This window comes from Cherax quadricarinatus, chromosome 46 (genome assembly GCF_038502225.1).
Source record: "Cherax quadricarinatus isolate ZL_2023a chromosome 46, ASM3850222v1, whole genome shotgun sequence".
In the NCBI taxonomy this organism is placed as follows: domain Eukaryota; kingdom Metazoa; phylum Arthropoda; class Malacostraca; order Decapoda; family Parastacidae; genus Cherax; species Cherax quadricarinatus.
The window spans coordinates 6280077-6352165 of record NC_091337.1 but is presented as its reverse complement, the minus strand read 5'-3'; the positions used below and the strand labels follow the sequence as shown (position 1 = coordinate 6352165).

General features: G+C 40.0%; 1 protein-coding gene, 1 long non-coding RNA gene and 1 pseudogene across 9 annotated transcripts; 2 read left to right on the top strand and 1 right to left on the bottom strand.

Moving 5' to 3' along the window:
• Positions 1 to 24874: 24874 nt before the first annotated feature.
• Fam92 (CBY1 interacting BAR domain containing protein Fam92) lies at positions 24875 to 49621 on the top strand. 8 transcript variants are annotated; one of them, XM_070094462.1, is made up of 11 exons: positions 24920 to 24935; positions 30631 to 30734; positions 31390 to 31450; positions 32115 to 32216; positions 36903 to 37031; positions 37538 to 37718; positions 39192 to 39326; positions 43577 to 43666; positions 45512 to 45544; positions 46810 to 46932; positions 47900 to 49621. In XM_070094462.1, the coding sequence occupies exons 3-11, from the start codon at positions 31416 to 31418 to the stop codon at positions 47981 to 47983; spliced, it is 912 nt and encodes a 303-aa protein (XP_069950563.1). In that variant the 5' UTR covers positions 24920 to 24935; positions 30631 to 30734; positions 31390 to 31415; the 3' UTR covers positions 47984 to 49621. The 8 variants fall into 8 exon arrangements, with proteins under 8 accessions (XP_069950559.1, XP_069950560.1, XP_069950563.1 ...); XM_070094460.1 differs by lacking the exon at positions 24920 to 24935 and adding an exon at positions 24939 to 24975; XM_070094461.1 differs by lacking the exon at positions 24920 to 24935 and adding an exon at positions 24976 to 25057.
• Positions 43574 to 60353, bottom strand: LOC138854018 (uncharacterized). The gene is made up of 2 exons (XR_011393199.1): positions 59822 to 60353; positions 43574 to 47381 (listed from the first exon to the last, which is right to left on the bottom strand). It is a non-coding gene; the product is annotated as an uncharacterized lncRNA (long non-coding RNA).
• A 672-nt stretch (positions 60354 to 61025) lies between these two features.
• Positions 61026 to 63381, top strand: LOC128696666 (heat shock 70 kDa protein-like; annotated as a pseudogene).
• Positions 63382 to 72089: the final 8708 nt, after the last annotated feature.

The window sequence follows — 72089 nt, the reverse complement described above, 5'->3', positions numbered from 1 at the left end:
GAAAAAGAGGATAGAAAGACTGATATGGTGGGAATGAGAACAAGAGGCATAGATGGAGCCTAAAGAGGCAGATAAATCACAGAAATATTAGAGAGAACAAGGGAACAGCTTGACAAAGTTCCTGGAGAACGAAACGTTGCCACAATAAAATGTCGCATTAATTGCACTTGTGTCCTTTTACCTAACACGGGAACATAGAAGATAAAAACGCAGATAAATTACAGGAATGTTAGCGAGTATTTCTTCAGAATGATGTAAGTGTAGAATGAACTAGAGGAACTAATGGTGGAAGCAAATTCTACACACACACTTTCGTGAGTAAATATGACAGTGGCCAGGAGGACTGAGCCCACACCCAGTGATTGTAAAGGAAGAGGCAGGGCCAGGAGCTATGGCTTGATCCAGGCACCCACAACTGAGTGAAAATTCAAGCAGGCAGACACACACACACACACACACACACAGTGTGTGTGTGTGTGTGTGTATTTTATGCTAACTTTCTTTCCCACGTTCATTGTCTTTCACTCATTCTGCGCACCTGACCACATCATAGTCATCATTTTTATGATCATTACTGACGTAATCACTTTTACTGGCGCATTAAGTGACGAGAAGTAGCAGGCGCTGTGTGTAGGCACTGAAAATACATTATATGTTTAATTCTGCACATTCTGGGAGGTGGGTGAGGCGGCACACTGACTGCTGATATCTGAGGCTGTCAGATAAGATATCAGGTGAGTTTTTCACCACTACTACCTGACCCACCACCACCTGACCCACCACCACCTGACCCACCACCACCTGACCCACCACCACTACCTGACCCACCATCACAGACATTCACACACTCAGTAGCCACCTCCGCACATTAGTCTGGCTTATACTCACTCAATCTATATATATTTTTGTCTATGAAAGTGTGAAAGTTAGTCTTAGCCCCATTGATGCTGTAAGTGATTTGCTCTAAGCTGATGTTGATTTGTTATGTGATTAGATTTTGCCACCGAAGTGGCTAGTTTATTGTGCACCCCATATCCATCCTGTGGAAGGTAGCGCGAGAGCATATGGATGCACAAACGGCCTAGGAACTAGGCCCCAAAAGGTGTACATATGGGTTTTTATTTATCTACATATCTACAGTTCACTTATCTGTTACAAGCAAATTTAGGAAATTTGCTTAGTATATCTGGTATCTTATTTTCATTAATAAGATATCTTGACATGTTTACCTGGAGAGAGTTCCGGGGGCCAATGCCCCCGCGGCCCGGTCTGTGACCAGGTCACATAGGTTATTATACTGTCTGTCTCTGTATTCCTCAATAAGTGGACAATTAGGCACATAGTGTTCAAGACAGTGACCATATGCCTGATCACATAATTCGCATTTAGTTTGATCACCAACTGTGTGTCTCCCAAACTGCCAGAAGTACTTGTAACCAAGCCTAAGCCTGGCCACCACAACATCAGTCAGTACTTGTAACCAAGCCTAAGCCTGGCCACTACAACATCAGTCAGTCTGTTCACATTGCAAGTTGCTCCATAAACATACTTATCTCCGTTCATGTTATCATAGTGAGTTATAGATCTACTTAAGCTTCTAACTGCATTCCTATTACAATCATTTTCATTATTTACTTCTCTCCTAATATTATTCCTAATGCTAGACACAATTATACCAAAGTTATATTCAACATTCTCCTTCTGGGTACTCTTCTTGGCTAACATCAACTTTATCATGAAGGAGTAATCCAATGTGTGATGGGATCCATAGCAGTTGTACATTAATTCCTTTGTCCCTGATTTTTGAGTATCTATACCTGGCTTCTCCAATGAGCATGTTATTGGAGTCATTATATGAGTTAAGAGCCTTCAATGATGACATATTATTATTATTATTATAATCAAGGGGGAAGCGCTAAACCCGGAGGATTATACAGCGCCTGGGGGGGATGACATAGAATCAGTAATGATGATAGAATCAAGCTCAGTGTCATAAGTTAGCTTTAGCGCCATTAGGATTGCAAACAATTCAGTGTGCAGTGTAGACGCCCAGTTGTTAATTCTTATGCCTAACTCAACAAATTTATTATCGTTCTTAACTAGGGAGGTGGCAACAAGAGCAGATGCAGCCCTGCCAGAAGACTCCTGTTTAGATCCATCAGTGTATATAGCTTGTGATAACTTATTAGTACCAGCTAGGCGAGAAATTTCTTCTTGAGCAGTTGCTTTAACAAGTGATTTAAGGAAGGGAATACTAGCAATGAGCTTCTTGGGAGGGACTAGCAGGTGAAGACCCAGATGATTCACAGGAATGTTAGGAAGTACTTCTTCAGTTATAGAGTTGTCAGGTAGTGGAACAGTCTGGAGAGTAATGGAGTGAAGGCAGGATCCATAAATAATTTTAAGAAGAGGTATAATAAAGCTCATGGAGCAGGGGGAGAGTGGACATAGTAGCGACCAGTGAAGAGGAGGGGCCAGGAACCATGAATCGGCCCCTGCAACCACAACTAGGTGAGTACACATACACTCATTACTTATTCTAACACTTTCGAGTACTATGTTATTGACAAAACTGTCACAGGCAGAAATAGGGTAGATGTTAAACGGGAATTGAAAGGTTGATCTTTAAGTATTCTCTACTATACGTCTATGCCAATAGATATCGCATTTGTAACAAGACACTTTCCTGTATTCTAACGAACAAAGCACAACCATTTTCGTCACTATAATCTGTTGTAATCATTTACGACGAAGTCGAGGTCGGCGATCCTGGTGAGACACGGCGTAGACCTTGCACTGTAATTGCTGGCTTGCGCTGCTGGCCGTTGTAGTTTATCACCATGTTACATTTGTTCTGGCAGGAATTCAACCAATTGCTCTGGTAGACGGAAAGATAGTGACAAGAAAGGTTGAGATTAAGGTAAAACATATAGAGATTGGGGCAGAGCAGCAAAGGCCTTTAGACTAGGGCTGTTAGAATAGTTCTCAAATTAGAAAGAGAATTGGAAGACGCTCTGAGGGTAAGGCAACTGGGGAGCAAGAGGTATCGATGGGAATGTATAAACCTGTATTGCGATGTGGACGGTGTGTTTTGACTATGGTCTTTTCTATATTCCATGGATCATGAATAATTATCGATCCCGAAGAGGGACAGAAAAATAAAAATTCCCTTAAGGTCTCCATGGGATTCCCCTGAAAACCCATTGTCATACACTGTCATACACTGTCATACATTGTCATACATACATATTGTCGCACATATCTTGTAACCATACAAGATAAAGACATGAATGATTAATAATTCTGTGTTTCACTGCATGGGGAATCATATTTCACCATTGTCTTTATTGTTAAATGTACCGAGGAAATGATAAACATTGTTTCCTTCCCAGCCACGGGCATACCTTAAAACAAACATTTTACAACAGTTTATTAACTTTCAAATGGGACGACAATGATCATTCTAAGTTGCTATACATTGAAAAACAAAATATAATGTGCTCATTCTTGACCATCCGGGTTTAGTTTCTGTTCAGTATTTTAACACGCCGTCTGAATCATAACTTAGTCGAGTACAGAAAAGATGATTGAAGCAGAAGAGACTTGAAGACGATGTAATCAGTCCATCACCCTTGAAGTTTTGAGGTGGTCAGTCCCTCAGTCTGGAGAAGAGTATTGTTCCATAGTCTGAAACAATATGGAGTTGAAATGACAGGATGGAGTCTTATATACTGCCAGGAGGTGAGATGTAGGCCGCTAGTAGAGGTAAGAATATAGTCGTTGGGAGGTCACGTCCCTCTCAAATCCAGCCATTCTCACTAGTAGAAGTTGTCCAAGTTGGTTTCAGTTCTGTACCAAGATACCCTTGTGTTGCAGTGTCTGACATCTTCATCACAACATGAAGACAGCTTCATCACAACATGAAGACAGCTTCATCACAACATGAAGATAGCTTCATCACAACATGAAGACAGCTTCATCACAACATGAAGACAGCTTCATCACAACATGAAGACAGCTTCATCACAACATGAAGATAGCTTCATAATATAAACGTGTATTATGACTGTTAAGCTTGTTGAATATGGTTTCATGAAGGCTTCATATATTCGCCAGTTTTGCGTAATTGACTGAAAAACTGCGGCCTGGCATTGATGTTAAAACAAAAACTTGACTAAACTGCATTCTTTACACCTGGGTTGGGCTGGGTAGGAATTGTATGAATCAGAGGAAGATGAAGATGATGATTATGATGATGATGTGGAGGAAGATGAAGAAGGGAAGGAGGAGAAAGAAGAAGAAGAGGAGGAGGAAGAGGAGGAGGAGGAGGAGGAGGAGGAGGACGCGTGTACAGAATTATTGGTGAGTTAGGTGTCAAAGAGACTAAGGAAATTATGAAGGTGTGTCTTAATTAACTGGTGTTTGTTGCCACTCACGCTAACTCTCTGGTAAAGACACTAGTAAAGACTGAACGAATCATCAAGTATCCCCCGAGAGACTAGTAAAGACTGAACGAATCATCAAGTATCCCCCGAGAGACTAGTAAAGACTGAACGAATCATCAAGTATCCCCCGAGAGACTAGTAAAGACTGAACGAATCATCAAGTATCCCCCGAGAGACTAGTAAAGACTGAACGAATCATCAAGTATCCCCCGAGAGACTAGTAAAGACTGAACGAATCATTAACTATCCCCCGAAAGACTAGTAATGACTGAACAAATCATTAAGCATCTCCCGAGAGACGATACTTATATTATCATTACATTAATATTTTATTATACCAACCAGTTGATGATTAAGACACATGTACAACATCTGGTTATCTTAATTTATGAGTTTCGACAACCAATACTCTTCACTTAAATACAAAGAATATTTTCTGAACACCTTGATAGGTGTTCAGTCCCTTACCTTGATAAAGCTACAACCCATGCTTATGAGTCCCCATCCCCAAGCATCTGTTATAGTTTTATCAAGACAAAGGGACTGACCCCTTCCCCCCCGGTCAAGGCTGAGGAACTGATTACCTCTTTTTATACTGTCTTCTGTGGATAAAGAGGTAATCAGTACCTCAGCTTGGACAAAAGGTGATCAGTCCCTTACCCCTCATAAAATTAAAGCAAATGCTTATGACTTATCCTCAGGCATCTGGTTTAGTTTTGTCACTACTATGGGACTGAACACCTGTCAATGTTGAGGGACCGATTACCTGTTCTTCCACTGTCTCCAGAATATAATATCTGTATTGAACTAAATAAGCCACTGGTTGGCAAAACGTCTTCATAACTTAATATACCCAGCTGTTGTACACATCCGTGATTCATTATTTTTCCTTCCTCCAGAGTTCCTCTACGACTACGCGAGAACATTTCTTCTGACTGACAATAAACTTTCGACTAATAGATACCTTGTAGTGGTTGCCTGTTTTTTTTCTCTCTCTCTCGTTTTTCTCCTTTTTCCAAGGTCGTCAATGAGTCAGACACATTTGCAGCAGTTGGGTGTGTTTATTGTTGAAACGTTTCGCCTACACAGTAGGCTTCTTCAGTCAAATACAAAGGCAGCAGATGTAGTAGCGAAGTAAAGATTAAGCAATCAGTTCACCAATCTTGGAGAAAGAGTATTTGGGGTGGTCAGTCCCTCAACCTGAAGAAGAGTTAGCTCCTGGAGATGAGTAATGTTGCTTGACAAGCATAACAAATTTTTACTGGAATACCCACAGTTCTGGAATTTTTTAAACTTTTGAAGCTGTTGTATCTTACCTAAATTTTTTTTTTTTTTACCAGCCTTTGTAAATTCCAATTTGCAAATATTATTTAAAAAAAATGTGTATCTAATTTCTACAATGTATAAATGTAAGACTGTGCCTTTTGAGTGCTGACTTGCACCTCCTGTTCCTCTTGAAGCTGTTGATTTACAGCTCCTGGGCTTCTTGAAGGACTGAGTTACAATTCATTTATTCTTGAATGAGCTGAGCCGCAGCACCGTTGCCTCATATATAAACAATCTTAAGAGAACAAGGAACTGATGCTCATCGTAGCCTACAACTCAGAAAATATGTCCGTAGTAACACACTCGGGTAATCAAGAGACCGCCATGACAAACTGAAATACATTCATTTACATTTTTCAACCTTATATTACTAATACGTGTTGACATGCTTATCTCTGTTCTAATAAAAACTTCTGAACATTAGAATCTCATTACTTAACTTTAATTGGTTTAATAAGACTTAGCTAGGGCAGATCCATCGTCATTTATTATTGATCTTATATAACAATATTGACGTCGTGGCATCACCCATGGAATGTCCTTTATTCTAAATTTGGGGTAAAATGCCGTATCCTCAAGCAGACTAATTGATTCTCATGTGACGTCATTCATTAGCCCCTTATTTTAATGAGAAAAGGACGAGCTGAATCGAATAAACAAATTTATTAACTTCTTTATAAAACATCTATCACATCTCAAATGCATCTTAGATAATAGTAATTTGATTAAAATGCCTTTACTAAGGCATTTTAATGAGGCACACATACCATGAGATGAGCTTTTAATCTTCCTGAAGTTGTCAATACATTTCTTAAGCAACAAGAGCGGAAAATTAAACTATCCTGTTAATATACGGTGCTCATCTCCTCTCGTTTTCAATAAATGTCAGTGATGAACTGGCAAATAAATCCTAAATTTTTAATGTTTATTTAAAATGACAAAAAAGTCTCCAGTTGTGGCAATTATGATTACAAAAAAAAATAAAAAATTTGTGGCTAGTTCATACTGCAGTTATATACCAAAGACTGTCCATAAATACAACTTTTGATGGGTAGTCCAAACAAACCAGAGAAGAGATGGAAGATCATTTCATTATTGAAAGTTTCTGAAATCCTGGGGTTAAATTTATATTCTCAGCAACTAAACTGTGGAAAATTGCATTTATCTGAATGTATCATTATATACATAACAGTAAATAACAAAGATAATTATTATTTATCAGTTAGACAAGTAGGAATTTGGGACACCTAGGTCGCAAAAAATGTCCCCCTTCGATACCTACCACTGTCATATCCACAAGTTGCTCTGGACCTATTAATTAAGTGAATTATACATCACCAGGAATGCTGGTAAATATATAAATTTGTGGACTGTATATTAAAATTAAAAAAGGATTATAGTATATACATACATTTATATAACAGAAAGATAATATATCTTAATCATAACACTCACCAATTTGACTGGAGATACTGTATATACATGAAAATAACAAATGGCCAGAGTTATAACATAACAGACTTAGCTGAGGTTCCTGGAGCTGTCTTGTCCAGTCGCCTGATATCTCAAGTTATGCAGGAATGCACATCCAACAACTTCGCCTCCTATTTGAGAGGTGTCAGCCCAATTTTAACCTCTAGAGCACGAAAATTCTTCACATTATTAATTAACGTCTTACTCCATTCAAATAAAATGGCGACTGTCCTTGTGGAAAATACTGTATATATTTTCCAGAAATTCAGTATTTATATGTAAATAGATGGCCATACTGTATTTAATAATATTTATGTCATAGAAAACGGAAAGCCTGCGTCTGCGCAGACAAGACTCGCCATCTTGGTTTTGAATTTTGTATTAGAAACGTTGGTGAATGGGGAAGAATTTTTCGTGCTCTAGAGGTTAAAATTGTGCTGACACCTCTCAAATAGGAGGCGAAATTGGTGGATATGCATTCCTGCATAACTTGAGATATCAGACGACTGGACAAGACAGGTCCAGGAACCTCAGATAAGCTCTCTAGATTTGTGTGTAATTCCGGCCAGTGTTTTCATAAATTTAGTTAGTGAGGTTTTTCTGAGTATGATGCAACTTAATATCCAGTCAAATTGGTGAGTGATATTAAGATATATTTTCCTTCTGTTATGTAACTGTGTATATATATAACCATTTATTATTACTAATATACAGTCCACAAATTTATATATTTACCAGTATTCCTGGTGTATGTATATTTCATTTAATTAATAGGTCCAGAGCAACTTGTGGTTATGACAGTGGTAGGTATCGAAGGGGGACATTTTTGTGACCTAGGTGTCCCAAATTCCTACTTGTCTATGTAACATTGATAAATAATAATTATCTTTGTTATCATTTACTGTTATGTACATAATTAGTTACATTCAGATAAATGCAATTTTCCACAGTCCTCTTTTTAAAAATACACTTTTATTAAATACAATATAGGGCATCTATTTACCTGTAAATTACCGTATTTCCGGAAAATATACAGTATTTTCCACATAAACAAAGGTATTTTTTATATGAGGTTATAAGCTTTACAATTCAAAGATACAATTATTTACCTAGCTTGCTATGATGAAAACAATTCGCGATCGCTGTAATCCATTTTGTGGTAACGTTCAAAGGATCGGTGGTGGATAAACAACTGACAAGGAAATAACCAGAAGAAACTGTGAAGGGAGCTAGGACGCAGCACAAGTTAGGACGCAGCAGACAAACTAGGACGCAGCAGACAAACTAGGACGCAGCAAACTAGGATGCAGCAAAGTAATTAGGAACTAAAAGCAATATTGACTTCGTCTAGCCAGTGGGTTTTTTCATTTCATTTATGGAAAAGCCAGATTGCTTCTCAGATTATCCTGGGTTATTAACTCTCCAAATTTTGTGGCTGACTTCCCTATCCTATACTTTTCCCAAATCCATAAAAAGAAACTCCTTACCCATATACAGCTATTTAAGAGGGGAGGGCTAAACCCGTAGGGGTTATACAGTCTCTCGGTGGCATGAAAGTTTGATCAAAGGAGGGGAGATTGAGCAGATCCAGTTACTTGGATTAAGAGCCTCCTCACCGACTTAAAGGACCTCTCCCCCTTGAATGGGGTTATTTATATCTAAGTATCGTTCATCAGTATTTACACTTGATCTACGTCACTGCAGTCTCACCCCATCAACATAATAAAAAAAAATCCTACTAGGGTCATAATCATGAGGGAGCGCTAATTATTATTATAATCAAAAGAAGCGCTAAGCCACAAGGGCTATACAGCGAGGGAGCGCTAAACCCATAGGATTACACAGTGCACGTGAGGGTATAGGTATTCAGGCTCAGTTCAGGTAACCGGAGCACATATCAAATTCTGTAGATCAAGAGCCCCTCACCAGCGTCAAGGAACCTTCCTCGAGGGGCACTAGGGTCAGAGTTGGGACACCTTCAATAATTCATTTTAATCAGAGGGAAGCGCTAGTCTGGTAGGTATCAAGTAAGAGCCAGGTATGTAATCCATGGAGAGGATTATTACATTCATGGTGATAGAACCCTAAACCCATAAGGGAAACAGGGCAAAAAACAAAATCCATATTAAATTTGGGGAAGCACTAAATCCACACGGATCATTTAGCACATGGAATGGAAAGAAATTCGTTTGACCAAAGAAGATAGGTAAAATTATTTCATACACTAAACCCGTATGGGTCTTACAGTGCTCCGGGTATGGGTCAGTGGAGGGGTTTAATTGAAAATTTGAATGGGTACATTATTACAATCAAAACTAAGCTCTAAACCCACAAGGATCATACGGCGCTCAATAATTGATACGCTAGGTTAATTTCCATTAAAAAGTAAGTCTGCATTAAAAGTGGGTCGCTGAGCAAGTTAAGCGAGTTTGGTTCCTGTAGATGACGAAGGTGTATCCTACGTGCCTGCTGATACAGGAGAATCTACAGCAACATCCGTGGGCCTGAACTTTTCGATCTGTTGTCAGCAAGTACCAGAAATGTTGCTGGAACCAGAGGTTAAGAGACTGGATCTGTGTGCCAGTTCAATCAGGCTGTGATGCATGCGTGAACCGGAGGGCCGCCAACAACAACAGCCTGGTCGACCAGGCAATCAACAGGGAGACCTGGCCCAGGCCACACGAGTAGGTCACAGGTATTAGCATAAGGTGGCCAAATACACTTCATAAAAATGATTATGGGAAACAGAATTATAGCAGTTTCTTAAATACTGTATTTAACAAATTTCTCAAACTTTTAAATTAACTATTGAAGTATATGGATGTCATGTCAAATTCTTCGAAAACAAAATCCCTCAGAATACTATATAATTACACGAGCATAAAATGAAAATCTTCGTAAAATATTAGATGATATTTGATCACTTCTGAAGTGATCAAGGTCCCAGGACCGAAACGTTTTCTAATAAATATGTTATAGTGTTTGCTTACGTGTCTTTCTAAACCAACTTGTCGGTATTTATTACCAAGGTTTATACCAATAAATTCTTTAAATGCGTTTTGTTTCACTTGGTAGAAACCTGATGAATATTCAACAAACAGCTTTAAAATGAATTTAATTAATAGTAGCAAAAATATAAATGTTCTTTACAGATAAATGTAAATATATCAATAGTATGGTCACGTGATGAGGCGTGTTCAACAGCTGGGTAAGATAAGATAAGATTTCGTCCGGATTTTTAACCCCGGAGGGTTAGCCACCCAGGATAACCCAAGAAAGTCAGTGCGTCATCGAGGACTGTCTAACTTATTTCCATTGGGGTCCTTAATCTTGTCCCCCAGGATGCGACCCACACCAGTCGACTAACACCCAGGTACCTATTTGCTGCTAGGTGAACAGGTGTAAGGAAACGTGTCGAAATGTTTCCACCCGCCGGGAATCGAACCCGGGCCCTCCGTGTGTGAAGCGGGAGCTTTAGCCACCAGGCCACCGGGCCACACCAGGCCACCGGGCGAGACGTTTCATCTACATAACATGTTTCTTCCAATCTAAAGCTTGCTACGCGGGCGAAACATCTCATCAAAAAAAATATCCAAGTGTTACACGTTTGACACACCACCATCATGGAATTTGGTACGAAGGATATAACATAAATGACGGTAAATGTCGTACGTTGGCCATAAAACAGAATTTCTTATTCCAGCAAGTGTTTAACCGAAGCAAAAGTTTTATAGAAGTAAATATTAATACGTTTTGTTTCTAAACATGTTGGATTCATTTGTAGTGAATTAAAATTATCTTTCATGTTCACTGGCCCACCACGATGAGGTCTACGACAAGGGGCCAGGTCAGGCCAGGACAGGCCAGGCCAGGCCAGGCCAGGGTTACTCGTCCAAAGGCAAGCCTTCGTTCATGGAACCCTAAACCATGAACCAAACAAGTAAAACTAATTACGTGTTTGAGTACATTGGCATTTTCAGCGGCAGCAAGCTACCGCTGAAAATAAGGTTATTTTTAGTGGTAGCTAGGCTACCACTAAAAATGGGTGGGTTTAATTTTTAGTGATAGCTAGGCTACCACTAAAAATGGGTGGGTTTAATTTTTAGTGGTAGCTGAGACTACCACTAAAAATTGAGGGTATTTTTAGTGTAGCCGAGACTACCACTAAAAATGGGTGTATTTTTAGTGGTAGCCGAAACTACCACTAAAAATACACAATGTACCGATGTACACACCTGTATATCAGTATAGCACGTTTCTCCCTAAATACAATCATTCAACAACCTGTACATCAGTACAGCCTCTCTCTCTCTCTCTCCATTACCATTATTCCTCAACTTATACACACCTGTACATCAGTACAGCATCTCTATTTCCATGATTACTTTCCACTTGTACACAACTGCACAACAGTACAGCACCTCGATCTATTACCATTATTCATCAACTTATACACACTTGTACATCACTGCAGCACCTCTATCTGCATGATTACCATCTTTGTAGTTGTACACAACTGTACATCAGTACAGCTCCAATATCTCTCCATGACTACCATCAACTTGTACAAACCTGTACATTAGTACAGCTCCTTTCTCCATGATTACCATTATTCAACCTGTACACTCATGTACATCAGTACAGCTCAATTCTCTCTCCATAATTACCATCATTCAGCAACTTGTACACACCTGTACATCAGTACAGCTCCATTATCTCCCCATTATTACCACCATTCAACATGTACACACCTGTACATTAGTACAGCTCCTTTATCTCTCCAAGACAACCATCATTCAACATGTACACACCTGTACATCAGTACAGCTCATTTATTTCTCCATGATTACATTACACTTGTACACAACTGTACAACAGTACAGCACCTCGATCTATTACCATTATTCATCAACTCATACACACTTGTACATCAGTACAGCGCCTCTATCTCCATGATTATCATCTTTCTACTTGTACATAACTGTGCATTAGTACAGCTCCTTTATCTCCATGATTACTATCAACGTATACACTCCTAAACATCAGTACAACCCCATCATCTCCATGATTACCATCATACAACTTGTGCACACCTGTACATCAGTACAGCTCCATTATCTCTCCATGATTACCATCATTCAACTTGTGCACACCTGTACATGAGTACAGCTCCACTATCTCATGATTACCGTCATTCATCAACTTGTACACCCTTGTACATCCGTTCAGCTCCATTATCTCATGATTGCCATCATTAATCAATTTGTACACACCTGTAAATCAGTACAGCTCCATTATTACCACCATTCAACATGTACACACCTGTACATCAGTACAGCTCCTTTATCTCTCCTTGATTACAATCATTCATCATAAGAACATAAGAAAGGAGGATCACTGGAGCAGGCCTGTTGGCCCATACTAGGCAGGTCCTTTACATTCCATCCCACTAACAAAACATTTGCCCAACCCAATTTTCAATGCCACCCAAGAAATAAGCTCTGATAACTCTATCCACTCATTTGCAAGTTCCACTCAAATCCAGCCCCTCTCACTCATATATTTATCCAACCTAAATTTGAAACTACCCAAAGTCCTAGCCTCAATAACCCAACTAGGTAGACTGTTCCACTCATCAACTACCCTATTTCCAAACCAATACTTTCCTATGTCCTTTCTAAATCTAAACTTGTCTAATTTAAATCCATTACTGCTGGTTCTCTCTTGGAGAGATATCCTCAAGACCTTATTAATATCCCCTTCAATGATAATATAATAATAATATCTTTATTTACTACAAGTACATGTACATGGTATACAGGCCTAGCTGACAACAATGACATACTACTATATAGAGAGCCCCTTGTTATGCTCCCCGCATGTCGGGCAAATTAGGTCAGTGTGCCAGGATGCGACCCACACCAGTCGACTAACACCCTTTAACACAACGAGTGATGCCAGTAAAGTCACTTTATGGAAACAGTTCAGGACTGTTTTCTGAAGCAGTGTGTAACAGAGCCTACCAGGGGTAATAATTTGCTAGACCTAGTCTTGTCAAATAAGGAAACACTCGTAAATAATCTGGAGATCACTGAAGAGCTTGGCGCAAGTGATCACAAATCCATCACTTTTAGCATTAACTGGGAATACAAGAATAATGATAATACGGTAAAAATTCCTGATTTTCGTTCTACCAATTATAATGGACTTAGGGAACACCTGTTAAATCTCGATTGGGGTTGTAAGAACATAAGAAAGAAGGAACACTGCAACAGGCCTACTGACCCATGTGAAGCAGGTCCATTCCACCCCCCGGCATGAGCAATGACCACCTAATCAGGTCACTTCCACTTACGGAAGGAGCACGGCTCCAGACCTGGTAGGTCAAGCTAGTCAGATCTAACTCACACCCACCCACGCCCACTCATGTATTTATCCAACCTATTTTTAAAACTACACAAGGTCTTAGCTTCTATGACGGTACTCGGGAGTTTGTTCCACTCATCCACAACTCTATTACCAAACCAGTGCTTTCCTATATCCTTCCTGAATCTGAACTTTTCCAGCTTGAAACCATTGCTGCGAGTCCTGTCTTGACTGGATATTTTCAGCACGCTATTTACATCCCCTTTATTTATTCCTGTTTTCTATTTATACACCTCAATCATATCCCCCCTAATTCTACGTCTTTCTAGAGAGTGCAGATTCACGGCCCTCAGTCTATCCTCACAAGGAAGATTTCTGATACATGGGATCAACTTTGTCATCCTCCTCTGTACGTTTTCCAGAGCATTTATATCCATTCTGTAATAAGGTGACCAGAACTGTGCAGCGTAATCTAAATGAAGCCTAACCAAGGATGTATAGAGTTGAAGAACAACCTGAGGACTTCTATTATTTATACTTCTTGATATGAAGCCAAGGATTCTGTTAGCTTTATTGCGAACACTTAAGCACTGTTGTCTAGTTTTTAGATTACTGCTAACTAGAACTCCTAAATCCTTTTCGCAATCAGTAGTATTAAGATCTACACTATTCAGTTTCTAAGTGGCATGGTTATTGTCCTATCCAACATTTAGCACTTTGCATTTGTCTATATTAAGCTACATCTGCCACTTCGACCACTGCATCAGTCTATTCAAATCATCCTGGAGTGCACTAATATCCTCAATGGAATGAATTGGACGGCCTATTTTGGTGTCATCAGCAAATTTGCTTATGTCGCTATTTATTCCCTCATCTATATCGTTTATGTAAATTGTGAACAACAAGGGGCCCAACACTGACCCCTGTGGAACACCGCTTGTGACGTGCCCCCATTCTGATGTCTCCCCATTTATGCAAACTCTTTGCTGCCTATTTGTCAACCACGCCTCTATCCAGGAAAAAAATTTCTTCTCCTATTCCGTGTGCCTTAAGTTTCCTCAAAAGTCTCTGATGTGGAACTCTATCGAAAGCCTTACTGAAGTCCATATACACAATATCATATTCATTACCATGATCTACCTCCTCAAACACCTTAGCGAAAAAAGTTAGTAAATTCGTAAGACAGGAACGCCCCTTAGTAAAACCATGTTGAGATTCATTTATCAATTTATGCCTATCAAGATGGCTACGAATTGCCTCGGCAATTATTGATTCCATAAATTTTCCCACTATGGAGGTAAGGCTTATTGGTTTATAGTTCAAAGCTTAGCTATTGATTTTATTGACGATGATCATACTTATGATTACGAAGGGATCTGCATTCATGATTTTTTTCTTAATAATGTACACCGTGCTCAGAGTATATACATTCCCCAGAGAGAAATTAGGTCTAATAATAATGATCCCAAATGGGTTAACAGTAGGCTAAAACATCTATTAGGGGAGAAAAGGGAATTTATAGGAGCATCAGAAGAGGAGAGGTTAATCTTACTGACCAATATGTTCAGCTTAAAAGAGAAGTAAAAAAGGGGATTAGAAAGGCTAAACGTGACTATGAAATTAGAGTCGCTAATGAATCAAAGACCAATCCAAAGGGCTTCTTTCAAGTATATAGGAAGAAGGTGAAGGAAAAAGTAGGACCTCTGAAAATTGGGAATGGACAGCTGACGGATAACGAACTGAAAATGTGTTCCTTATTTAATGACTATTTTTTGTCAGTTTTTACACAGAAAGACATAAATGAGATTCCAGAAATTAACAATTATTCAGTTCCTGATGAATTCAAATTAACTAATATTACTGTCACGAGGGATACACACACACACACACAGACACACACACACACACACACACACACACACACACACACACACACACACACACACACACACACACACCCACACACCCACACACACACACACATACACACACACACACACACACACACACACATCCCTTGAAACCGGGCAACTACCTGGGGTATGGAAGACGGAAAATGTAGTACCCATATTTAAAAAAAGAGACAGAAAAGAGGCACTAAACTATAGACCAGTGTCACTGACGTGTATATATGCAAAGTCGCGGGAGAAGATTATCAGGAGGAGAGTGATGGAGCACTTGGAACGGAAAAAGAGTATAAATGCCAACCAGCACGGATTTATGGAAGGCAAATCCTGTGTCACAAACCTTCTGGAGTTTTATGATAAAGTAAGAGACGCAAGAGACGAGAGAGAGGGGTGGGTTGATTGCATCTTCTTGGATTGCAAGAAGACCTTCGACACAGTTCCTCACAGGAGACTGGTGCAGAAGCTAGAGGATCAGGTTCGTATAACAGGAAGGGCACTGCAATGGATCAGAGAATACCTGACAGGGAGGCAACAACGAGTCATGGTACGTGATGAGGTATCACAGTGGGCACCTGTGACGAGTGGGGTCCCACAGGGGTCGGTCCTAGGACCAGTGCCATTTCTGGTATATGTGAATGACATGATGGAAGGGTTAGACTAAGAAGTGTCCCTGTTCGCAGATGATGTGAAGTTAATGAGGAGAATTAAATCAGATGAGGATCAGGCAGGGCTTCAAAGAGACCTGGACAGGCTGGACACCTGGTCCAGCAACTGGCTTCTCGAATTTAATCCCGCTAAATGCAAAGTCATGAAGATCGGGGAAGGGCAAAGAAGACCGCAGACAGAGTATAGGTGGCCAAAAATTGCAAACCTCGCTCAAGGAGAAAGATCTTGGGGTGAGTATAACACCGATCACGTCTCCGGAAGCACACAACCAGATAACTGCTGCAGCATATGGGCGCCTGGCAAACCTGAAAAGAGCGTTCCGATACCTAAGTAAGGAATCTTTCAAGACACTGTACACCGTGTATGTCAGGCCCATACTGGAGTATGCAGCACCAGTTTGGAACCCACACCTGGTCAAGCACGTCAAGAAATTAGAGAAAGTGCAAAGGTTTGCGACAAGGTTAGTTCCAAAGCTAAGGAGAATGTCCTATGAAGAAAGGTTAAGGGAAATCGGTCTGATGACACTGGAGGACAGGAGGGTTAGGAGAGACATGATAACGACATACAAAATACTGCGAGGAACTGACAAGGTGGACAGAGACAGGATGTTCCAGAGATGGGACACAGAAACAAGGGGTCACAATTGGAAGTTGAAGACCCAGATGAGTCAAAGGGATGTTAGGAAGTAATTCTTCAGTCACAGAGTTGTCAGGAAGTGGAATAGTCTAGTAAGTGAGGTAGTGGAGACAGGAACCATACATAGCTTTAAGATGAGGTATGATAAAGCTCATGGAGCAGGGAGAGAGAGGACCTAGTAGCACTCAGTGAAGAGGCGGGGCCAGGAGCTGAGTCTCGACCCCTGCAACCACAATTAGATGAGTACAATTAGGTGAGTACACACACACACATTGCGCTATCTTATCTTCAACTTTATACGTGAGTTATCTTCACCTCTCCACTCCTCTGTTTTAATTATTTCTATTTTTCGTCTCTACTGTAATCTGTCTTTCTCTCTCCGTTGTGTGTTTACGAAATAGTTATCTGTCTCGTTTGTTTTAACTATCTCTTACACTCCATGTTTATTTATTTTCTTGTCCAGTGTCCTCTTTCTCATGTAAGTTCCTTGCTCTCCTCCTCCTCCTCCTCCTCCTCCTCATTTTTCTTCTCTTCCTCCTCCTCCTCATTTTTCTTCTCTTCCTCCTCCTCCTTTTTCTTCTCTTCCTCCTTCTCCTTTTTCTTCTCCACTTCCTCCTCCTTTTTTTTTCTCCTCTTCCTCCTCCTCCCTTGCTTGCCTCCACCACTTTCTCCTCAGTTGCTTTCCTCTCGTGTTCTAATCATCACCTAAGTGATTTATGCTTGAGAGTTATCACTGTAGCCACACGTAATAAGTATTATTATTATTATTATTATTATTATTATTATTATTATTATTATTATTATTATTATATTCACGGTTAAAGGATGAACCTACAAGGGTTACAACCTAGTTACCTACCTAGTTATCTCCCTAGTAACCTACCTAATTACCTACCTAGTTACCTACCTAGTTACCTACCTGGTTACCTACTTAGTTACCTACCTAGTTACCTACCTAGATACCTACCCAGTTACGGAAGGAAACTAGGTTGTGGTCCTCCTGTAATTTCAGGACAAAGAAAGCAAACTGTTGCGACCTACGTTAATTTGGGTAATGTATCTTTAAACCCATTGGAAAAAAAATATGTAAACATAATCGACTTGCTCAACTGATCACCTCGGCTTGAAGACGCAACTTACACTGTACATTACATCTGTTTTGAAGGATTAACTCTTAAACTGTCCAAACGTAGATCTACATATGGACAGTTGATTAATAAAGTATCACTGGTGATAGTTTCTGCCCTATTGACATACAGTTGAATGACTTGAAAGTAAATTAATCCTTCGCATCCTCTTTCTACCTCTACTAAAATGTAGGAAAGTGTTTATCTTGAACCAAGAGGGTCCGATTAATACGTTTAGAGGCCCTAAACTACACCAACACCTGCAACACAATTGTCCTCAAAGATTTAAGTCATACCATGAATTAAGGATAGATCCTGGACTTCACTTTACGAATGAGAAAAGTAAATTCGATAGTAATTATGGAGAAAGTAGATTATCTGCATGTTTTTAGAAGACGGGGGAACTTATGTGCCTCTTAAATACTGTATCAATTTGGTATATGAATTGTGATTTTCGAGATCCTGCGTAACAGTGGTACAGTATTTTTACTGGGCAATAACGAGGCTGGAAATATATTTGGTTTATATGTATGCTCGTATTGTAGCAGGTTGTTGACGATGTGAACATCATTATGAGTGCTAATACGATTTGGATCAACAAGGTTACTACTGATACATCAGACTTAAACGTAAGTTGTCTAGACAGGGGTTAAGTCAGATTTAGAAGGTGGCTGTTTATTATTTTTGAAGAAGGTGGCTGAAGAGGATTTTTTTCCAACTTCTGGAAGGGAATTTCAAATTTCGGAGCCTTTTATTTACATGAGTTCTTGTATAGATTGAGTCAAACACTCGGTAAATAAGAGATGCTGATTTCTTGTATTGTTTGTGTTGTGTTGCAGTTCTCCGGGAAGAGTGGGAGTGTTGTATTGTCTGTGTTGTGTTGCAGTTCTCCGGGAGGAGTAGGAGTGCTGGGTTAAAATTCGTATATAGGTAAAATGCACAGCAGTAAGTGTAGGTGTTATATGTTCAGTAAATTGAGACTGTGAATAGTGGGAGTTGCAGCAGAAGAGTTTAACCTCACAGGAGTGTGTCAACATGGTGTCGTGTCAAGGTTCATCACCTTATACAACAGTCAATCAGTTCTGCTGGTAATTCACTGCCTTTCTTGACTTGTATACCTGCGCCGTATTTTTAAATATATTTACTGCGGGGTACAAATTATTACTTGCGCCATGACTTTAATCGCAGTAGTTTATTTTCTGACCTTCATGGAATATTAGCAAGAGTTAAGGTGTTCATTCGTGTAGTGAATCTGAGTAAAAGTCACCAGAAAGCAGAGATATGTTGAGTGAAGGACTTAGGGAAGAGTGAGGAAATGTTCTCGTTATTAAATAAAATTGGATACATCAACAGTATGCTGCTATATGATAGTTAAACAGTGGAAACTAAAGCTAGCTATGTTTCCTTGTCATATTCCACCACACAGGATGGGGCTCATACAGGGTATTGAAATGTGTCAGCCTGAGGTGGAAGACTTAAGTAGGGCAGTGAGGATATCGTCAAGTACTCCAGCAAAGATGAGGGAAGGTACAGTAGGTAATCGAGGCTGCCGCTGGAGCCCTTGTAAGGTCTTCCGAGAGAAGAGGTCTTCCCTCTCCCCCCTCCATAAACACAAAGGAAGGGATCTCCCTCCTCCCTTCCCTCACAATCACACTCTCAACGCACCATATTTTTTTGTCGCTGCCACAGATTTAACTTTCCCTTAATTTAGGACAAAGCCAGTCCAGTCTCCACATGTTTTTTTTTTTCTTATCATAATTAGACACACGGCACCGTGGCGACAACTTTTACACAAGACACTGTAGGGACACCTTGTACACACACACACACACACACACACACACACACACACACACACACACACACACACACACACACACACACACACACACACACACACACACACATAATACTGAGAGGAACTGACAATGTGGATAGGGACAGGATGTTCCAGAGATGGGACACAGCAACAAGAGGTCACAACTGGAAGCTTAAAACTCAGATGAGTCACAGGGATGTTAGGAAGTATTTCTTCAGCCATAGAGTTGTCAGGAAGTGGAACAGTCTGGAGAGTAGTGGAGGCAGGATCCATACATAGCTTTAAGAAGAGGTGCGATAAAGCTCATGGAGCAGGGAGAGAGTGCGCCTAGCAGTGGCCAGCGAAGATGCGGGACCAGGAGCTGTGAATCGATCCCTGTAACCACACATAGGTGAGTACAAACAACTTAGTACACACAATTCCAGCACTTCAGGAAATGAGAATGAAAGGAGAACAAATCCATTCCATGCCCCGACGCCCGAGGTTCGGTGTGGTACACTGGAGCCAAGTATTTTTTGCTGAATTTCTGAAGAGTTTTATCATCGTTGTGCACCAGAACTAAGACGCTATCGACGCATCTTGTCGGGATGAACACACTGCCGACGCATCGTACAGACCGAAGATACCATCGACGCACCGTATCGGAATGAAGACACTATTGACGCATCGTATCGGAACGAAGACACCATCGACACATCGCTGCCAGTAGCGTTTTGTTTAATATACCAAGAGAGTAGACACCACAGCATCATACCTCTGGCCAGCCATATTAGGAACATTACCCGACTGATAGACAGCAGTGATTCGTGCCCCCCCCCCCAGCAATATGGCTGGAATCACCTGGCTCCAGCAATATGGCTGGAACCATCGTGTTCCAGCAATATGGCTGGAATCACCGGGCTCCAGTAATATGGCTGGAATCATCGTGCTCCAGCAATATGGCTGGAATCACTGGGCCCCAGCAATAAGACAGGAATGGCTGAGCTCCAGCCAGAAACAGTGTCCTAGGCACATGGTCATTAACGATACCTCAACTTGTACACCATCGATGACTATGTCGAGGAGTCCCCGAACGATTCATCATATGATCAACCCTCATTTCAGAAGGCCGTTTCTTGACGAAGACAATACCAACCAACCATCCTCTTCCCGGTGGTGCAGCAACTGTCTCACTAACCTTGAACATCTTGATGGATGTTACGGTCGACAGAGGAATGTTTATCTTATGTCCATTGTTATACCTTGTTATATTTATAGAGCTGATATGTAACCTTTTTTTTCTGTGATCTGTGATCTGTGATCTTCAGACAATTTCTTGACCTCCATGACGTAGGATAATACTGACTGGATTGCTAATGCACGTTACTTCCTTTTACACTAAACGATAAGCAGAGGCTTGTGTATATGTTATGTAAATGTGTACATTATGTGACGCTTGTCTGTTTACTGCTTATTTTTTAATATTTGCTCTTAGGATTGCCTTTATCACAAGGGACACCTTACATTGTCTGTATCTGAGGTCATTTTCCGGCCCTCTGTTGTTATAACACCTTTACATAGTGTTATTTTGGACTTAGAATTTCTAAGTATTTATCTTATCTGCAGCCTATGTCTATTGTGTATATATTGTGGATTTGGTTTCTGCATCTTGTCATGTTTGAATATAGTCTTAGTGTCAGCACCAGGTCTTTAGTCAACCTAGACTGTGTTCTGCTTTTAGGAAACAACCATTGTGGATCAGTGACTTTTTCATAATGGATCTCTCATGTGTGAAACTGATTGTGCCTGAGTATAGTACACTCTGTCTTAGGGTGTCAGTATTTACTGATGTTTGGTGTATTGAATTCTAATTCTGTACTGTCTTGTATTGACTCACTCTCAGGAAGACGTTTGTTTCTGCATACTAAGTAGTGAAGAACTTATTATTTGCTCAGTTTTGTGAACTCATCCTAATTTAGTCTGGGGTTAGTCTTAGAATAATTTTTATTTTTGGTTTATTGTTTACAGTTGATATATGGGACGTGCAGTAGACTTATTATCAGGTATTCTTGCAATTACATGTCCTATGACTATTATTTTTATGCACACTTTAAATGTATATGCCATATTCTGTAGAGATAGATGCATTTTACAGTTGTTTTACCAAATCCCTGACTTATAAATAGATGGTTTACCTACAACAGGACCTGCTTTGGAAGGAGAGGCAACAATGTCTCACAATATCTGTTTTCTTGTTTTGTGGCAGGATTGTTTTTAATATATGTACGGAGCTCTAATAAGTGTGAGAATTGTGTATTGACAAAGATTTGTAAATATTTTCAACAGTTATTCTGATTATGTAATACACACACACACACACACACACACACACACACACACACACACACACACACACACACACACACACACACACACACACACACACACACACACACACACACACACACACACACACATATATATATATATATATATATATATATATATATATATATATATATATATATATATATATATATATATATATATATATATATATATATATATATTAATAGTATTGTTATTCATTCCAATGAATAACAAGACCCATTAATAGACAGCAACAAGGTCGTGTTCAATAACATCCTGGTCATAAGTCGTCAAGACGTGAGTAAATTTGGAGGTTTCTGTATGTATGTTAAGGACGATAAATACAGTTGAACACAAACAAGATGACCAGGCAGTCCACCTCTCCTCCTCGCTGACTCCCATTCAGGTTCTGTAGCCAGTATCAACATAAAAAGGAATTATTACTTAACTGAAGATAACTTTTATTTTTACCACCAATTTCCTTTGTCAACATATAAATATATGCACAACACATGATATATAGACATTTTGTATTTCCTCATAATCTATGAGGTAGTCTGACTACTATCTTGTCACTCCCCTGATTCATCCGTAAGCTGGTCTGACTGGGCGAGGTCCCATAAAAACCCATTGTGACTTCTTTAATCGTTTTTCATTAGCTTTTGCAGGATGAGCACGGGGGTGCACAACAAACTAGCTGCTCAGGAAACACAACTAACAAAACCTTCATTACAGCATCAACTGTGTGTGACCTAAGCCAAGCTAGGGCAGCAACCACATCCTGGTGTGACCTAGGTAACCACATCAATGGTGCCACCCCTTCACTGTCCTGGATCTCCGGCGTTTGACCTTTCCTCAGAGAAACAACTCGCACTTTTAGGCGACAAGATGACACTCTCAAGCGCCTTTCACAAGCACGGAAGAATAGAGTCGCCATTGTCTTATTTATTACGTTGAAATGAATCCCATTTTAGGCATTGTTAATCTCACGCGCGACTGATATATAAGAGGACTATTATTGTTAACGTGAATTTTCCTCGTAATTATGATGATAGTTTGTTATCGTCAAGAGACAAGGTTATCACCTGAGTTAGCTTGTTTTGTTCGTGCTAATTTGGGTCAAGCAGCCCCTCCCTCCCCGGTTTGCTCCGGCCTCCAAGATCGCCCACAGCTGGACCACTGGTAAGCAACACAAAAACTGGTTGGTCATCCTCTCTCCTGACGATGCGCTGAATGCATACACGTACACACACACACACACACACACACACACACACACACACACACACACACACACACACACACACACACACACACACACACACACACACACATAATGCAACCACAAATAGGTGAGTACACACACACACAGAAATAGGTGAGTACACACACACACACACACACACACACACACACACACACACACACAATTGGAAGTTGAAGACTCAGATGAATCAAAGGGATGTTAGGAAGTATTTCTTCAGTCATAGAGTAGTCAGGCCGTGGAATAGCCTAGAAAGTGACGTAGTGGAGGCGGGAACCATACATAGTTTTAAGGCGAGGTATGATAAAACTCATGGGGCAGGGAGAGAGAGGACCTAGTAGCAATCAGCGAAGAGGCGGGGCCAGGAGCTATGAATCGACCCCTGCAACCACAAATAGGTGAGTACAAATAGGTGAGTACACACACACACACACCTGAAGTATACCTGGAGAGGATTTCGGGGGTCAACGCCTCGTGGTGGATCAGGATCTGATCAACCATGCTGTTACTGCTGGAACGGCTAGTCAGGTACTGATTTTGGGTGCCTGTCCAGTGCCTTCTTGAAGACAGCCAGGGGTCTATTGGTAATCCCCTCTTATGTATGCTGGGAGGCAATTAAACAGTCTTGGACCCCTGACAATTATTGTGTTGTCTCTCAGTGTACTCGTGGGCCCCCTACTTTTCACTAGGGAAATGCTGCATCTCCTGCTGAGTCTTTTGTTTTCATAGGGAGTGATTTTCGTGTGCAAATTTGGTACTAATTTGAAGAGAATCATCCCGCACACACACACACACACACATAGTACCAGGAGCCTGTTGCTGTTGACTCAGGATGAGGATGCATGGGCGTCTGTCTTTGCCGGGGTTTAGGTAAGGGGGCTCCACCTAAACTAATTAGAAAGATGTTCCACTTTCTCTTATCGGAGGAAATTTTATTTCCTTTATAATTCCCTCCAAGACATGGCAGCTCATTTTTTCCCTGTCTCCCAAGAGGAACAGCTCATTAAGGCGTAAATTTAGGTGGCCCTTAATAACCCTAACACCACAAACAGCAATAAAGATATAAACGGACTTCAGCGCCAGCCTTTGTCGGGTGTGAACGTCTAGCTCTCGCCTGAGTATCAGTAACAAATTTCCCACCCCTCTCTCTGGGACGCTTGTCCTCCTCAATTTTGTCCGCCGGACACATTGCAGGAGGAACACCTGTCACTCTGTCTGACTTTTTTGGGTTATCCTAGGTTCTCTACACATATGCTGCTATGTATGATAATTCTATGTAACTGTATCTGTGTATATCTGAATAAACTTACTTACTAATCGGCTTACTTTTAACGATCTCCATTTCCACTCTGCGAATAATTCTTTAATGGTTTGGTGGGAAGCCGGTAAGTTACTGAACTTAGGTGAGGGTGTGGACGTCCAGCCCAACTTTGGGCAACAAATTTTCCCCGTACATCGGGAAGTCGGGCTTGATACGGTGTAAGCTGTCAGTGGCCCCGATGAACCAACAACAACAATATAATTACAAAGAAATGTTAAGACAAATATTTATACGGTGTAAGCTGTTAGTGGCCCTATAAACCCCAACAGAAACAATGTAATAATACTACAAATGTTTGTTGGGATGTAACTCGTACATATCCTGTATAATGCGTAGTATTTCAAGTGATCACTGACGCGTAAGATAAGATAAGATTTCGGTCGGATTTTTAACCCCGGAGGGTTAGCCACCCAGGGTAACCCAAGAAAGCCAGTGCGTCATCGAGGACTGTCTAACTTATTTCCATTGGGGTCCTTAATCTTGTCCCCCAGGATACGACCCACACCAGTCGACTAACACCCAGGTACCTATTTGCTCCTAGGTGAACAGGACAACAGGTGTAAGGAAACGTGTCGAAATGTTTCCACCCGCTGGGAATCGAACCCGGGCCCTCCGTGTGTGAAGCGGGATTATTATTATTATAATCAAGGGGGAAGCGCTAAACCCGGAGGATTATACAGCGCCTGGGGGGGGGATATGGAAGGCATTCAGGCTTAATTCAGGGAACTGGAGCACAGATCCAATTCCCTAAATCAAGAGCCCCTCACCATCAAGGAACGCTTTAGCCACCAGGCCACCGGGCCTGGTGTGGTTTAGCACTTCTTTTTGATTATAATAATAACTGATTTTGATTATAATAATAACTGATGCGTGACTATCTCAGTGGAAGTAGAGAATAGGTAGTCATACCGACAATACGTAGATAAATATACTATGTATGATAATCAGTGTAACTATACCTGAATAAACTTACACATTTCAAGGTATTTTTTATTATTAAAAGTAATAATGATAATGAGGGAACTTTTCGCTATGAATGGCTTTTTAATAACTGAAGAAGTCTTAGTGAAACGTTTCCTCAAATATTTTGAACTGTGCTTATGTGACTTGACCCCAATGGAAATATTGCATTAGGTGACTAGAGAGAATGATAGATTCCTAAAGTCAGTTCCTGACCACCCTGACTGGTTTGTACGTTAAACTGTGTGCGGCCAGTGGTAACAGCCTGGTTGATCCACTGGTAGGTCTGGTCATGGATTAGGCTGCAGGAGGCGTTGGCCCTCGGAACACTCTCCAGGCATAATAATAATAATGAATTATCCTAGGTTAAATTCTGCATAACTTGCTATATAAAACCACTGCAAAAGTTTTAAATTACACGTGAGGCTTAAACTTAACTGGTGCTGGAGAAGAGCTCGTGATCAAAGGAATTATAGCTGCTTCTGCCTTCCCTAGATAAAATTTGATTTCCTCTCATTCCCCAGGGTCTATGTAACCCAGCCCTTCTCGATTTCCCCTGCACCTCCCATCCACCCCAGATTTCTACACTCTTTACCAATCCATCCTCATCCATGCTTTTCCCTCCAGGGAGATCCCTTGATGCTGGTGAGGGGCTCTTGATCTATTCTAGGGAATTGGATCTGTGCTCTAATTTCCTGAATTAAGCCTGAATTCTTTACACCTCTGCCCCCTCCCCACACAAGCACTGTATAATCTGTATGGGTTTAGCTCTCCCATAATAATAATAATAATCCTCCATGCTTTTTAAATGATCAAACCATGACTCACAAAATCGTAATGACACGATTGCAAACAAACTATACCACGGGCGGGGATAGAACCCACGATCAGAGAGTCTCAAAACTCCAGACCGTCACGTTAGCCACTGGACCAGCAAGCCACAATAAGATTCGTCCAACTAGGTATATTTCTACACCAAAGGAAGGTTAGCATAGGCACAACTGTGACCACAAATGCAAGTTTTTACAGACAAATCTCCAGCTAGCGTGGCTGTGACGAACTCTAGCTCAAGTCCCCTCAAAGCCGTTAACAACTATGGTCACAATTGTGCCTATGCTAACCTTCCTATGGAGTAGAAATATACCTAGTTGGACGAATCTTATTGTGGCTAGCTGGTCCAGTGGCTAACGCGGCGGTCTGCAGTTTTGAGATTCTCTGATCGCGGGTTCTATCCCCATCCGTGGTATGGTTTGATCAAACCATCTCAGCAACCCTTCTTCTGGTACCTGAATTATGTTTATCATACTACCACGCTATCTTCTAATGTTTTCACTTGCCCACGATATAATATTTGTGCCTCACACTGACTTCTGATATAACATCATCTCTGCTTCCAGTTTCCTTGCTGCAACATGACTGTGAAACAAAAACCTGTAACTGTTTTGCATGATGGTAGGATTGCTGGTTTCTTTTTCTGTCTCATAAACACGCTAGATAACAGGGATATCTTGCTACTCCTACTTACACTTTGGTCACACTTCACAGACACGCACATGCATATATATATATATACATACATCTAGGTTTTTCTCCTTTTTCTACATAGCTCTTGTTCTTCTTTATTTCTTCTATTGTCCATGGGGAAGTGGAAAACAATTTTTCCTCCGTAAGCCATGCGTGTCGTATGAGGCGACTAAAATGCCGGGAGCAATGGGCTAGTAACCCCTTCTCCTGTAGATATTTACTAAAAAAGAGAAGAAGAAAAACTTTATAAAACTGGGATGCTTGAATGTGCGTGGATGTAGTGCGGATGACAAGAAACAGATGATTGCTGATGTTACGAATGAAAAGATGTTGGATGTCCTGGCCCTAAGCGAAACAAAGCTGAAGGGGGTAGGGGACTTTCGGTGGGGGGAAATAAATGGGATTAAATCTGGAGTATCTGAGAGAGTTAGAGCAAAAGAAGGGGTAGCAGTAATGTTGAATGATCAGTTATGGAAGGAGAAAAGAGAATATGAATGTGTAAATGCAAGAATTATGTGGATTAAAGTAAAAGTTGGATGCGAGAAGTGGGTCATAATAAGCGTGTATGCACCTGGAGAAGAGAGGAATGCAGAGGAGAGAGAGAGATTTTGGGAGATGTTAAGTGAATGTATAGGAGCCTTTGAACCAAGTGAGAGAGTAATTGTGATAGGGAACCTGAATGCTAAAGTAGGAGAAACTTTTAGAGAGGGTGTGGTAGGTAAGTTTGGGGTGCCAGGTGTAAATGATAATGGGAGCCCTTTGATTGAACTTTGTATAGAAAGGGGTTTAGCTATAGGTAATACATATTTTAAGAAAAAGAGGATAAATAAGTATACAAGATATGATGTAGGGCAAAATGACAGTAGTTTGTTGGATTATGTATTGGTAGATAAAAGACTGTTGAGTAGACTTCAGGATGTACATGTTTATAGAGGGGCCACAGATATATCAGATCACTTTCTAGCTGTAGCTACACTGAGAGTAAAAGGTAGATGGGATACAAAGAGAATAGAAGCATCAGGGAGAAGAGAGAGGTGAAGGTTTATAAACTAAAAGAGGAGGCAGTTAGGGAAAGATATAAACAGCTATTGGAGGATAGATGGGCTAATGAGAGCATAGGCAATGGGGTCGAAGAGGTATGGGGTAGGTTTAAAAATGTAGTGTTAGAGTGTTCAGCAGAAGTTTGTGGTTACAGGAAAGTGGGTGCGGGAGGGAAGAGGAGCGATTGGTGGAATGATGATGTAAAGAGAGTAGTAAGGGAGAAAAAGTTAGCATATGAGAAGTTTTTACAAAGTAGAAGTGATGCAAGGAGGGAAGAGTATATGGAGAAAAAGAGAGAGGTTAAGAGAGTGGTGAAGCAATGTAAAAAGAGAGCAAATGAGAGAGTGGGTGAGATGTTATCAACAAATTTTGTTGAAAATAAGAAAAAGTTTTGGAGTGAGATTAACAAGTTAAGGAAGCCTAGAGAACAAATGGATTTGTCAGTTAAAAATAGGAGAGGAGAGTTATTAAATGGAGAGTTAGAGGTATTGGGAAGATGGAGGGAATATTTTGAGGAATTGTTAAATGTTGATGAAGATAGGGAAGCTGTGATTTCGTGTATAGGGCAAGGAGGAATAACATCTTGTAGGAGTGAGGAAGAGCCAGTTGTGAGTATGGGGGAAGTTCGTGAGGCAGTAGGTAAAATGAAAGGGGGTAAGGCAGCCAGGATTGATGGGATAAAGATAGAAATGTTAAAAGCAGGTGGGGATATAGTTTTGGAGTGGTTGGTGCAATTATTTAATAAATGTATGGAAGAGGGTAAGGTACCTAGGGATTGGCAAAGAGCATGCATAGTTCCTTTGTATAAAGGCAAAGGGGACAAAAGAGAGTGCAAAAATTATAGGGGGATAAGTCTGCTGAGTATACCTGGTAAAGTGTATGGTAGAGTTATTATTGAAAGAATTAAGAGTAAGACGGAGAATAGGATAGCAGATGAACAAGGAGGCTTTAGGAAAGGTAGGGGGTGTGTGGACCAGGTGTTTACAGTGAAACATATAAGTGAACAGTATTTAGATAAGGCTAAAGAGGTCTTTGTGGCATTTATGGATTTGGAAAAGGCGTATGACAGGGTGGATAGGGGGGCAATGTGGCAGATGTTGCAGGTGTATGGTGTAGGAGGTAGGTTACTGAAAGCAGTGAAGAGTTTTTACGAGGATAGTGAGGCTCAAGTTAGAGTATGTAGGAAAGAGGGAAATTATTTCCCAGTAAAAGTAGGCCTTAGACAAGGATGTGTGATGTCACCGTGGTTGTTTAATATATTTATAGATGGGGTTGTAAGAGAAGTAAATGCGAGGGTCTTGACAAGAGGCGTGGAGTTAAAAGATAAAGAATCACACATAAAGTGGGAGTTGTCACAGTTGCTCTTTGCTGATGACACTGTGCTCTTGGGAGATACTGAAGAGAAGTTGCAGAGATTGGTGGATGAATTTGGTAGGGTGTGCAAAAGAAGAAAATTAAAAGTGAATACAGGAAAGAGTAAGGTTATGAGGATAACAAAAATATTAGGTGATGAAAGATTGGATATCAGATTGGAGGGAGAGAGTATGGAGGAGGTGAATGTATTCAGATATTTGGGAGTGGACGTGTCAGCGGATGGGTCTATGAAGGATGAGGTGAATCATAGAATTGATGAGGGGAAAAGGGTGAGTGGAGGAGTCTGTGGAGACAAAGAACTTTGTCCTTGGAGGCAAAGAGGGGAATGTATGAGAGTATAGTTTTACCAACGCTCTTATATGGGTGTGAAGCATGGGTGATGAATGTTGCAGCGAGGAGAAGGCTGGAGGCAGTGGAGATGTCATGTCTGAGGGCAATGTGTGGTGTGAATATAATGCAGAGAATTCGTAGTTTGGAAGTTAGGAGGAGGTGCGGGATTACCAAAACTGTTGTCCAGAGGGCTGAGGAAGGGTTGTTGAGGTGGTTCGGACATGTAGAGAGAATGGAGCGAAACAGAATGACTTCAAGAGTGTATCAGTCTGTAGTGGAAGGAAGGCGGGGTAGGGGTCGGCCTAGGAAAGGTTGGAGGGAGGGGGTAAAGGAGGTTTTGTGTGCGAGGGGCTTGGACTTCCAGCAGGCGTGCGTGAGCGTGTTTGATAGGAGTGAATGGAGACGAATGGTTTTTAATACTTGACGTGCTGTTGGAGTGTAAGCAAAGTAACATTTATGAAGGGGTTCAGGGAAACCGGCAGGCCGGACTTGAGTCCTGGAAATGGGAAGTACAGTGCCTGCATTCTGAAGGAGGGGTGTTAATGTTGCAGTTTAAAAACTGTAGTGTAAAGCACCCTTCTGGCAAGACAGTGATGGAGTGAATGATGGTGAAAGTTTTTCTTTTTCGGGCCACCCTGCCTTGGTGGGAATCGGCCAGTGTGATAATAAAAAATAAAAAAGAGTTCTCTTTTATCATCCCAGATTGCATCAACATATGTGAATTAGATTTAAATATCCTGGAGCTTCTCAAAGGACAGGCAGGAAGTGATGCAGTGTGCATTATCTTTTTGGATTGCTTCTCTAAGGTATATAGTGAAAATAATAAATAACCAAACTTTATCATGCATGTCTGTTGCTGTACTTCTGAATTTTTCTGAGTGCAAACATTTAAGCCATATTTTAATAATTTTTTTGTTATGTGAACTCTATTGACCAAAAACTTATATTAATGGAATACAGTACTAACACGGAGATGAGTAAGACGCGTGTAACAGTTAAAGAATAAAAAGTCTAACTATTGTGCCTGGAACAATACACAAATAACCTGCATTATTATTATAATCAAAAAGAAGCACTAAGCCACAAGGACTATACAGCCAAATAACCTGCAGTTAGAAGAGGGATAGTTATAATGACATTTTGGTCCTACTTGGACCACTGACAAGTCACATTGAAGGAAGAAGGAAAGAAGGGAGTGTGCCTTGTTAGTGGTCCAAGTTGGACCAAAACATCATCATAAGTTTACCCTCTCCTAACAGCAGGTTAGTTGTGTATGTACAATTGTTGTCACTGGTATTCAAGTCACTTTTGCATTTCAACTGAGGAAGCCTGCTGAGCAGGCAAAGCATCTCAGCAGTAAAGATAAAATGTTGCATGTCTTACTCATCTACTAACTGAATACTCTTAATGCTTTTCTTATCATATTTTACAATTGAAAAGAAATGTTTTCTCTTGTTTTAGGGTGCTGTGAACAAAAAATCTTAACAATGTTCACCTCATCTCACAGTCTTAGTAAAGTTCAGTAAGTTTTCCTTAATTATTTAGTTCCTAACTTGTTTAAACTGAATTTCCTACTAATGTACTGGTATTGTACACCACCATAGCCATTACTCAAGATATCTCAATATTTTAGTACAGTAAAAGAAATTTGGTTATGTTTATCATTTAAAATAAAATGATTGATCATTTAATATAGTGTTTTATGATTTGGTAATATTGCACCTATTGTGTAATTAAATTTAATATAATAATAGTTAATAATAATAATAATTCCAAAGAATGTATATTTTTAAAAAACTTTAAAGACCAGCAGGCATGCGTGAGCGTGTTTGATAGGAGTGAATGGAGACAAATGGTTTTTAATACTTGACGTGCTGTTGGAGTGTGAGCAAAGTAACATTTATGAAGGGGTTCAGGGAAACCGGCAGGCTGGACTTGAGTCCTGGAGATGGGAAGTACAGTGCCTGCACTCTGAAGGAGGGGTGTTAATGTTGCAGTTTAAAAACTGTAGTGTAAAGCACCCTTCTGGCAAGACAGTGATGGAGTGAATGATGGTGAAAGTTTTTCTTTTTCGGGCCACCCTGCCTTGGTGGGAATCGGCCAGTCTGATAATAAAAAAAAAAAATAATAATAAAATAATGTTAATTATTTTATTTCATCATTTTCATTTTCTTTTTCACATGTAGCACCAATGAAATCAAGTTTATCCAGGAGAGAATATCAGGAGTGGAGAAGCACTTTGGCCACATGTGTAGTGCATTGGGTGCTTACACAAGAAAAACAGCCAAGTGAGTTGTATCTAAAGAAAGATTAGTTAAATGATTGACTAAACTTGCACTGCCCAGTTTTATGAATGTTGATTGCATATTATTTTTGCCACATTAAGTATATAAAAGACTGTAGGCTGCCTCCTGTAATACATAAGGTTTTATTATAGTCATGGGAGTAGGGCTAAACTCTTATGGGTTATATAGTGCTTGAGAAATGGGCAGGTAATTAGGTTTGTTCCAAGGAAAGAGAGGGTAGCTTCAATTTCTTGGATCAGGAGCCCCTCACCAGCATCAAAGCAATCACCCTTAATGGGGTCATACATACATTTGTGAAAGTTACCCAAGCTAATGTACGTTACCTGTAGTGCAGCCTTCCCACTACTGAAAGGTCCCTGGTTTGAATCTTGGGCAGAGCAAGATGCGTGAGTAAATCATTTTTTTTTCTTCCACTACAGTTATAACAGTCTGGTTTTATTGTTGCAAATCACACAGTTCAGCAGGCAGTAGCACTAAAGAAGAAAAGTCTCAAGCACCAGCTTACAAACTGCTGATCACTGTGCATACTCTCTGGTTTTACAATCATGGCATATGATTTAAGAGTGGACACTTTCCCAGTGTTATCTGTAAAGCATAAGGAAAACATGGAGCCTCAGGGTCAGCCTATAAGAAAACTAATGTAGGGAATCATTCTAATCAATTATCAAACTAACACCTTTCCTTGCCCATGACTCTGGCTTCTGCCAAAATGCAACAGCAGTATACTGATCCTCTTTGTGATTAGTAAACTTGACTACCATAACATCTACCTTGACAACATCCTTGGCCTTTCCTGTAATCCTCCTTATTTTGTGGCTGTCTTATATCCTTAAGGTTAGACCATTTCCCACAAGTTAGGATAAGTATTATTTTTATTTTTTTTATTATCACACCGGCCGATTCCCACCAAGGCAGGGTGGCCCGAAAAAGAAAAACTTTCACCATCATTCACTCCATCACTGTCTTGCCAGAAGGGTGCTTTACACTACAGTTTTTAAACTGCAACATTAACACCCCTCCTTCAGAGTGCAGGCACTGTACTTCCCATCTCCAGGACTCAAGTCCGGCCTTTTTAATGCCGGTTTCCCTGAATCCCTTCATAAATGTTACTTTGCTCACACTCCAACAGCACGTCAAGTATTAAAAACCATTTGTCTCCATTCACTCCTATCAAACACGCTCACGCATGCCTGCTGGAAGTCCAAGCCCCTCGCACACAAAACCTCCTTTACCCCCTCCCTCCAACCCTTCCTAGGCCGACCCCTACCCCGCCTTCCTTCCACTACAGACTGATACACTCTTGAAGTCATTCTGTTTCGCTCCATTCTCTCTACATGTCCGAACCACCTCAACAACCCTTCCTCAGCCCTCTGGACAACAGTTTTGGTAATCCCGCACCTCCTCCTAACTTCCAAACTACGAATTCTCTGCATTATATTCACACCACACATTGCCCTCAGACATGACATCTCCACTGCCTCCAGCCTTCTCCTCGCTGCAACATTCATCACCCACGCTTCACACCCATATAAGAGCGTTGGTAAAACTATACTCTCATACATTCCCCTCTTTGCCTCCAAGGACAAAGTTCTTTGTCTCCACAGACTCCTAAGTGCACCACTCACTCTTTTTCCCTCATCAATTCTATGATTCACCTCATCTTTCATAGACCCATCTGCTGACACGTCCACTCCCAAATATCTGAATACGTTCACCTCCTCCATACTCTCTCCCTCCAATCTGATATTCAATCTTTCATCACCTAATCTTTTTGTTATCCTCATAACCTTACTCTTTCCTGTATTCACCTTTAATTTTCTTCTTTTGCACACCCTACCAAATTCATCCACCAATCTCTGCAACTTCTCTTCAGAATCTCCCAAGAGCACAGTGTCATCAGCAAAGAGCAGCTGTGACAACTCCCACTTTGTGTGTGATTCTTTATCTTTTAACTCCACGCCTCTTGCCAAGACCCTCGCATTTACTTCTCTTACAACCCCATCTATAAATATATTAAACAACCACGGTGACATCACACATCCTTGTCTAAGGCCTACTTTTACTGGGAAAAAATTTCCCTCTTTCCTACATACTCTAACTTGAGCCTCACTATCCTCGTAAAAACTCTTCACTGCTTTCAGTAACCTACCTCCTACACCATACACTTGCAACATCTGCCACATTGCCCCCCTATCCACCCTGTCATACGCCTTTTCCAAATCCATAAATGCCACAAAGACCTCTTTAGCCTTATCTAAATACTGTTCACTTATATGTTTCACTGTAAACACCTGGTCCACACACCCCCTACCTTTCCTAAAGCCTCCTTGTTCATCTGCTATCCTATTCTCCGTCTTACTCTTAATTCTTTCAATTATAACTCTACCATACACTTTACCAGGTACACTCAACAGACTTATCCCCCTATAATTTTTGCACTCTCTTTTATCCCCTTTGCCTTTATACAAAGGAACTATGCATGCTCTCTGCCAATCCCTAGGTACCTTACCTTCTTCCATACATTTATTAAATAATTGCACCAACCACTCCAAAACTATATCCCCACCTGCTTTTAACATTTCTATCTTTATCCCATCAATCCCGGCTGCCTTACCCCCTTTCATTTTACCTACTGCCTCACGAACTTCCCCCACACTCACAACTGGCTCTTCCTCACTCCTACAAGATGTTATTCCTCCTTGCCCTATACACGAAATCACAGCTTCCCTATCTTCATCAACATTTAACAATTCCTCAAAATATTCCTTCCATCTTCCCAATACCTCTAACTCTCCATTTAATAACTCTCCTCTCCTATTTTTAACTGACAAATCCATTTGTTCTCTAGGCTTTCTTAACTTGTTAATCTCACTCCAAAACTTTTTCTTATTTTCAACAAAATTTGTTGATAACATCTCACCCACTCTCTCATTTGCTCTCTTTTTACATTGCTTCACCACTCTCTTAACTTCTCTCTTTTTCTCCATATACTCTTCCCTCCTTGCATCACTTCTACTTTGTAAAAACTTCTCATATGCTAACTTTTTCTCCCTTACTACTCTCTTTACATCATCATTCCACCAATCGCTCCTCTTCCCTCCTGCACCCACTTTCCTGTAACCACAAACTTCTGCTGAACACTCTAACACTACATTTTTAAACCTACCCCATACCTCTTCGACCCCATTGCCTATGCTCTCATTAGCCCATCTATCCTCCAATAGCTGTTTATATCTTACCCTAACTGCCTCCTCTTTTAGTTTATAAACCTTCACCTCTCTCTTCCCTGATGCTTCTATTCTCCTTGTATCCCATCTACCTTTTACTCTCAGTGTAGCTACAACTAGAAAGTGATCTGATATATCTGTGGCCCCTCTATAAACATGTACATCCTGAAGTCTACTCAACAGTCTTTTATCTACCAATACATAATCCAACAAACTACTGTCATTTCGCCCTACATCATATCGTGTATACTTATTTATCCTCTTTTTCTTAAAATATGTATTACCTATAACTAAACCCCTTTCTATACAAAGTTCAATCAAAGGGCTCCCATTATCATTTACACCTGGCACCCCAAACTTACCTACCACACCCTCTCTAAAAGTTTCTCCTACTTTAGCATTCAAGTCCCCTACCACAATTACTCTCTCACTTGGTTCAAAGGCTCCTATACATTCACTTAACATCTCCCAAAATCTCTCTCTCTCCTCTGCATTCCTCTCTTCTCCAGGTGCATACACGCTTATTATGACCCACTTCTCGCATCCAACCTTTACTTTAATCCACATAATTCTTGAATTTACACATTCATATTCTCTTTTCTCCTTCCATAACTGATCATTTAACATTACTGCTACCCCTTCCTTTGCTCTAACTCTCTCAGATACTCCAGATTTAATCCCATTTATTTCCCCCCACTGAAACTCTCCTACCCCCTTCAGCTTTGTTTCGCTTAGGGCCAGGACATCCAACTTCTTTTCATTCATAACATCAGCAATCATCTGTTTCTTGTCATCCGCACTACATCCACGCACATTTAAGCAACCCAGTTTTATAAAGTTTTTCTTCTTCTCTTTTTTAGTAATTGTATACAGGAGAAGGGGTTACTAGCCCATTGCTCCCGGCATTTTAGTCGCCTCATACGACACGCATGGCTTACGGAGGAAAGATTCTTTTCCACTTCCCCATGGACAATAGAAGAAATAAAAAAGAACAAGAGCTATTTAGAAAAAGGAGAAAAACCTAGATGTATGTATATATATATATGCATGTGCGTGTCTGTGAAGTGTGACCAAAGTGTAAGTAGGAGTAGCAAGATATCCCTGTTATCTTAGCGTGTTTATGAGACAGAAAAAGAAGCCAGCAATCCTACCATCATGCAAAACAGTTACAGGTTTTTGTTTCACAGTCATCTGGCAGGACGGTAGTACTTCCCTGGGTGGTTGCTGTCTACCAACCTACATTATGTATAATGCATTATGTATAATGCAGTACAGTATTTTGTATGAGTTTTGATCAAAGAATGAATTCTTATTATTGCATATTAAAATGAATATCTAAGCCACTTGATGTTAATATGTTTTATATTTGCACTGTAAAAGAATTGTAATTTAATGTTGAGTTTTATACATGAAATTTAATGAATGATATTTGCAATACAAGATTGAGGGATAAAGGTGATGAACTCTCCAAGACATTTATGGCTTATGGTGAAGTGGAGCACTTGAACAAGAGTTTGCGGTCAGCGCTATGTGAAACAGCAGATACTTTAGCAGCTATTCAGGACTACAGGTACACTAATCCCTAATGTTACTGCTGTGTTTGACTGAATATGTAAATAGGCAGGCAAGTGCTCAGGCAAATTTGGTTGATTTAATTTCAGTCATTCATGTACCGTATTGTATTTAACAGATATTCCTTATATGTACGTACAGTGGACCCCCGGTTTACGATCAGCTCCCAATGCGACCAATTATGTAAGTTTATTTATGTAAGTGCGTTTGTACGTGTATGTTTGGGGGTCTGAAATGGACTAATCTAATTCACAATATTCCTTATGGGAACAAATTCGTTCAGTAATGGCACCTGAACATACTTCTGGAATGAAATAATATCGCAAACCGGGGGTCCACTGTATAAATTTCTCACTTATATCAATGTAGTGAAATACGATTCCATTATTTGTGTAATTCCACAAGTAAACCAGCATATTAACTTCTTAGTCTTCAAATATGTGTTCTCTGAAAATATATTTCAATGCATTTTTTGCATTTTTAAGCTCACTTTTGTACTACCAGAAATGTAGAAGTAGAAAGACTTGAGAGCAGAGTTGTGGGAGAGATTGCATTGTATGGAGGCATATGCAAGACTGCCAGAGAGGAGCTGAAGCAAAGCTTTAGTACACGTCAGCAGGAAATCAGTCATCGACAAAATTTGGAAAAAACCAAAAGTCGCTACCCACAAAACAGGCAGCAAATTGTAAGTACCTATTAGTCACTATTTGTTTTCCACTAACAGTATTAAACAGTAGCAACAGCAAAAGCGAACACTTTAATGTTCAGTGAATATAAGGGGGAGTGATTGTTTTAAATAAAATTGCAACTATGTCATCATATTGAACAGACCCAAAGCTAATATAAAACACAAATTTTAAGTTTAAATAATGTTTATGTGTATAGACATTGATGAAGTAACTCATACCATATTAAACAATATTATGGCTAATAGACATTTTTGTAAGCTATCATTTGGGCTTCAGATATAAAATCAGCATAGGTGAATGAGTAAAGATAACCTGCAGTACATACAGGTTTAATACAAGGGTGCAGAATCTGCAGCCTTTAGGCTGCATGCACTGTTTTGTGACCACCCAGTGCAGCATTTTTGAGGTTCTAATTTCTGGATTTTAAGTAGCAACTGTAAATGTAAATTATTATTATAATAAAAAAGAAGTGCTAAACCACAATGGCTATACAGCACTGAGACTGTAAAATGTAAAGGAATGTAACATTTTGCTTGAAAAGTCTTTTAAGATTCTTTGTTTATTTGTAATGTTTAATTTTTGTAATGTAAAAGAATGCACCTTTTTCTAGAAGTTATTTACTTATAATTACATCTTTTTCTTTTGTTTGCTTATGCATTATGGGGAAATGCAATTTTGCTTTTATGTTACATATACATTGTATAATTTTCTCCATGGGGAACTGAAACAGAATTCTTCCTCCATAAGCCATGCATGTCATAAGAGGTGACTACAATGCCTAGAGCAAAGGGCTAGTAACCCCTTCTCCTGTATATATTACTAAATTTAAAAGAGAAGCTTTCGTTTTTCTTTTCGGGCCGCCCCGCCTCTGTGGGATACGGCTGGTGCGTTGAAAAATGGAGGGGTGTTAATGTTGCAGTTTAAAAACTGTAGTGTAAAGCACCCTTCTGGCAAGACAGTGATGGAGTGAATGATGGTGAAAGTTTTTCTTTTTCGGGCCACCCTGCCTTGGTGGGAATCGGCCAGTGTGATAAAAAAAAAAAAAAAAAAATTCTCCATGGGGAAGTGGAACAGAATTCTTCCTCCATAAGCCATGTGTGTCGTAGGAAGAAACTAAAATGCTGGGAGCAAGGGGATAGTAACCCCTTCCTCTGTATACATGTACTTTACTAAATTTAAAAAGTGAAACCTTTATTTTACTTTTTAGGTCACCCTGCCTGAGTGGGATATGGCCGGTTTATTGAAAGAAAAAATATATAATTTTCACTGTCCATGATAATCTGTGGCCTGACAAGGACTCTTTAGAGTGACTTTTGACCTTCTATTTAAAAGAGGTTCCTCACTTCTGATGTGTTTTTTTTTTCTTGCTAATACCAAGTAGGAAAAGGATCAGAATGCTTCATGTGAAATATTGTTGGCTAAAAAATGTGTACGGATACTTGTAAATTATTTTTTATGTCTGTATTCAGGTAATTGCAGAGACAAAGCTTCAGAAGGCTAATGTAGAAGCAAGACGAGCTTGTGAGAACATTGAAGAAAAAATGGACCTATTTGAGCAGAGAAAAGTGGCTGACCTAAAGAGGGTGCTGAAAGAATTTGTTCAGGTAGGATCTGCATTCCAGGTAAATACAGCCTCTCCTCACTTAGAGATGTACTCGTTTACCGACGAATCAGACTTATGATGGCTCTCTGACCATTATGCACACCTAAATAATGTATATTAGAGCTGATCTCCTCTACATATTCTGTTTATTACAATATACAGTACACCAATGTATAAACATTTAAAAATATACCAGAAATGTTATAAATGGTGCAAAGGTGACATTAAAACAATGTCAAAGATGGTTGATACAAACCCACTACCATTATAGTATGCTTCTCACTTAGCGACAGATTTGTTTACTGACGTGGTCTTAGGAACGGAGCTCCATCGTTAAGCGAGGATTATTATTATTATAATCAAAGGGGAAGCGCTAAACCCGGCGGATTATACAGCACCTGGGGGGGGGGATGTGGAAGGCATTCAGGCTTAATTCGGGGAACTGGAGCACAGATCCAATTCCCTAAATCAAGAGCCCCTCACCAACATCAAGGAACCTTCCTTGAGGGGTTTAAGCGAGGAGAGGCTGTATATTGTAATTTTTTTTTTTGTTAATCTTGTCAGAGTTGGTATTTTCTTTACACTTTATAAACTTTCCTAACTCTTGTGATAAATGCCACCAGAAATGCTACAAAGATCCTCTTGAAAGAGGCCTCTGACTTAATTTTGGTGCAGAATATAGGCAAAACAAAGTACAGTGGACCCTCGAGTTTCGGCAGCCTCGACTTTCATGAAATTCGACCTTCGGCAAGTTTTTTGGGCAAAATTTGGCCTCGAGTTTCATGATTAGACTTGTGCTTCGGCGACCGTCCGGTACCTGTCCGCCCGTCACCATGCACACCAAGCCAGTCTCCCACGCCATTCACGCTCAGTGTGCCATTGTTTACCAACATGTGACCATTACCCCACGGGTTCATACATTTCATAATAATCCATTGTTTTTTTGTGCTTGCAACTGCTAAATAAGTCATCATGGGCCCAAGGAAAGCTAGTGCAACCCCTTTGGTAAATAAAGTGAGAAACAATCCAGAGGGATTTTGAAGGGTTTGAGGCAGACCCTGTCCCTGCCGACCCTCTGCCTGTTGTGGAAGGTGTTGTGGCATTGAGCAAGTCCATGGGGTTGGAGGCGAGTGATGGGGATGTGGAAGAGTTGGTGGAGGACCACAGGGAAGAGCTAACCACTGACGAACTGCAAGAGCTTCAACTGGAACAGCATCAGACCACAGCCGAGGAACTTTCTTCAGAGGAGGAGGAAAAGAGAGTGAAGGAGGTTCCTTCTTCAGTGATTAAGGACATGTGTGGAATGTGGAATGAGTTGCAAAGTTTTGTTGAAAAGTATCACCCTGACCAAGCTGATTATTATTATTATAATCAAGGGGGAAGCGCTAAACCCAGAGGATTATACAGCGCCTGGGGGGGGGGGGATGTGGAAGGCATTCAGGCTTAATTCGGGGAACTGGAGCACAAATCCAATTCCCTAAATCAAGAGCCCCTCACCAACATCAAGGAACCTTCCTTGAGGGGTGACCAAGCTGAAACAAGCCATATCTGCAACATGTACAATGACAGTGTTGTGTCGCACTTCAGGGAAATCTTGAAGAAACGCCAGAAAAAGACCTCTCTGGACAGATATTTTGTGTGACAGGGGTCCAGTGACTCTCAAGTTGTTCCCAGTGGCATTAAAAGAAGAAGGGAAGTAACCCAGATAAGGACTTGCTACCTAAGGTCCTAATGGAAGGAGATTCTCCTTCCAAACAGTAGTGTACACCTTCCTCCTATCCCCTCCTCCCGTCTTCCATCCATCCAGAAGTCTTCAGTAAAGGCAAGTGTAATATTATTATTATTTTGTATGTGCATGTACTTGATTTCTCATTGATTTCAGTATATAAATCTTCATTTAATTTGAAAAAAATATTTTGTTTTAATATTTTTGGGTGTCTGGAACGGATTAATTTATTTCCATTATTTCTTATGGGTAAAATGGTTTTGAGTTCCGTGAATTTCGACTTTTGGCAGGCTCTCTGGAATGGATTAATCACGAAACTCGGGGGTCCACTGTACTACAATTATATTAACCAATATGCATTTTGCTATATTATTAGTATTGTATTCTAGTTTTGATAAACTTTTTCCTTCATGGGAAAGCCTTGATGCTGTTAAAGAGATCTTAATCCAAAGAAATGGAGTTACTCTCCAGTTCCTTGAATCAAACGTGATTATCCTCCACCCTTCCCAATGACCTATAGAGGTTTAGTGCTTCCAGCAAATATATACAGCCTCTCCTCACTTAGCAATGTGTACTTGTTTACCGACGACTTGGACTTATGACAAGCTTTGTGACCAGCATGCATACCAGAATAATGTATATTAGAACTGATTTCACTATTCTGTTTATTACAACATACAGTACACTACTGTATAAACATTTAAAAATATACTAAAAATGTTATAAATGGTGCAAAGGTGACACTAATACTATATCAAAGATAATTGGCACAAACTCACTACCATTATAGTATGCTCCTTGCTCAGTGACGAATTCATTTACCAACATGGCCTTAGGAATGGAACTCCGTCGTTAAGTGAGGAGAGGCTGTATATGTATTTTTAATCTCCATGGGGAAATGGAAAAGAATTCTTCCTCTGTAAGCCATGCGTATCGTAAGAGGTGACTAAGATGCCAGGAGCAAGGGGCTAGTAACCCCTTCTGTATAAATTACAAAATTTAAAAAGAAAACTTCCATTTTTTCTTTTATGTCACCCTAAAAAGAAAAACTTTACCTTTTTTTTTGTTTAACAAGCCGGCTGTATCCCACCAAAGCAGGGTGGCCCAAAAAGAAAAACAAAAGTTTTTCTTTTTAACTTAAGTAATGTACACAGAAGGGGTTACTAGCCCCTTGCTCCCAGCATTTTAGTCACCTCTTACGACACACATGGCTTACGGAGGAAGAATTCTGAATTCTGTTCCACTTCCCCATGGAGATTTTTCTTTTTAGGGTGACCTAAAAATGAAAAGCTTTCGTCTTTGTAGGTCATCCTGCCTTGGTGGGATACAGCTGGTTCATTGGAAAAAATATATACATTTTTAACACCAGCCATTTCCCATGAAGGTAGGGTGATCTGAAAAAAGAAGTAATACTTTCACCATCATTCAATCACTGTCTTGTTATTCTTATTAGATTCATAAGTCTTAGAGATATTTAAATTATTATTATTATAATCAAAAAGATGCACTAAGCCACAAAGGCTATACAGCAGAGATATTTAAAAAAAAAGTGTGTTGCTGTAGGTGCTTGATCAGCCAGGTTTTAATCACTATATAGACATATGGGCTGGTAGCAACAACAGTCTAGTTGACCAGGCAGTTTTTTATTTTATTAATGGGTGGAGTGCTAAATGATGAACGAGAGGCAATCATATTCGATACAAGGAAATTGAAAAAAAAAACACGGAACAGGTGGTGTTGTAAACCATGGGTTCAAAACTCCACCCATTCCATGGTCTCCTTGCAGTCATGTTATTATGATTCCATTAGTCATGGAAATTGAAGATGGCTTGAATTCCTTGGATCAAAAGCCCTTTGCTAGCATCACGGCACCTCCCACGAGGAGTGACCAGGCAGTTAACAGGGATGTTTAGTCTCTGGCCTGGCTGTGATGGTAGAACTAGTTGCAGGTGCATGACAGGCTTATTTTGTACTCTTTACATTCTTCTACATAACTTACTAATAGAAGGAAAGAGGGTAGTTGGTAATGGCAGTTGTGGTAGATAGAGAAGAGTTTCTTATCATGATAGTAATGAGGGATGAATCTGTAACCAACAGATTTTGCCCATTGTTTCCTAATTGACTAATCCACTGGACTTTGTTCTGCATTTATGAAGTCTGTTATAAGATGCTCCATTGTATATAGGGTTTAATTGTAATTGTTGTCATAATTGTGACACTGAATTGTGATATCTGTGCACTTCTGCCAAAATAGCTATTGAATGAACATTGGTGAATGTGTTACCTTGTTTGGAGCACCCTACCTTGATGAGAAAGGACTGATGTAAAAAAATATAAACACTGAAATGTAAATTAGTCATTGGTGTGTTTGGCACATTCAGTTTAATATAATATTCTGTTGTGTATGCCAGGACTGATTACAGTCGTACATAAAGTTTCTTACTGCAGTGGAGATTATTTTTTTTTGCAGCTGAGTGGGAATTGGTAGAGCCACATGTGTCACATAAGTATACTTTATTCAACAGACTGAATTGGCCTTCCATGCCAAGGCATTGGAGCTCTATACCAAAGCTTACACTCACATCGCCAACATTGAAGAGGAGGAGGATCTCGAGGTAAGTAAATACAGTACAACCCCTGTATCCGTAAGTGATATGTTCCAAGGACCTGTCGTGGATACCAAAACCGTGGATAATAGCAAACCCTATATATAAGTCTTATACATACCGTTTATAAAATTTAATTGATGAATTATGCATAATAAGTGGAGAATTATCACTTTTTCACTGATAGGAAGCACTTCATGGTTTATTTTTAGGCTTTGAAGAACTGCCAGCTGTTTTACTTTTGTGCTTTGAGGCCATTATTATGCAAAATTAAGAGATATTTTTGGGCCATCCTGCCTCGGTGGGATATGGCCAGTTTGATGAAAGAATAATAATAATACTGTAATATCAATTTTAAAAATATAATACATTTGTTAAAAAACTGAGAGAAAAGTGGTTGAATAAGACTTTTTTTTTTTTATTATTATTATTGGCTCTGATGAATTACAATGGCAATCACTCTTATCCCTAAATTACCAATTTCTGATTGTCATACAACATTTTCACTTGGCATGCCTCCTTGTGTCTATCCATCCCTTAAGTCAGCAAGAGCTGTCACACTGTTCAGAGCTACACTCTTCCACCAGAAACCATTCAGATAAGTATAGTATCCCCTCCTCCCTCTGCTAATTGCCTAGTATGAATCAGCTTTGAACATTGATTGTCATGTGAATTCAGCCTGGGAAAATTCCTAGAGCTTGCTCCTCCTCTCAAGTCAAACTGGGATTCATAACCTTCACAGATATGGAGGCTTAACTTGTATATGTATGGTTAACATTGATTTAATGAGAAATGGAAATACGGGATAAAATCTACCAAGTCATTCAGTTTGGAAGCAACAGATGAAGTCCATTGGTTACAGAATTCCCCATAATGTTACAACCACAGCAAAATAATCTTGTCTCCATCCAACATAGTCACCATTACTAACCACCTGTTTCTCCCTATTAGTCTGTTAATTCATAGGTTTGCTATTTAGAAGAGAACAGCTAAACTAACTACATGCATTTAATTTTTTTCATACCATAAAATTGTTTTTGTGTACTGCATCAAAAATTTGGAAGTTTTGTAAAATTACTAGTCATAGTGCATTCATTTAGTTATGCAGGACAGTAATATGTATTTAAAAATATTTTCTATTGATTTTTGACGTATCAGTGGCTCATTACTTTGTAATTTGTTCATGACTGTAACCATGTATAGGAGTGAGGCTGATTCATTACCTTTGTAACTTGCCATGATTGTGACCAAATCTACCTGGAGTTCATTACCTTTGTAACTAGTTCAGCTATCATAACTTTGGGGTCCATCCCTGGACCCATTATGTACCTTTGTAATCTTTTGACTACTGCCCACAGGATGGGTATGGGGTGCATAATAAAGATATTAAACTAAAAACTTGATTTTATCAGAAATATTTAGGGCTGGGCTGAACAGGTCGTGCATTTGTTTCATGTCTAAATTCTGATTGATTATGATAGTTATACATTTATAAAAAGTTACTTAAAAGCTTTTTTCCTGTTGTAACACAAATTTTCATGCATGGCTATCCAGTAGATCGTATATACTTTAGTACAGTATAAATTTTTCCACAGAATTGGTCAGTAACTTGGGTGACTATTATATTTCCAAATTCTTGTCTTAAAAGCAGCACTAAATAAAGGCTGTTCAATTTATGGAATTATAAACTACACTTTCTGGTTGTATACGGCTTTTTAAAATACAGTACTATTAATTTTTGTAATTTCTATGTAGCAAAGATAACAATAATTAGTAAAACTATATTTCTTTAGGCTTTTAACTTTATCTCCGTACAGATGAACAAATGTACTAAATGTTGATTTCTAACCACAGGCATTTCGTAATGCAAGGGATGTCTTCGATGTGGTAATTTTGCATTATCTTTGTCCTCATCTGCATTTTAATCATTTAGTGCAATTTTGTTTTGTTGAATACACATTTATGTTTGTTGGTGGTAATACCCATGCTTTTTCACACTGGTTGATAGTGAGGCACCTTGCTTCTTTCTGATGCATTCTTTTGTAATTAGGGTGATGTGCATATTCACATTTATTTTAAATAGTGACTAATTTTCATGTTATGTTATTAATGGTAGTACTGCACAATTTTTATGTATGCACAATTTTTATATTTGCACAATTATTTTATGTTGCAGTTTTTTTTAACTGTAATATTGGAACACCTCTGGCAAGACAGTGATGAAGTGAGTGAGGATGAAAGTGTTTTTTTTTCTTATTCAGGTCACCCTGCCTTGGTGGAAAACTGCTCAGTTTGCTTTCTATCTGTTTCTTCTTCTCTCTTGAATGGATCTGTATATTTATTAATAAATTTTTTTTTGTGCATGTCACCTTATGTGTTGCTGGTGTAATATGCTTGTATCACTCTTGTTAACATGCATTTTTGGTCATGGGCAAAGTGTTTATTGCTTTTTCTTAATGAGCACTTCTCTTGTAGGCTTAAACATTTATACATATAGTATCAAAACCCTTGTGGTTGAGAAGCTTCTAAATTATAGAAACATGATACAGTATACAGTACCGTACACTTGCTTGCCACCATAACTTAAATCAAAACACCAGATAGGTTGTGATCAGTATAACTGGGATGCTCTGGGGTTTGAGCAGCTATAATGTGTGCATCCTGATAACTCCCAAGTCATTTTACTTTTGGTTTTTACAGAAACACTATTATGGGAAATATAAAACATTACATTAAATGTACAGTATTATTATTTCCATGGGGAAGCATCATCCCAGCTGGTGCTGGGCAGGAATGCATTGCTAATTTGGTGACTGTGCACCACAATAATAGAGCTAGAATGATAAAAGCAAATTATTATTATTATAATCAAAAAGAAGCGCTAAGCCACAAGGAACATAAGGAGATAAAAGCAAAGGCTGCTGAACTGAACACAATAGCATATGTAAGACTGTGCCAGGGCTAAAAGTGTCAAATATTAGGTAGAGAAACACTGGCATATTCAAGGTGGCCCCATTTTTTTACAGGACCCAACAACAGAAATACTTTTATTAGCAAAATTATAAGATTAATACACAATAGGTATTTTTTCAAATTCGGCTCAAAAGCATTTTTGCCGCTTTTCTGACATGACTAAATCATCTTTGTTTCAGGAGTTTCGTAATGCTTTAAAAGGGAATGCTGCAGCTAGAGCTGAGGTTGTTGGAGCTGGCCAGGGCTCGTCACTTTCTCCTGTCATCACTTCCTCACGAGAGAAGAAACAGTCGCATAAAAAGGTAATGTTTCAGTGTACCACATTATGCTATAAGGTTTATGTGCAATGCTACAAGACTGTTTGATGATTACTACCTATAATGAAATCTATTTACTTAGAAGTATGGGTAAATCTTTCATGTGAAGAGGCCAGAATATGTTCGAACTGTAGAATTTTTTAAGTTTTACATTAAAAAAGTATTTTTTGCTTGCACTGAGGAACAGATGAGAAATTTTTTGAGAATCAGGAAAATACACATGTATCAAAATTGAAAAAAAAAAAAAAAAGTGAATATGCTGAATGGAAACATTGTATGCAATGAAAATAGTTTAGCAATATACAAGATTATTATTATAATCAAAAAGAAGCGCTAAGCCACAAGGGCTATACAGCGCTGCCGCAATATACAAGAGCTTTTACTTGGATGAAGATCATTCATTTTCAGTTGCTCCATTTATGACAGCTGCCCACCTGAGTTGAAAAAAAATTGTCATTAGTACCATAATTGCCAGCAGTGAGTTGTTTCTATTATTATTACAGTCTCATACTTTAAATGTAATAGATCCCATACCTTCTACCCCACACATAGTAATCCTTCAAGAACAACAACTAACTCATCTACTAGATTGGTATCCTAGGAAAATAATGTAGCTATAACTTTTTTTTTCTCATCCTCATTGGCCAACTTCCAAGGTAAGGTGACCCCTCCCCCTAACAAAAAAAAAAAAAAAACATTCACCATCTTCATTCAGTCACTGTCTTGCCAGAAGTGTGCTGACATCACAGTTCAGGTGACCCCTTTGAGCTGTGACATCCCCTCCTCCAGAGTGCAGGCACACCCCTATCCACCTCCAGGACTCATGTCCAGATAACTGATTCTCATGAATCATTTCATAAATGTAATATTACTCACCAACAGTACATCTGTGAACAGTGTTTTGTCATATCTTTATTATAAGAAACACTTATAATTAATATATTCCTTACAGCGAGACATGAAGAAATCCCTGGAGAAGCTGCAAGTTGAGGATTATGAAGAAATCAATGAAAGCAGCTCAAGTGAAGCAGGTTGATGAGAGCTACATGTTGAATATTTACAATTACACTTTTAACACATTACAGGATGAATATCAGCAATGAAGCATTCTTATTGTAAAAATGAATTGCAAATTTAATACTGACAGTGAAAATACAATTACAAAGTCAAATCCAGAAATTCATCATAACTATGCATATTTTATGTATATGTATTCCATTAAAATTTAGTACAGTACAGTACAATGAAATTTGGAAGTTATCCAGCTAAGACAAGGCTCGTCACTCAGTGCTAATAATTTTTTTACCTCTGCCTATCGTAATCATGAAAAAGAGGCCTACAGAGGGAGAGAAAGAGAGAGAGAGAGGAAACTGATGCATGTAGTTCCACTATATAAGTCTGTATGTTCACCCATTCAATATGTTCAGTACCTCTATGTATAGCACTGTCACATTATATTTATGGTTAAGTGTTAAACCCCTTAATAGTGAGTGTGATTAAACTTGAGTTTGAGTGTGAGTAGGTTGGGAGGTAAGGAAAGATAGCAGAGCAATCATGTTTTTATTCAAGACATTCAAGGGTTTGTACAATGGGAAGTGTATACAGTTTGTATCTTAGTGTGTTTACTGCACAAGGAAAACTTAGGAATTAAAATATCTTTGATGTTAGAGCTTAAGGAAATGGTAGCCTTATAATGACCCCCTCATGTTCATATGCTTTAATCCTAACACATCAACAAAAGCCTTTATGAACTAGTAACCTGTTTATGACAAGCATTTAGAAGTGATTAATTAGGCAAGGTACACTTATACAACAGAAGTTCATTCTTTTCTATTTTATTAATTTTAAAATAAATTACTTAAAGAAGAAAAGTAACTAAACACATTAAATGAAATTAGCAATAAGTAATATTAGGTCATAAAATATAAAACATATTTCATACCAAAGAACCAACAGCCTGCTCCCTCCTTTTCCCTAATATTTTAATTAAATAAATGTCTAAAATCTGAGATATTAAATCGCAAATTCAAGAATTGCCCGTCCATAAAAACTTTCCCCTGATTTCTCTCTCTCTTTTTCATTTAAAAGTTTTTAAAAATTAGGAACTCTTTAAAAATTAAATTAGATAATTAACTGGACGCACACTAATGAATTAAACGCTGTACTCTGCCTTGGTAGGGCATCAATTACTCAGTTCACTAAACTTGACATTATACCTTTCTGTATTTATTCTCACAAAACTGGGATACCTAAATTATTATTAAATTCACAAATAAGCACAAAATCTGAATTAGTCATGCTGAATTCAAAGAGAGTTAGACTTGAAAATTTATAACTATGTACTTTATTGACTGCTTAATTTTCCACATATTTTTATGGCAACTTACAATGTGTATAATTTATGTGCTTATTAAATAGGGTAATATTTTTAGTAAAAAATGGATGACATATCACAGTACTGTGTAACTGTTATAGTAGAAAACTGTACTCAAACATCAAGCTTTAACTTTTTATCAGAGATAATTTATCCGTCCATTTTTATACTGTATGTCAATGTTTTGTAAATGTGAGTTTTCTGATGTTTAAGGATTTAAATGCTGACTATGATGGATGAAAAGCTACACTAAAACACAGTATATAATTTGTGATCTATAATACAACATTTGAACTTGAACACCGTTTTTGACTGTTGCACAAACCTTTTTAGTTGACTAATGATGTTTATGTTGGTTAGATTCTTGGAGATGCTATGAATCTTGAAGCAGTGGATAATACAGAATTTGTACAAGCTTTTAGTATTGGAAATTTTTCTACTTTATATTTCACATGTACAATAACTATATTCCAAAAATCTTGTTCATTTGTTATATCTCTTTAAATAATGCCTTAATTTGCATAATATTGACTTTCATAAGAAAATGAATAGAAAGTAAATTTATTTGGGTGTAGGAAATCCAGTGAGCTAATCTGAATTCAAATGCTAGACTTAATGTTTCAATTTAGGGGTTGCTCACCAAGCAAAGGAAAATACATACCATGAAAATATTGATGATAACTGAAGCCGTCCATGGAATGATCTTCAATGAAAGCTCTGCATAATTAATTTGTGAATTATGAAGCATGCAAATTTCTTGGTTTGAAGAAGATTTTATTCAGATTAGTTAATAACCCATGATAAATCAAGAGAGTTAAGCAGTATGGCTTTATTTTCATTAGGGCCTGTGTGGTTCTCACCCAAGGGCAATCCACAACTGACTAACTCAAGTACAGTATCTATGTTATTTAGCAATGGGCAGGAGGAGTTAGATTTGCTCATTTATGTATCCTACCTCTAAGGGTTAACAATGATTCTTAACCTTGTGAGCCAAACCTGTTACTGTTACATAGATCTTCAAAGAATTTTAATTTTAAATACTTCAGTATTATAAATACTTATTGGCACTGTTCACCCCTCAAGGAAGGTTCCTTGATGTTGGTGAGGGGCTCTTGATTTAGGGAATTGGATCTGTGCTCCAGTTCCCCAAATTAAGCCTGAATGCCTTCCACATCCCCCCCCCCCCAGGCGCTGTATAATCCTCTGGGTTTAGCGCTTCCCCCTTGATTATAATAATAATAATGGCACTGTTCAATTTTTTTTCCATCTGCACTGCTCACCAATGCTGGTAATGATACATAATAATTTATTCACTTTATTAATGTCAGTGAAATATTACACAAAATAAATAAATATAGGCTAAATGAAAAATGCAGTCAAGTATATTGTACAATGTACAGATAAACATGCAGTGTGGAAAGTGCAGAAGGCTCAAGAATTCTAGTAACTAGTATATTAATGGGAAGCATTAAACACACAAATGTCATACAGCCCTGGGATGGGGAGGTAGTCAGATTTGATCCAAGAAAAGTGAGGGGGAATAGTTCCCATTCTATCAAGAGCCTTTCCCATGCATCATGGTACCCCCTTTCAAAAGCCTAGAACAGTGGTTCTCAAATGGGGGTATGATAAGATGTAAGAGGTCTTGTATACCTGGAGAGGGTTTAAGGGGTCAATGCCCCCACAGCCCAGTCTGTGACCAGGCCTCATGATGGATCAGGGCCTGATCAACCAGGCTGTTACAAGCAGATACTGTATTATATTTAAAGAGAATAATATTCAGTATACTGAGGGAATGGGGAATGGGGCCATGGGTAAGAAGTGCAAGCAAAAAAGATTGGGAACCATTAGTCTAAAACTTAAAAGCTTGCTTAAGCCCCCAAATTATGGATGAATCCTACATAAAATTTTGCTAACATTTTTTTTTTTTCAACAAGTCGGGCGTCTCCCACCGAGGCAGGGTGACCCAAAAAAGAAAGAAAATCCCCAAAAAGAAAATACTTTCATCATCATTCAACACTTTCACCACACTCGCACATTATCACTGTTTTTGCAGAGGTGCTCAGAATACACAGTTTAGAAGCATACACATATAAAGATACACAACATATCCCTCCAAACTGCCAATATCCCAAACCCCTCCTTTAAAGTGCAGGCATTGTACTTCCCATTTCCAGGACTCAAGTCCGACTATATGAAAATAACCGGTTTCCCTGAATCCCTTCACTAAATATTACCCTTCTCACACTTCAACAGATCGTCAGGTCCCAAGTACCATTCGTCTCCATTCACTCCTATCTAACACGCTCACGCACGCTTGCTGGAAGTTCAAGCCCCTTGCCCACAAAACCTCCTTTACCCCCTCTCTCCAACCCTTTCGAGGACGACCCCTACCCCGCCTTCCTTCCCCTATAGATTTATATGCTTTCCATGTCATTCTACTTTGATCCATTCTCTCTAAATGACCAAACAACCTCAACAACCCCTCTTCTGCCCTCTGACTAATACTTTTATTAACTCCACACCTTTTCCTAATTTCCACAATCCGAATTTTCTGCATAATATTTACACCACACATTGCCCTTAAACAGGACATCTCCACTGCCTCCAACCGTCTCCTCGCTGCTGCATTTACCACCCAAGCTTCACACCCATATAAGAGTGTTGGTACTACTATACTTTCATACATTCCCTTCTTTGCCTCCATAGATAACGTTTTTTGACTCCACATATACCTCAACGCACCACTCACCTTTTTTCCCTCATCAATTCTATGATTAACCTCATCCTTCATAAATCCATCCGCCGACATGTCAACTCCCAAGTATCTGAAAACATTCACTTCTTCCATACTCCTCCTCCCCAATTTGATATCCAATTTTTCTTTATCTAAATCATTTGATACCCTCATCACCTTACTCTTTTCTATGTTCACTTTCAACTTTCTACCTTTACACACATTCCCAAACTCATCCACTAACCTTTGCAATTTTTCTTTAGAATCTCCCATAAGCACAGTATCATCAGCAAAAAGTAACTGTGTCAATTGCTATTATTATCACATATTATTATTATGCTGTTATTACTGCTACTATTGCTACCATCACTGCTGCTGTGTGAAGAAAAAGTTCAATAGATAGGAGAAGCGAGGGAGTATATAGTAACAATAGTTTGATTGCTGGCTATTTGTTAAGGTAGGGTAAGTCTAGCTCCCGCTATCCCCCCCCCCTTTTTCCCCCCACCCCGAAAGCGATAGTTTGATTGCCAGCTGCTTGTTAAGGTAGGGTCAGTCTAGCTCCCACTATCCCTTCCCCTCCCTTCCCCCCCCCCGGAAGGTGACGTGTGGGTCTCCGGCCAAACATTAATCACTCGACTCGCAGCTCCCAGCACTACTGTAAGTACATGCCTGCTCATATTCTAGTGGACTTATTGGTTGAAAGCTTCACTTTTGACCAATAATAAACTTAGTCCTTTCAGTCTTGCTCTATGTTAAATGTCTTAATAATCACCACGTCTTTTAGGTATTGTACTTATCATGGAGAGTGATTTCTTAAGCAGTGGGTAACCTGTCTCTTTCCAGCTTGGAATGACAGAATGGGTCACCTGCCAACCAACGAGTAGAATTGAAGGAGACGGACTAACGTCCTGAGACGTCCCATGTTTTATCTACTTACCTGTGCACATGTATGAAGTTGCAGGACGTAACCCCTCATCATTGCAGCGGTAAAGAACCTGCTTTCCTGTCATCTGGATAGATTATTTACGGCTATAGACTCTGAAGAACGAGCCGGTGGGTTGTCACCAACACCTGCAAGTCCCCCCCCACATCATCAGCAACAGCTACGATTTCAACAACACGCAGTGTCACCAACACCAGACACCCAAGTTTTATATATATTAGCGTTGAATTCAGATATCATTTATATTTTTCATTTTTCATTTTCTTTAATATAGGATCAATATTTCATATTTAAGTGTTTTATATTTTATATTTTCTAAATAATAAAGTGTTTATGTTTGTCAATTTTTGTTCTTTTTCTATGCATTAATTTTCCTGAGGAGGAGCCAGCCTTAGTAATACTGACTGAAGTTGTTACAGGGCTGAGTAAGCCTTCACAAGTGGCGACCTTGCCAGGATCAACTCGACTGAATCAAGATTCAACTCCATCTCGAATCTACCAGTGGAACTTCAACGCCGCATACACCAGACGGTTACCACCAGCCATGAGTAATCATTCTCTATGGTAGGACTACAGTACAGGTATTTAAAAGATTTGGTGATTGTTATAGTCTCAATTTATTGTAAGTCAAGTCAGGTAGGATATTATAGTTAATTCTACCACCTTTTTTCGAGCTTGAAACACTTTGGAGGATTAGACTCTAGGGACCCGAGATTTTCCAGTGACAATTTGTTTCATTGAGCTCTTTATTATATCAAGGGAACTGTCGTAGGACACTCTTGATTTATTGGTGAGAAGATTGGATGGTCAAGGGACCCTGTTCTACTTACTGTTTGCTCGGAGCCGGCATAGAACCCTTCGTTTTCATTAATACATATTGTTTAATTGAAGCAGGGATCTAGCCCTCTGGTTTATTTACAGTTTGAGTGGAGCAGGAATTGAACCCTCCGTTTTTTTATACCCGTTTCATTTTCCCCTGGTAGTTTAAGTTATTCTTGCAAATATGGAGGAATACCAGTTTTGGATGAATGCTGGAAGTTAGGAATCACAGGGAAAAATTTAGAATCTTTCATTAGTGCTAAAATCCAGGAAAGAATTGAAAAGGAGAGAGAGAGAATCGAAAGAGAAGAGGAAAAGGAGAGATTGAGAATCGAAAGAGAAGACAAAAAAGAGCATGATAGACTTGATCGTGAGGAGAGAGCTAAAGTACGTGAGGAACAAGTTAAATTAAGAGAACTTGAGGAAAGAGCAAAGGATAGAGAACGTGAGGAAAGAGCTAGAGAACGTGAGGAAATAGCTAGAGAACATGAGTTGAGAGAGAGAGAAAAGGATCGCGAGCTCGAAAAAGCTCGCCTTGAATTAGAGAATAAAAAGTTAACTTTCTCACAACAGCAATTAGAGGAAGGAGTAATGGAACAACGTGCAGCTAGTACACATATTCCAACACCTAATTTACCTCCCTTCACAGAGGGGGAAGACATAACTTCATACATTATCAGGTTTGAAAATACCGCTACCCTCTGTGAATGGCCTGCTGACACCTGGGCTATCAGGTTAGGAATGTTATTTTCTGGTACAGCTTTGAATATCTATGCAACTTTGTCGCAGGATATCATATGTAATTATAACCTACTGAAGAAGGCAATCCTTAAAGCATATCAAAAAACCACAAATTCTTACAGGAAAGATTTCAGGTATGGCACCTTACAGCCTGGCCAAAACTTTCAGCAGTTACAAGTAACACTTTCGTTTGTTCGACTTTTGGATAGAGAGTTCAGGAATTGATCACAGTTATGAATCTCTTAGAGACTTCATGGTTGCTGACCAGTTCCTGACAGCTCTTCCCCACCAGATAAGAACATTCATTAGAAAATGTAACCTGATTAAAGCTGATGAAGTTGCTGGGGCTGCTGACCTGTATGCTGAGGCTCACAATTCCTATAAAGACCTAAAGGGATCAATCCCCAAGGGCAATGGTTCACCTGAACCAAAGATTAAGAAGCCTACAGTAGAAAAAAAGTCACCAGCTATTATACCAACATGTCATTGGTGTGGTAGTATCGGACATAAACGTCCAGATTGTCCTTCCAAGAAAATAGAGAAAGTTGGAAGATGTTTTGTTGACAGTAATGACGAAGCACCCTTCTGCTCAGCAGTAGTTAATGGTATAAAAGTCTTAGACATATTATGTGACACTGGATGTACGTGCATCGTAATTTCGGACAAACTGTTCCCTTACTTTAAAACCTCTCGTGTATCCTCTATTCTTTCAGATTACTTGGGTCGTGAAAATACTTTCCCTACAATATGTTGTTACTTGAAAACTAAATGGTTCACCGGTTGGACTAATGCGGTACTAGCCCCAATTACTTGTTCTATAATAGTGGGTAACATTAAAGGTGCCGTTCTTCCTTCAGAGGCGGATTTTTCGTCACCACCCGTGGATCTAAGTTTTCCAGCTCCTCTTCCTTGCAAGTTTAAGCCCCTTAACAATTCTGCACCGGAAGCTGCATTGTCTCGTACTGTTCATTTGGGGGTGGAAACAGATGATACTGCTCTCGATAGTGAGGTAGCAGGATCACCTGTCCACTCGTCGGGTGAAAGTAAGGGTATTGCCTCCGGCACTCTCAATGTCTTGACTAGGGCTCAGACCATAACCCCGGCTTCTCCTACCTCCTCTTCTCCCACCGTAAGTCCTTTTTTTTTCCCAGATTTTATGTCCAAGGATGACTTTGTCAATATACAGCGCAATTGCCCTTCACTTCGGGATTGTCATAATCAAGCTTTTAACAACAAAGTTATCCATGGGAGATACGTATCTCATAAGTTTGAGTATATTAATGGTATCTTATATAAATCTGTATTTAAATCCCATTCTTCAGTGATAGATTATTCCCTCCTTGTTGTTCCTAAACCATGTCGAGAGACTGTTCTTCAAATGGCTCATGATTTGCCAGTGACCAAACACTTGGCCCATCGTAAGACATGGCATAAACTCAAGCACACTTATTTTTGGCCAAGCATGTACTCTCAGGTTACAAAGAAGTACAGTTCTTGCAATAGGTGTCAGGTGCTTACTGCACAAAATACACACACTCCTAGTTCCTGTATATTTATTAAATCTAAAACTTCCCTCCTGCAGAAATGTGATACTCCACCATAGAAAAGGAATGTTTGGCCCTTGTGTGGGGTATCTCCAAGCTTAAATTTTATCTACTGGGAAAAGAATTCATTTTAGAAACGGATCACAAACCTTTGATATACCTAGAAACTTTTAAGGGAACCAACAGTCGCCTCTTGAGGTGGACATTGGCACTCCAAGCTTTTAATTTCCATATTGTGTATATCAATGGTTCATCCAATTATTTCTCTGACTGGTTAAGTCATGACAGTCAGTAGAAGATTTGTTGTCTTACGCGACTTCCACGTGTTAGAACTTTTTCCTCGCCTATTCTTCTTATACTCCTTGACTATAAGTCTTGGGTATGGGGGAGTGTGAGGGAAAAGTTCAATAGATAGGAGTAGCAAGGGAGTATATAGTAACAATAGTTTGATTGCCGGCTACTTGTTAAGGTAGGGTCAGTCTAGCTCCCGCTATCCCTTCCCCTCCCTCCTCCCCCCCCCCCCCGAAAGGTGACGTGTGGGGCTCCGGCCAAACAGTAATCACTCGACTCGCAGCTCCCAGCACTACTGTAAGTACATGCCTGCTCATATTCTAGTGAACTTATTGGTTGAAAGCTTCACTTTTGACCAATAATAAACTTAGTCCCTTCAGGCTTGCTCTATGTTAAATGTCTTAATAATCACCACGTCTTTTAGGTATTGTACTTATCATGGAGAGTGATTTCTTAAGCAGTGGGTAACCTGTCTCTTTCCAGCTTGGAATGACAGAATGGGTCACCTGCCAACCAACGAGTAGAATTGAAGGAGACGGACTAACGTCCTGAGACGTCCCATGTTTTATCTACTTACCTGTGCACATGTATGAAGTTGCAGGACGTACCCCTCATCATTGCAGCGGTAAAGAACCTGCTTTCCTGTCATCTGGATAGATTATTTACGGCTATAGACTCTGAAGAACGAGCCAGTGGGTTGTCACCAACACCTGCGACCCCCCCCCCAACATCATCAGCAACGGCTACGATTTCAACAACACGCAGTGTCACCAACACTAGACACCCAAGTTTTATATATATTAGCGTTGAATTCAGATATTTATATTTTTCATTTTCTTTAATATAGGATCAATATTTCATATTTAAGTGTTTTATATTTTATATTTTCTAAATAATAAAGTGTTTATGTTTGTCAATTTTTGTTCTTTTTCTATGCATTAATTTTCCTGAGGAGAAGCCAGCCTTAGTAATACTGACTGAAGTTGTTACAGGGCTGAGTAAGCCTTCACATGTTGTTACCACTGCTGTTGCTCCCATTACTATTTCTGTTACCACTGCTGTTACTCCCATTACTATTGCTATTACCACTGCTGTAACTCCTATTACTATTGTTGTTACCACTTCTGTTGCTCCCAATACTATTGTTGTTACCACTGTTGTTGCTCCCATTACTATTGCTATTACCACTGCTGTTGCTCTCATTACTTTGCTGTTACTACTGCTGTTGCTCCCATTACTATTGCTATTACCACTGCTGTTGCTCTCATTACTTTGCTGTTACCACTGCTGTTGCTCCCATTACTATTACTGTTACCACTGCTGTTGCTCCCATTACTTTGCTGTTACCACTGCTGTTGCTCTCATTACTATTGCTGTTACCACTGCTGTTAATAATATAAAATAATATAATAATATTATAATTTCTTTATGTCTGCAAGTACATGTACAAAGTATACAGGTCTAGCTGACATCAATGACATACATACTACTATACAGTTTTGTCCCAGGATGCAACCCACACCAGCCGACTAACTCCCAGGTACCCATTTTACTGTAGCTCAAATGCTGAGAATGCTTGTTCATAGGCTTCCCATTTTTCCCCCAAACTCTTCAAGCAGTCTTGAAAAACATCATCGCAGTCTACGTTACTGCGTTGGCAAGTAGCCCTGCACCTGTTACGCGTTCTGTTCAGATGCCCTTTGTATGCCGCCACTGATCGTTTTAATTTTGGTAACACTGAACCAGACTCTCCTGAACTCCCATCTGCCATTGTCGAAGTTTAATGAGGAGTGTGACACTAATTGTACTTTACCCAGTCCACCCCACAGCACGTCACGGTGTTAGGTAAGAATGAACGAGGCTCAAGGCTTCTCAACAAGCTTAACAATTCCCTTTGTTATATTGACTCTACTGTGACTTAAAATGTACACTGTTAGCTCTCAAATCCCAATCAAAATGTGTATCGATGTGAAAGCTTAACCTAGCAATTTCCTGTACAATGCCAGCAAATAATAACAGGACTTAACCTAGTCTCAGGTACAATTTACAAATCTCACATTAACATGAATCAAATACAATGAAAATCACACAATAAAAAGTGCAGTATACAAATTAAAATCACTTGGTTAACACAAATAAATTCAACAATTCAACTTGTGAAACAGTAAATAAATAATGTGTGTAAACAGCTTGACCTAGCTTACTCAGTCTAGCATGGATGGTTGGATAAGGTAAATCCTAACCTAACTAGCATGCTATAGCTTAATTTAACCTAGCTTTAGAAATCCCTGTAAATAATAACTAGGTTAAATCTGTCCTAGCTACTATAACTGTTGTAAATATTGTACAAGCCTAGCCTAACTGTGGCTACCTTGCAAATCCACTGTAAGTAATTAACACACAAGTCTCCTACTCTGGATTACTTGTAATCACTGTAAATAATTAAATTCACAAGCTTCTCTAGCCTACCTGGCCTGCCTGTAAATTACTGCAAATAACAACTTCTGTGTATAGTCAGCTTGGCCTAGCCTCAGTGTAACTTTTGGCCTAGGTGTGCTAACTTAACCTAACTCTGTTAAACTGGTTCCTAACTGTGGCCTAGCTATGATAGATTAACCTAGCTATTCCACATCACGGTTTCGAAGGACCACTTTTGTGAAAATTTGTCTGGACTGCCTCCAAGTGAGTCGCCTACCCTGGCAAGCTCTGTTGACACCGAGCTCTGAGGTCGGTACCTCAGCCTCACAAGTTTATCTGGAGTTTATCTGGAGAGAGTTCCGGGGGTCAACGCCCCCGCGGCCCGGTCTGTGACCAGGCCTCCTTAGGTCAGTGTCCCAGGATGCGACCCACACCAGTCGACTAACACCCAGGTACCCATTTTACTGATGGGGAACATAGACAACAGGTGGAAAGAAACACGTCCAATGTTTCTACTCTGGCTGGGAATCGAACCCAGGCCCTCACCGTGTGAAGCGAGAGCGTTAACCACCAGGCCACCAGAGTGGCTTATAGGACAGATTTTCACAAATGATTGATGTTGCAAGAAACTTGCCTGCATGCACGTATAAAGGACTAACTTACTTGGTGTTGCAGCATATATCCTGATCTTCAACTTCCCTAAGCTTAGCCTTAGCCCCTTTGGACTTCCCCTCAGAAACCACGTGCAACCGGGAGCCTTAATTCCTGCAATATTCAATCGTTATTAGTGACCTGCCTGCACCTCAGAAATTCCTATATCCAAGAGGGAGTGCATCCCCTAGTATAACTATGCAGGCACCGACACTAGCTTCCAGACTGACAAGAGACGCTGCTACTTACTGGGCATGCACTGCCTGCTGCACAAAGGGCCTACAGATCAACTCACTCACAATTTTCCCCAGACACTGGCCAGAAATCTACGAGATAAAGTGGAGGTCTTGTCTTACTGTATGGGCCTGACGGAGGTCATCTACGGTACATCGAGGGCCTCTACCAGATTTCCCCAGGTCTCGAATGTGAAGACACGTAGGGGGCGCCGTCTGCTGATCACGGCACGTCTTGTCCAGTTGGTGTCTGTCTTAAGAACGAGCTGGTCTCTCTTCCAGACCCTCGTCTCTTCATTCAAACTAGGGCTGAACATCAAAATGGTATACAATACCGACAGGTTGTTAGGTAAGACACATATGCAACAGTTAGACAACTTTATTCCGAAACGTTTCGCCTACACTGTGTAGGCGAAACGTTTCGGAATAAAGTTGTCTAACTGTTGCATGTGTGTCTTACCTAACAAACTAGGGCTGCCAGTTCTCCCTAGCTAACTTAACCTAGTGTTTTCCTACATAATCGGCCTATTACTACCAATGTTAAGGTCTTAGGTCTACATTATTATTATCTACAGTTGCCTTAATAAACCTAATATTAATATACTAACAGTAAAACTACCTACTCCTTCCCTGAAGGGTAAATCTATAAATTAAATAGTACCTTCATCCACGCCAACTCGGGGAGAGAAATGTGTTTATGTTCGGGGTTGGGTTTAAGGGCCATCAAACGGTGTTTTTTTCCCCCGTTGGGACTTCTCGAGCCAAATAAGTTCCAACAGCTTGACCCCTACGAGTTTAGCTCTCCTCTGTGAGTACTATAATTATCTTTCATCTTATTTTGCAATCAATTGCAAAAGTGCATTTTTTTATTGATTACGTATAACTATATTTATTCGTTTTTGTATAATAAATGTATGATACATTTCAATATAAAATTATATACAGTATATCATGTATATCATGTATATCAGTATATCATGTTTAGAGGTTGTTTTAACATTTTAATTAAAAAAAATGCTTGAGACTCGTGAACGCTTGATCTATAAATTAATTTAAACTTAGGGAGGTGTAAACAACTTAGCGAGATGTAAATAATTCTTCACACTTAGAAATGTCAAATAAAAATGAACGGAAATTTTTTTTTATTTTAGATTAATAAAGTTTATAATAGTTACCCTGTTTTAGCAGAACATTGCCGTTTTCTTTGTTCAACTGCGGTCAGAGCGTATTAAAAAAAACTGGAATGTTCTAGGACTTAGGGAAATGATGGCCTCCTCACATAAGATGTGACGGCTGTAGCGTCAGACAGTCACAGTCCAGCCAGCGCGAGAAGCTCACCTGAGAAATCAACCTACCACTCGACTCTGTGTTTTTTTGAACAATGTGTTGATCTTGAGCAAGAAGACACACTATATACAATGTCAGCTCCAGCAATTGGTATTGACTTGGGCACCACGTATTCCTGTGTGGGTGTTTTCCAGCAGGGTAAGGTGGAAATCATCGCTAACGACCAAGGCAACAGAACCACGCCATCATACGTAGTCTTCACTGACACAGAACGACTTATTGGTGATGCAGCTAAAAACCAGGCAGCCCTCAACCCCAACAACACGATTTTTGATGCCAAACGACTCATCGGTCGCAAGTTCAATGATTCCACTGTTCAGACTGACAAGAAACAATGGCCTTTTGATGTGGTTAACGACAACGCTAAGCCCAATATACGCGTTGAGTACAAGGGAGAGCACAAGAGCTTCAACCCCGAGGAGATCTCGTCTATGGTGTTGACCAAAATGAAAGAGACAGCAGAGGCGTACCTGGGCCAGAAAGTAAGGGATGCCGTTATCACAGTGCCCGCCTACTTCAATGACTCTCAGCGTCAAGCCACCAAAGATGCTGGCGTCATTGCTGGACTCAATGTTCTGCGCATCATCAACGAGCCCACAGCAGCAGCAATTGCCTACGGCCTCGACAAGAAAGTAGCCACTGGAAGCTGCAAGGAACGTAATGTGATCTGGGTGGTGGAACCTTTGATGTGTCCATCTTGAGCATCGATGATAGTATATTTGAAGTCAAATCCACGGCAGGAGACACTCATCTTGGTGGTGAAGATTTTGACAACCGTATGGTCAACCACTTCATACAAGAGTTCCAGAGGAAATACAAAAAAGACATAAGCAACAACAAACGTGCACTGCGACGTTTGAGAACGGCCTGTGAACGAGCAAAACGTACTCTCTCGTCCTCTATACAAGCCAACGTGGAAATTGACTCACTGTATGATGGCATAGACTTCTACTCAGCTATAACTCGAGCCAGGTTCGAGGAGCTGTGTTCAGATCTATTCCGCAGCACATTGCTTCCCATAGAAAAGGCTCTGAGGGACGCCAAGCTAGATAAGAACCAAATCCACGACATTGTACTGGTGGGCGGATCTACTCGTATTCCTAAAGTGCAGAAGTTACTGCAGGACTTTTTCAACGGCAAGGACCTCAACAAATCCATTAACCCTGATGAGGCTGTGGCCTATGGTGCCGCCGTTCAAGGCGCCATCCTTAGAGGTGACCAGTCGGACAGCGTCAAGGATTTTCTGCTTTTGGATGTGGCACCTTTATCTTTGGGTATTGAGACAGCCGGAGGCGTCATGACTTCCCTCATCAAACGCAACACCACGATCCCCACTAAGCAAACTCAGATCTTCACCACATATGCAGACAACCAGCCGGGTGTCCTTATTCAAGTATATGAAGGAGAACGCGCCATGACCAAGGACAACAATATGCTAGGCAAGTTTGACCTCACAGGCATTCCTCCTGCCCCAAGCGGAGTCCCTCAGATAGAGGTCACTTTTGATATTGATGCCAACGGGATTCTTAATGTGTCTGCTGTGGACAAGTCAACAGGCAAACAAAACAAGATTACCATCACTAATGACAAAGGTCGCCTCAGCAAGGAAGAAATAGAGGGAATGGTTCAGGAAGACAAAAAATATTCCGAGGAAGACAGCCGCCAACGAGAGTGAATTGAGAGTAAGAACCGTCTGGAGTCATTGTGTCTCAGCCTGAAGAACAGCCTGCGCGAGGAGGACATCGCCAGTAAACTCACAGAGGAAGAGAAGAAGAGTGTCACTGCTCAAGTGGAGGAGACACTCTCCTGGCTTGACGACAACCAGCTAGCAGAGAAGGAAGAGTTTGAATTCCAACTCAAGAAACTTGAGGACCGCTGGAAGCCCTTGGCTGCTAAAATTTACGGCTCAGGGGAGCAAGGACCAGCAGGTCGAGGTCCAGCAGCTACCAACACCTCCAGTCGACCAGGACCCACTATCGAAGAAGTTGACTAAGTCATAATTCCATATATTATTATTTTGTAATATTCCTAAAGAATTACTAGTACTATTTCAATGCTGTTTCATCTGTAGTTTTATGTTATAATCTTTCTCTATAATTACTGGTATGATTCGAATAGTCTTATTTTATAATCTTAAGATTTAATTAGTGCATCTGCAATATAATCTTGTTTTCTTAGGAATTTCCAAGTACTGTTACAACGAAGTCCTGTTATTTTTACTCTGGAATTAGTGGCATAATAATTAATAAGTATTATTTAACGTTTATATTCTACACACTTTAATTCATATCATTCCATAGTGAGAATTTTATGCCTTTTTATTCTCTAATAGACACTTGTCGGCTTTTGCCATTTTCTACCATCATTTCCTAATGTTCGTAAATTATCATGTAAAATGAACAATTAATTGAATATTTGTTTATTTTAAACCTTTATGGATATTGGACATGCAGATAATACTTATTGATAGTGGGACCGAATAAATAGGAGTAAATATTATATACCAATTATACCTACCAACTAAAGATAAGTCCAGTACTAAGAAAGTCCAGCAAATTCTTGATGCTTCTGTGATCCAGTGAAATTGGAGCTTCCTTCTACTTCCTTGCATCAAATCTGATTGATTGCCTTGCATTTCTTATTCTGCATGCGTTGTATGACCCTTATGGGTTTAGCGTTTCTCCATAAGTATAATAATAGTGAACCTCAGGAAAAAATGTGGTTGACGTTAAATTATCTTTAGCATTGGTGAGTTCTACCAGGAACACTCCTGCAGAGGTTCCTGATGGTGCTCAGGGACACCGCTGCAGACAGAGATGTTAGGAAGTATTTCTTTAGTCTCAGAGTGGTCGGAAAGCAGAATGATCTCAATGAAGTGGCGGATGCAGATTACGTATATATATTTTAAATAGCAGATATGATTGTTCTCACAAGGTTAGGTAAGGTTTGTCAGGTAACAGGACAAGCGTTTCGTGACGCGGGTCGTGGTTATATGATGAACGCAGCTGGAGCTTTTGGTCATCTGACCGAGGCCTTCCTCTGGCTTACCGGTCCACCCCTTTAAAATTTAGGGTTATATATTTTTAAGGTAGTAGGTTGGTAGACAGCAACCATCCAGGGAAGTACTACCGTCCTGCCAGATGACTGTGAAACAGAAACCTGTAACTGTTTTGCATGATGGTAGGATTGCTGTTTTCTTTTTCTGTCTCATAAACACACTAGATAACAGGGATATCTTGCTACTCCTACTTACACTTAGGTCACACTTCACAGACACGCACATGCATATATATATACATACATCTAGGTTTTTCTCCTTTTTCTAAATAGCTCTTGTTCTTCTTTATTTCTTCTATTGTCCATGGGGAAGTGGAAAAGAATCTTTCCTCCGTAAGCCTTCAAAACTAGGGAGGCCAAGCCCATGATGACACTCTTCAGGTCACTTGTTCTATCTAGGCTGGAATATTGCTGCACACTAACAGCACCTTTCAAGGCAGGTGAAATTGCCGACCTAGAAAATGTACAGAGAACTTTCACGGCGCGCATAACGGAGATAAAACACCTCAATTATTGGGAGCGCTTGAGGTTCCTAAACCTGTATTCCCTGGAACGCAGGAGGGAGAGATACATGATTATATACACCTGGAAAATCCTAGAGGGACTAGTACCGAACTTGCACACGAAAATCACCCACTACGAAAGCAAAAGACTTGGCAGACGATGCACCATCCCCCCAATGAAAAGCAGGGGTGTCACTAGCACGTTAAGAGACCATACAATAAGTGTCAGGGGCCCGAGACTGTTCAACTGCCTCCCAGCACACATAAGGGGGATTACCAACAGACCCCTGGCAGTCTTCAAGCTGGCACTGGACAAGCACCTAAAGTCAGTTCCGGATCAGCCGGGCTGTGGCTCGTATGTTGGTTTGCGTGCAGCCAGCAGCAACAGCCTGGTTGATCAGGCTCTGATCCACCAGGAGGCCTGGTCTCAGACCGGGCCGCGGGGGCGTTGACCCCCGGAACTCTCTCCAGGTAAACTCCAGGTAAGCCATGCGTGTCGTATGAGGCGACTAAAATGCCGGGAGCAATGGGCTAGTAACCCCTTCTCCTGTAGACATTTACTAAAAAAGAGAAGAAGAAAAACTTTATAAAACTGGGATGCTTAAATGTGCGTGGATGTAGTGCGGATGACAAGAAACAGATGATTGCTGATGTTGTGAATGAAAAGAAGTTGGATGTCCTGGCCCTAAGCGAAACAAAGCTGAAGGGGGTAGGGGAGTTTCAGTGGGGGGAAATAAATGGGATTAAATCTGGAGTATCTGAGAGAGTTAGAGCAAAGGAAGGGGTAGCAGTAATGTTGAATGATCAGTTATGGAAGGAGAAAAGAGAATATGAATGTGTAAATTCAAGAATTATGTGGATTAAAGTAAAGGTTGGATGCGAGAAGTGGGTCATAATAAGCGTGTATGCACCTGGAGAAGAGAGGAATGCAGAGGAGAAAGAGAGATTTTGGGAGATGTTAAGTGAATGTATAGGAGCCTTTGAACCAAGTGAGAGAGTAATTGTGGTAGGGGACCTGAATGCTAAAGTAGGAGAAACTTTTAGAGAGGGTGTGGTAGGTAAGTTTGGGGTGCCAGGTGTAAATGATAATGGGAGCCCTTTGATTGAACTTTGTATAGAAAGGGGTTTAGTTATAGGTAATACATATTTTAAGAAAAAGAGGATAAATAAGTATACAAGATATGATGTAGGGCGAAATGACAGTAGTTTGTTGGATTATGTATTGGTAGATAAAAGACTGTTGAGTAGACTTCAGGATGTACATGTTTATAGAGGGGCCACAGATATATCAGATCACTTTCTAGTTGTAGCTACACTGAGAGTAAAAGGTAGATGGGATACAAGGAGAATAGAAGTATCAGGGAAGAGAGAGGTGAAGGTTTATAAACTAAAAGAGGAGGCAGTTAGGGTAAGATATAAACAGCTACTGGAGGATAGATGGGCTAATGAGAGCATAGGCAATGGGGTCGAAGAGGTATGGGGTAGGTTTAAAAATGTAGTGTTAGAGTGTTCAGCAGAAGTTTGTGGTTACAAGAAAGTGGGTGCGGGAGGGAAGAGGAGCGATTGGTGGAATGATGATGTAAAGAGAGTAGTAAAGGAGAAAAAGTTAGCATATGAGAAGTTTTTACGAAGTAGAAGTGATGCAAGGAGGGAAGAGTATATGGAGAAAAAGAGAGAGGTTAAGAGAGTGGTGAAGCAATGTAAAAAGAAAGCAAATGAGAGAGTGGGTGAGATGTTATCAACAAATTTTGTTGAAAATAAGAAAAAGTTTTGGAGTGAGATTAACAAGTTAAGAAAGCCTAGAGAACAAATGGATTTGTCAGTTAAAAATAGGAGAGGAGAGTTATTAAATGGAGAGTTAGAGGTATTGGGAAGATGGAGGGAATATTTTGAGGAATTGTTAAATGTTGATGAAGATAGGGAAGCTGTGATTTCGTGTATAGGACAAGGAGGAATAACATCTTGTAGGAGTGAGGAAGAGCCAGTTGTGAGTGTGGGGGAAGTTCGTGAGGCAGTAGGTAAAATGAAAGGGGGTAAGGCAGCCGGGATTGATGGGATAAAGATAGAAATGTTAAAAGCAGGTGGGGATATAGTTTTGGAGTGGTTGGTGCAATTATTTAATAAATGTATGGAAGAGGGTAAGGTACCTAGGGATTGGCAGAGAGCATGCATAGTTCCTTTGTATAAAGGAAAAGGGGATAAAAGAGAGTGCAAAAATTATAGGGGGATAAGTCTGTTGAGTATACCTGGTAAAGTGTATGGTAGAGTTATTATTGAAAGAATTAAGAGTAAGACGGAGAATAGGATAGCAGATGAACAAGGAGGCTTTAGGAAAGGTAGGGGGTGTGTGGACCAGGTGTTTACAGTGAAACATATAAGTGAACAATATTTAGATAAGGCTAAAGAGGTCTTTGTGGCATTTATGGATTTGGAAAAGGCGTATGACAGGGTGGATAGGGGGGCAATGTAGCAGATGTTGCAAGTGTATGGTGTAGGAGGTAGGTTACTGAAAGCAGTGAAGAGATTTTACGAGGATAGTGAGGCTCAAGTTAGAGTATGTAGGAAAGAGGGAAATTTTTTCCCAGTAAAAGTAGGCCTTAGACAAGGATGTGTGATGTCACCGTGGTTGTTTAATATATTTATAGTTGGGGTTGTAAGAGAAGTAAATGCGAGGGTCTTGGCAAGAGGCGTGGAGTTAAAAGATAAAGAATCACACACAAAGTGGGAGTTGTCACAGCTGCTCTTTGCTGATGACACTGTGCTCTTGGGAGATTCTGAAGAGAAGTTGCAGAGATTGGTGGATGAATTTGGCAGGGTGTGCAAAAGAAGAAAATTAAAGGTGAATACAGGAAAGAGTAAGGTTATGAGGATAAAAAGATTAGGTGATGAAAGATTGAATATCAGATTGGAGGGAGAGAGTATGGAGGAGGTGAATGTATTCAGATATTTGGGAGTGGACGTGTCAGCGGATGGGTCTATGAAAGATGAGGTGAATCATAGAATTGATGAGGGGAAAAGAGTGAGTGGTGCACTTAGGAGTCTGTGGAGACAAAGAACTTTGTCCTTGGAGGCAAAGAGGGGAATGTACGAGAGTATAGTTTTACCAACGCTCTTATATGGGTGTGAAGCATGGGTGATGAATGTTGCAGCGAGGAGAAGGCTGGAGGCAGTGGAGATGTCATGTCTGAGGGCAATGTGTGATGTGAATATAATGCAGAGAATTCGTAGTTTGGAAGTTAGGAGGAGGTGCGGGATTACCAAAACTGTTGTCCAGAGGGCTGAGGAAGGGTTGTTGAGGTGGTTCGGACATGTAGAGAGAATGGAGCGAAACAGAATGACTTCAAGAGTGGATCAGTCTGTAGTGGAAGGAAGGCGGGGTAGGGGTCGGCCTAGGAAAGGTTGGAGAGAGGGGGTAAAGGAGGTTTTGTGTGCGAGGGGCTTGGACTTCCAGCAGGCATGCGTGAGCGTGTTTGATAGGAGTGAATGGAGACACATGGTTTTTAATACTTGATGTGCTGTTGGAGTGTGAGCAAAGTAACATTTATGAAGGGGTTCAGGGAAACCGGCAGGCCGGACTTGAGTCCTGGAGATGGGAAGTACAGTGCCTGCACTCTGAAGGAGGGATGTTAATGTTGCAGTTTAAAAACTGTAGTGTAAAGCACCCTTCTGGCAAGACAGTGATGGAGTGAATGATGGTGAAAGTTTTTCTTTTTCGGGCCACCCTGCCTTGGTGGGAATCGACCAGTGTGATAATAAAAAAATAATAAAATATTTTTAAGGTTATGAGGAAGTGAATCTGGTGAGTGGCAAGTTGAAAGACAGTGCCCAGAAGCTGAGACTCGACTCCTGCAAACACAGATAGGTGAGTATAGGTGAATACTTATTTTACTCAGGGAAACTCAAAAAAGTCAAACAATGGGACTTAACGGTTGAAGTCCTTGACTTGTACTCCCTGGAACGAAGGAGGGAAAGGTACATGATAATATACACCTGGAAAATCCTAAAGGGATTAGTACCAAATTTGCACACGAAAATCAGATCTCCCTACGAAAGCATAAGACTCGACAGGAGATGCAGCATCCACCCAATGAAAAGCTGGGGTGCCACTAGCACGATAAGAGACACAGTAAGTGGCAGGGGTCCAAGACTATTCAACTGCCTCCCAATAGACCCCTGGCTGTCTTCAAGAAGGCGCTGAACAGGCACTTAATGTCAGTACTCGACCAACCGGAATGTGGCTCGTACGTTGGTTTACGTGCGACCAGCAGTAACAGCCTGGTTGATCAGACCCTGATTCACCACGAGGCCTGGTCACAACCCGGGCGGTGGGGGCGTTGACCCCCGAAATCCTCCCCAAGTATTGCAACTGTACGGCAACAATGACACTGGCCTATGACTGAGCAAACCTTCGCCTAGAGAATTAAATTTGTCAACAGGAACTTTTGTGGAAAATTTTTTAATTTTCCGAAACTATAGTGCCTAATAGGTGTTTAATGTGTCTATATGGGTCAAAAATGTATTTGAAAATAAGAGTAGAACCAAGAGCTCCCTTTGCGCATGCGCGGATGTGCGGGGGGGAGGGGCGGGTTTGTTTTGAAGGTGGAGAGGAAGCGGAAAAGGCATGGTACCACGAAATTGGCATTCACGGCGGCCTAAGGATTAATATAGGCCTCATTTCGTAATAGGAAGTGTCGTGACTGTTCCTAGTGGAGAGTGAGGGAACGTGATTTACGGGACCACGATAATAGAGTGGTAAAAGGTGATTACGGGTAGGACCGGGGGTGACTGACGCGTCGTCCTGGACTGAGCCCCGGGAAAATTACCCTTGGTTTAATCATCACTCATCGGTCTCAGATCTTAATGGAGTGATCTCTAATGTGTATAATAATTTGAGTCATTAAATCGTCTTGTGAATTGTAATGTAATTAAGGATAATAACGCTAAGTTAAGAGAATATGTGAAGTGAAATAAGTCGTTTGCTCCGAGTGAACACGCTAGACCTCGTTGTTAACGAGACGAGGAAAGGGAAACTCCTTGAGTCACGACGTCTAAAGCAGGACAAACCAGCGGATACCTCGTCCTGCTGGAATGAGAATCGTGTCGGTGTAGCAGGACATCGAAAATGAGATGGTGAATCAAGAAATGAGGAATATCAATCACCCACAGTTAAGTAACCCTTCTAGTTATAGCAACCTTAGACTGGCCAGTGGTGGTATGTTATAATTAGATAGGTTATGAGTGATCCAGCTACATCAAGTGACCACCAGAGAACATCTGGTAAGTAGTGGGATTATGTACAAATGTTTTCCTTGACGGATGTATCCAGGTGTATCCTACCCCCCTCCCCTTCATTCAGCTAAACTAATATAATCTATACAGTCCACAATTAATTAGTAGCACCGTACTTGTGGGTGCTACCCAATCCATACTGGTCTCGGATAGATATGGATAAGATTGTGAGGTCGAGGGGACCACTTGGTGCGACCAGGGGTGGTTAAGTTTTCTCACATGTCTACACGGGGTGACTACGGTAAACAATATGATTGTCTCCCAATGAGATTACTGGTATGTATATAATGTTGAGGTACATACAGGTAAGCACCCTAGAAAATTTTCCATATCTGCCCGTTGGTCCTTCGAGAACCGGGTGCAATCAGTGAAAAAATTAATTGAATTAATTACTTAATAATTAAGTGACTGATTGAAGGAAGTGGGTGTAGGGTGCACAAGTTTAATCGATCGTGTGATGGATGACAATTAGCCCAATTAATTGCTAGCACATGTGTGGCTAGGATATACAAGAGTAAAGTGCAAGAATTACTCTTATAAGGCGCCTACTTAAGTTGTATAATCAGTGATTAATAATTCTCTAACCATGACTGGATCTAATGGAGTTAATGTGGCTGACAAGTCCGTGAATTTTAGAGTAATGAAAGCATCATTACAGGCTATTAAAAGCCATGTGACGAAGGCATTTGATTTAGTGAATCAAAGAACCGTGAACCCTAATGAATTAAAGTTATATTTAGATGCTTTAGAGAGTAGATTTGATTGGTACAAATTGTGGTTTAAAGACTGTGAAAGAGATCTGCTAGAGAATTGTACAGATGGAATGGAAATGAATGTTTTAATTAATCAACATTACGAATTGGAAGAAAAACTGTCTTGTAAAAGTAAGGCTTTGAATAAATTAAAGGGTGTAAGCCAGGCAGTTGATCAACCTATTAATGCAAAGGGTGTGTTTGCCAAAACCTCCATAGTACGGTCTGGAGGAAATCAGACTAGGTCGGCAGGAATTAATTGTTCAATTGCAGACCAGTCAGCCAAACAGTTCTAAGGATATAACACATAATGACTCTGAAGTATCTGTCAAGTCTCAAAAGGGAAAAATAATCCCAGTGGTAATAATCATAGTTAAGAGTTAAATAGGCACATATCAAGTCAGGAATCAGTAATAGTGGTTCCTCACATCAAGGTAAGAGGAATAAGTACTTCAGTAAGTGTAACCCAGTTAATAAGAGGTCAGGCAAGGAAAAGAGAGACTGCCTCTTCTGCCAGGGTACTCATTTCACTAAAAATTGTAATGCCTGTAATTCATGGGATATTAAAGTGGAAAGAATGAAAGAACTTGACAGATTTATCAGATGTCTAGACAATCATAATGTAAAGGATTGTCATACCAAATTGAACAGTTGCTATCAATGCAACAAGGGAAAGCACCATACAGTTATGTGCAGGGTTGTATGTGATTCTTATAATAATGGTGACAATAATGATAATGTTAATAACCCTGACACTACAGTGACTGATGTAAAGGTTGCAGCTAATGGCAATAATGATGGCCTAGCTGAGGTAGCCTTGCCGGTGTTGGATGTAAAAATTCAGGATAAAGGGCATAAATCCAAAACCATACGGCGTCACTCTCCTCAACACTGGTACGGGCCATGTAATATATGGCAGACTACCGCCTAGTAATAATGACTAGAGGAAGTAGTGAATACGGTCACGGTGTCTTACTCATGAAAGGTCAACCCAGTACAAGTATTCTTCTATCGAGAATGATGTTGAACCAGTCTAATTTGTGGGAGCTGGACAGCATAGGGATTAATGTAAATGAGGAAAGTCCAAATGATTCCTTTACTCAGGAACAATACCTGAAGGATGTTAAATGTGAATCTGGACATTACTGGGTGCGACTTCCGTGGAAGCTTGACCGTCCAGAATTACCTACTAATTATAGGATGGCGTATGGACAGTTAAAGGACCCAGCTCTGCGAACTGAGCAAGACACCAAAATTGTTGACTGCTTATAATGATATAATTAATAAGCAGTTAAATAATAAATCGTTCTTACTTCAGGCGACGATAAATGCACACCTTAAGTGCACAGGTGGTCCACTGAGCGAAGTAATTGGGTAAATAATCTTATGTGGACAATTTCCGGGTGTGACGTCAACTGAAGAGGAACTAATGAGGATATGTGA

Bases quoted from the DNA above. Each gene is read 5' to 3' on its own strand.
- Fam92 (XM_070094458.1), top strand. From the start codon at position 24,878: ATGAACCAACAACAACAATATAATTACAAAGAAATGTTAAGACAAATA. The intron at 24,936-31,389 runs GTAAGCTGTTAG...CTCTTGTTTTAG, and splicing joins AAGACAAATATTTATACGGT to GGTGCTGTGAACAAAAAATC. The intron at 31,451-32,114 runs GTAAGTTTTCCT...TTTCACATGTAG, and splicing joins CACAGTCTTAGTAAAGTTCA to CACCAATGAAATCAAGTTTA.